This window comes from Dendropsophus ebraccatus, chromosome 7 (genome assembly GCF_027789765.1).
Source record: "Dendropsophus ebraccatus isolate aDenEbr1 chromosome 7, aDenEbr1.pat, whole genome shotgun sequence".
NCBI lineage: Eukaryota > Metazoa > Chordata > Amphibia > Anura > Hylidae > Dendropsophus > Dendropsophus ebraccatus.
In genome coordinates this window covers 62,467,453-62,538,988 of record NC_091460.1, presented here as the reverse complement: position 1 = coordinate 62,538,988, position 71,536 = coordinate 62,467,453, and the positions used below count along the sequence as shown (strand labels likewise).

At 41.7% G+C, this 71,536-nt stretch overlaps 1 protein-coding gene across 2 annotated transcripts; it reads left to right on the top strand.

Moving 5' to 3' along the window:
- The first annotated feature begins 22,009 nt into the window (after positions 1-22,009).
- Positions 22,010-61,610, top strand: NMU (neuromedin U). Of its 2 annotated transcripts, XM_069976538.1 has the most exons (10): positions 22,010-22,235; positions 45,023-45,081; positions 48,524-48,568; positions 48,656-48,715; positions 50,771-50,800; positions 50,897-50,947; positions 55,372-55,446; positions 56,484-56,537; positions 57,570-57,608; positions 61,446-61,610. In XM_069976538.1, the coding sequence occupies exons 1-9, from the start codon at positions 22,091-22,093 to the stop codon at positions 57,603-57,605; spliced, it is 555 nt and encodes a 184-aa protein (XP_069832639.1). In that variant the 5' UTR covers positions 22,010-22,090; the 3' UTR covers positions 57,606-57,608; positions 61,446-61,610. The 2 variants fall into 2 exon arrangements, with proteins under 2 accessions (XP_069832639.1, XP_069832640.1); XM_069976539.1 differs by lacking the exon at positions 50,897-50,947.
- The last annotated feature ends 9,926 nt before the right edge of the window (positions 61,611-71,536 follow it).

The following is a 71,536-nucleotide window of genomic DNA, read 5'->3' as shown; positions in this document are numbered from 1 at the left end:
TTCTCCTCACTTGGTAGCATTGCTGAACATTTGGACTTATTTTGGTCACAGTTCACACAGTAAGACAGTGAGACTCCACCCACTGGTAACTCTGGGACATGTGTATATGGTTCTCCTGGTTCCTCCCCCTTAGGCAGTGGTACAGTACACTTTACTGGGGACTCTCCCTCCCACAACTGCCAGAAATAAGGAAAGTCTCTGCCAAGTATGAACTCCACCTCAAGCTCCGCACAGACCTCCAGCACATGATTTACTGTCCCATAACAGGTTTTAAAGTCAATTAGAATAGTCTTACCATACGGCTCTGGTCGACTCTTCACAAACAGTATAATATCCGGGTGGACCCTGGACACCTCCTGGCGACAGTCCAGGTCAACCAGCAGTGGGATGCCACCCACCAGCAATTCACAGGTTTTTGGTTTAAATTTCTCTGATCTCCTGACCAGAGGACAATAAGATGCACAGACCCCCGCTCCCATGCACCTCCAAAATGGCTCCCTCTGCTCAGTGACGGCCACTTGCTGGTGTGGTTGGTTGCTCCTAGCAACAACATCATGGCGCCTCTGCAAAAGTGACTTTTTAACACTTGGGCACTGGGCAAAAGCACATCCAATTACACAACAGTCCATTCTCATACATCTCAAGCCTGGCTCTGGCTGGTTGGCTTTAGGGACGGCACCCTCACGCTTTTTATCTGGGAAATCAGACCAGGATGCACCTGGGACCTTGGTACAGCAACCACTTGGCTTGGACAACTGTGCTTTCTAGCTGGCCGCCCCCTGCAGTGCAGTGCGGGTATTTGGACACCAGCTCTGTGTAGCAGTACATGCACTTTGTACAGACGCTCGCTTATCCAATGTCCTTTGCAGTTGGGCCTCAACAGCCTCCCGCTCTGCTTCAAACTGCTCAAGGTTATGACCCATCTGTTTGGCCATGTCTTCACGGCGCTGTATGTCCCATATGCGTCTGACATAGTCCTCTGCTAGACCCATGGCAACTATATTCTTTATGCAGCAGAAACACCAGCTTCAAACATAAGCAATACTGGCCTTATCCAGACAAGACAGTCTCTGTAGGTCTCTCTCCACAGCAACACAGTCTCTGTATGTCTCTCTCCACAGAGACTCAATCTCTCAAAGCTTCTGGCCCTTTAAATCCAGCTGAAACACAGTCTCTGTATATCTCTTGCTCCACAGAGACACAACCTCTTATAAGGCTTCAGGCTCTTTAAATTCAGCCACAAACTTCATGTGCCATTTTTCTGCCCACAGCAATCCTCCACCATATGTGACAATCTGGGGGTTACTCACTTGCTGGGATCGCCATCTCCTGGGCCTGAGACGGTTGGCACATCACAAATTGCAGTCCAGTCAGTGCTGTATGCTTTATACTGACCTCAGTCAGCTTTATTTATCCGTTCAAAAAACACAAGACATAGGCAACACTGCCAATAAAATAAAACCTAGGCCGTCTAGCCACTGACTAACACCACAGCTTCCCTAGCTGTCACTTATGAGCCTAATGCTCAATATCACCAGCTCCACTGGTCTCACCCAGACTTCTTGTCTGCAGCTCCCACAGGCCTAGTGCTGCCTGTGTTCTCCCACACTGGGAGTCTTCACCTGGGAGCCATCACCTGGGAAGCTCTGGAGTCTCTAATAGAGCTCCACCAGGTGGTTTCAGAGCCTCATTAGCTCTTGGACTGGAGTGGAGTATACGGACCAGGAGCTCCACCTGAACTCCTATTCCCACTCCAGAGGCACAGAACTGCCTCTTACAGCCCCACCATGCCACACTTTGTACCAATAGATAGAGCTGTCAATCACAGAGTACCACCCACTTGACTACTTATCCCACAATGAGAAGAGGTTTACATGAAACCTGGAACTTTTCCTGTAATATTTTAGATCAGTCTGCTTAGCTCCACTTGCTCTATAACAAGATGTCAGCAGATTGGACTGCATTTTCAATGTGACAGGTTCTTTAATGTTAAATAAAAATTGCATTTGCATAAGGTGGTACCAATTTGGCCTTTTTAGTTAGTGTTTAGATTCTTTTCCTAATTACTACGTTATTACTATTCAAGCAATCAAGAAAAAAAGGTCAATTGTTGGCAACAGCAATGGTTAATAAAAGCTGGGAGACAAGAAATAGAATGGAAAGGGTCGAAGGAAGGAAGGAAAGAAATGGGAGGGGGCAGAAGGGGAGGTGGGGGAATCCATGGGTTCATGTAAGTCCTGTAAAGTGTGTGCTTTAGAACTTTAAAAAAGAATCCTCCATCCAGTCCATTCAGAAAAAAAAAGTTAGATTGTTGCTGCTGTGGAAATAATCTGTAATAGTTTCCTGGAGGAGATTGGTATTTTTTCCAGTATTTTTTTTGTTCTAGCCAACCAAAGATTACATTGTACAGTAAATGGAAAATTAAATGAGATTGTGTGACCTGCCTAATTTTTCTGCCAGAATTTCTGGATTACTGTTCAGGACCACAAACAGTGTGACAGGTCTGCTGTCTGGACCCATTTGAAACAGCAGTCCATGGGGTAGATCCCCATTTTCTCAAAGCCATCTTCTCCACATTTCTGGTGCGAGGTAAGGATATAACGAAGTGTTCATACATAGAGAGGATTATCCAAGACTTCAATGTCTGGTATACTTGTGTCCAGGTACACAGACATGTTGCAATGAAGGGCATGTGAAAATATTTGTAAAAACAAGACATTTGTCCTCAGATTAGGAAAAGAATGGATGCGTCTCTTTTGCCACACTGTAAATATGGCTGCGGCATGTCCATTTTGGAAATCTGGGAATTGAAGGTGCCCTGAGGTCTTACTATATTCCAAACATGCAAGGGCTGTGATTATGAGAAGATTAACCTTAAAGGTTGTCTCTGCACTCAGTAATGACCTCACTGTGATTAGCCCTCCCAGCATCACAGAGTGCAGTGACAGCCAACCAGAGACACTGTTTACATGGGCGTCACTGAAGAAACCTGCACTATTCCATACAGCAAAAATCCTTACCTGTAAAGAAACTACCAAAGAAAGGCCAAGATGAGAATCTTTTGGCTTTCATCAGGCATTGTGGGGGCTCTGTGGGTATGTTTACCATACAAAGTGGGAGATTTTATAATGCCTATGACAAACATACATGCCCCTGATGTGAAAATAGTCTCAGTATATGCCACTAAGTAGGGCCGTATTAACAGCTGCCGCTGCCCTAGGCACTAAACTTGAAGACGCCCCACCACAACATTGGTAGATTGGTAGGTAATAGCTCCAGGTGTCACATTTAACACTGCCACACCAGACCTGAACAATACTGCCACACAGTGACTGGATAACACCGCCATACCAGACCTGACCAATACCGCCATACTGTGACTGGATAACACTGCCATACCAGACCTGACCAATACCGCCATACTGTGACTGGATAACACTGCCATACCAGACCTGACCAATACCGCCATACTGTGACTGGATAACACTGCTATACCAGACCTTACCAATACCGCCACACTGTGACTGGATAACACCGCCACACCAGACCTGACCAATACCGCCATACTGTGACTGGATAACACCGCCACACCAGACCTGACCAATACCGCCATACTGTGCTGGATAACACTGTCATACCAGACCTGACTAATACCGCCATACTGTGACTGGATAACACTGTAATACCAGACTTGACCAATACCGCCATACTGTGACTGGATAACATCGCCATACCAGACCTGACCAACACCGCCATACTGTGACTGGATAACACCGCCACACCAGACCTGACCAATACCACCATACTGTGACTGGAGAACACCGCCACACCAGACCTGACCAATACCGCCATACTGTGCTGGATAACACTGTCATACCAGACCTGACCAATACCGCCATACTGTGCTGGATAACACTGCCACACCAGACCTGATCAATACTGTCATACTGTGACTGGATAACACTGCCATACCAGACCTGACCAATACCGCCACACTGTGACTGGATAACACTGCCATACCAGACCTGACCAATACCGCCATACTGTGACTGGATAACACTACAATACTGTGACTGATTAACACCATCATACCAGTCTCCCTCACGCTACACTGTATACACGCCTGTGCCCACTCCACACACACACACCCCATCCCCCCAAAGACAGCAGATTTACTGGAAAGTCAGAAAGAGAGGTAGAAGACTAAAAAAAAGTAAAAACAAAAAAAAGGTGTTTTCTTTCCCCTGCTCCCTGGTGCTGCCATAGGCACTGGACCACGGGTGCCTAGTAGTAAATATGGCCCTGCCACTAAGATATGCCATATTGCTTGTACAACTTACTGTATTTCATTTCATCCAGTATGTAATTTCATAGATAGACACTGGAATTCTGAATTCTGTAGCTATTTAGTTTGTCTGGTAACCACAAATACAATATGAGTTGGCGCCAATAGCTTTCCTTCAGCATTTTACCACGGTTCTATATTAATCATATGTACATAGATATGTAATGTACATTTGTACATAATGTACAGTAGATGTGATATAAAGCAAGTTTGCAATTTAACATTCATTATTTTTGTTGTTGTCATGCTGTAAAACAAAGCTGATTGGGAAATCCAGGTTCAGTCTCCTGAAGGCAGATTTTCTGACTTGTGCTTGTTGAAAAAAAGAGACTAAACACATGACGTCCCGGCCAGTACAGAGAGTCACGGCTCAATACATCCATCAATCACATGACTGCCTTCTCTCTGTGAGCGCTCAGATGGCCTGGGATACATAGCACTTCCTGGTTTTAGAGTCTTTGAAAAAAAAAAAAAGACAGAACACAGGAAGTGCCGTATGTTCCATGATAACTAAAAAAAAAAAAAAAAAGAAAAGAATGTCAATTGCAAACTTGCTTTATTTCACATCTACTGTTGATTTAGATTTTGAAAGTTATAACGACAGTGACACTTTAAGATTCCTATTTTTAAAGTTCTGAATTACCCTGAACAATTTGTGTTGAAATGTATCAAGTTATTAAAATCCTACCATTAGATAAACTGTGTTTTGCTTGACTTACTGTTTTTATAACGTTAAGAGCCTCAGAGAAAAATATCACTGAAATGGGTGACAGGTGGAGAATTATACAAAGCTAAAGAATAATTACACCTTGTGTTCTGCTTAGGGAATTTACTTGAAAGTAGTATAATTAATCTAACAGAGACATTGTTTTCATCATTAATGTTTATTGTAAACTGACAACCCCACTAAATGCCTTGTACTTACCGGCCATCGACACCTTTCCATGTAAGTTGTTTTTGTTGTTGTTGTGTGTTTGCTTCCTAACTGCATAATTAAAGTATCGTACTACCAGTTTATATCACATTGACTGCATAGATCATAAAAAATTACTTAGATGGCATTTTACATACAGTTTAAAAACATAATCATCTAGTGAGCCAACTACTTGCATAGTACGGCACAATCTGGTGTTTAAGGTGTACAGCATGTTGCGTGCTGGAGGACACACATGCTCAATCGGGGGTACATTTAACAATAAATGAATATGAACAATGAATAAAGCCCCGCCCCCTTCTACATCTACATTTACATTCGCCCATCAGGGTGGTAAGGGATATGGTTGGAGTATGCAACGGAAAAGGAGCAAATATGCCCCTTTGCCATGGTGTACTCCAGGGGCGCATCTTGTTAAATCTCCCCTTCAATCTCCCCGCAGTAAATTCTCTGCATAGTAATCCACTGTTCATTGCACAACCACCAATAGAAATAACTTTCTAACCTTCTTAGTATCTAAGTACATATTATGGATCTCATACAGTTTATACCTTTACTACTCTGGATCCTACAATACCTATCTTCAGGGAAAGTAAGAATAAACTGTATTGTATGCTGCCAGATGGGTAAGGAGACTGATTTTGGCCAGAGTCTGAACAGTAAGTAACAGCACTAACATACATTACTTTTTGTTTTATATTAGGGGAAAATGCTCTCTGGGCCAAAATTATATTTATTCATTCTCTAATGTTTTCTATCTAGCTATTCTTACTCTTACTAGACAGTCTTCTCATACTTTATATTTATCACAGTGCTGTTTGATAGATCTGGTGCATCCTTACAGTGTCTAACCTACGTTTAGACCAACTGTTAGTTGGCTTTTGTGTGCCAGAATTTTGGTGCTGGAAGCAGGTGTAGATGTCTTGCACCGGGCACAGAGTAGAGTGCCCCCCCCCCCCATGTTCAAGTAGGAAGCCCTATGGGCCCAATGTATGACTCACTATCAAAATTCTGTGTAAAAGGAGGCTGCAATATCAAACAGCCCAATGTGTCGTGAAAAAAGTTACCTAAGTATTGTTAAACCTCCACAAGCAAAAATTTTGCTAGAGATGCACAGTTTTTTTACAGGTTGGGGCTGGGTTCACACACAGTATATTTCAGGCAGTATTTGGTCCTCATGTCAGGTCCTCATAGCAACCAAAACCAGGAGTGGATTGAAAGCACAGAAAGGCTCTGTTCACACAATGTTGTAATTGAGTGGATGGCCGCCATTTAATGGCAAATATTTGCTGTTATCTAAATAATGGCAGTTATTTACCGTTAAATGATGGCGGCCATCCACTCAATTACAACATAGTGTGAACAGAGCCTTTCTGTGTTTTTAATCCACTCCTGGTTTTGATTGCTATGAGGACCTGACATGAGGACCAAATACTGCTTGAAATATACTGTGTGTGAACCCAGCCTAAATGACACATAAGAAAACAGTAAATAATATGAATCATAGAAGTAAATAAATAACATAAAATTTCAGAAAGAAAGCCAATATAACCCGACTGCTTTCTAGAAAACAATGAAAATAAAGCTTGTAGGCGTAGGAGAGTAATCTTCAGGTTACAATATACCTGTCTGCAATTACCCTAAAAGAAAACTAAAGAATATAAATCATCAGTGCAACTATTACAACTAATCTCATGTAACCCAAGAATTATCACTGTGGTATAGGCTAACTTTCAGCTCACAGCACTATTGTCATCTCCATTCACCACTAAAGGATATAGAATCTAATAACATCTCTACATAACTTCAAGGAAATTCCTGTAATCTATCACTGGGAACACCTTCACTGCTATATACATTTCTCCCTCAGGCAAATGTCATTCCTTGTCGTGTTAAAGGGGTAGTTGAGCAATATTTTTTTCTTTCAAATCAACTGGTGCCGAAAAGTGCCAGAGATTTAGAATTTACTTGAAAAAATCTCAAGTCTTCCAATAGCTGCTGTTTCTCCTGCAGGAAGTGGTGTTTTCTTTCCAGTTTGACACAGTGCTCTCTGCTGCCACCTCTGTCCATGTCAGGAACTATGCAGAACAACAGTACATCCCCATAAAAAACCTCTCCTGCTCTACAGACTGTGAAAGAATTCCACTTCCCGCGTGACATAAAGCAACTAATAAGTACTGGAAGAATTTTTTAATAGAAGTAAATAAAAAATCTCTGGCACTTTCTGGCAACAGTTGATTTGCATATAAGCATAAGCATCAGAACACAGCACATAGAGCTGTAAAGGCACATATCAACTACAGAGGCACCATATAAGGTTTCGTACCATCAGCATCCATATAATCTGTGGGACGGTTGCCATAAAAATTAAACCAAAACCATAATACCAGCAAAACCCCCTCCCACCTGTTGTCTCTGTTGCATTCCAGAGGTGTTTGTCTCATTTTCTGAGGTGTCACTGTCGACTTGATGACCTCCAAGTGGTCGAATTTAGGTTTCCAAGAAACGAGCATTCATCTCCCATTGACTTCAGTAGGATTCGATATTCGATCGGATTGTCGAGCATAACTGAGTATTCAAATCGAATTTTGAGAATTTTACTACTCACGCATCTCTAATCGTCACTAAGAACCGTCCTTTGACTAGGAAGAGAAAGGAAGTCTCTGTGTAAGTACTGCAGGTGAACAGTATGAGGAACAGCTTGGCATCATGAAGGGGAATCCTAGGGCTCAATAACTACAGTGAGAGTACTAAAATTATAACTCTCGAGGGTTAATCCACTTCTGGTTTTGGTTGCAAAATACTGACCAAAATACTATGTGGGAACATAGCCTAGGGCTATGTTTACACTGTGTAAAACAGCGGCTGTTGTCTGACATGGCCGTAATTGGCAGTGTCAAACAATGGTCACTGTTTTAAATGTTCCTGCGGCCAATACTGCCATATCGGCCGCAGGAACATAATTTTATTTCTGTTTGGATTATGGGCACATTTGGGTGGGTCTGCAATTCAATTAACCATAGACATTTGTGCAATGTACGTCTGTCAGATCGGCCATACATTGTGTGCACAGAGTATAAACAACGGCCATTGTTCACGCAACAAGTCAATTATTTGTGCGGCCATAATGAACAACGGACGCTGTTCTCATAGAATTCAATGCAGTGCATTTTTTTTATGACAAGAGCGCCAATTAATTGCCAACAACAGCCGTTCTTGTCATAAAAAAATAAATTGTGTGAACATAGCCTAAGGCTGGGTTCACACTATGTATATTTCAGTCAGTATTGTGGTCCTCATATTGCAACCAAAACCAGGAGTGCATTAAAAACACAGAAAGGATCTGTTCACACAATGTTGAAATTGAGTGGATGGCCGCCATATAACAGTAAATAACTGACATAATTTCAATACAACAGCCGTTGTTTTAAAATAACAGCAAATATTTGCCATTAAATGTCGGCCATCCACTCAATTTCAACATTGTGTGAACAGAGCCTTTCTGTGTTTTTAATCCACTCCTGGTTTTGGTTGGATGGGTTAGAACAGTCATGTCGAACTTTGGCCCACGGGCCAAATCTGGCCCGCAGTGCCATTATTTTTGGCCCGCTGAGCTTTTCCATGGCTGTAATAAATCTGGCCCACCTGATGTTGCAGCAGATTATAATATTACCTACTGCTTGAGGGATATAATGGGTAGCTACCATGTGGGGACAATTACTTTAGTATAGGCAGTGCCAGGAACGCCGCACGCAGCTCTGACAGAGCCAGAAACGCTGCCTGCAATCTTTATTAAATATGAGGTTGGCCCGCGACTTTCTGCAATTTTTTTATTTTGGTCCACTGTGTATTTGAGTTTGACACCCCTGGGTTAGAAAATCGGTATGTATGGCTCAGGTGACAGTAACAGAGTGACAGCTAAATTATCAGTCCCATGTTTGATAGCAGAATGAGACTGTTTCTGAACAAAAGCATAAACTATAAAAGATATCACAAAAAAAAAATCAGTGCAAACCCAATAGAGAAATGAATTGTCAATGTATTAAAAAGATTTAAATGGTGAAATGTAAATGATGCTTTAACCAATGAGGAGAGGGTTGTCATTGTTCATCATTCTGAAGGACTAAAGTTTGAACATTTTTAATAATCGGAAGGAATAGTTGTAAAAGCCGACGTACATCATTATAGAAAACATTTCATGAAACAAGTGGCACCTTTCAGAAAATAAGCAACAGGGCACCTCTGTGATCTACAATGTATCCTCCATATCCTGCACCTCATTAGTGTCTGGGAAATGACACATATAGTGAATATTCCTAATGGAGCTGCTGCTCAGTTTGGTCATCTTTACTTATCTACAAAGGTCATGGCATTTTTGTCTTATGGGACTCAAAAATAGTTATATAGGTTAACATAATGGAAAGCAAGAGAACTGTCAGTGCAGCTCTCCTTCCCAATTGTTAAAAGGGTTGAAAAAGTAAACTGGCTTCTAGTAGTAGCAGATTTTATTGTGTACATCTAATGACATATATGACATGCTGGAACATACTAGATAGATAGAGAGATAGATAGATAGATAGATAGATAGATAGATAGATAGATAGATAGATAGATAGATAGATAATAGGATTTAGATAGATAATAGACAGACAGACAGATCTTGCCATATGTCGTTTTGTGTTTTTGCACTAATTATGGAATAAACGTTCAAGATTCTTTCACTTCAACAAGTGTGCTGCGGAGTATTTCTCAGTGGACTAACTACTTTAATCCGTGGTCTGGATTTTCCGCTGGCACCTGACATTAAACACAGCGGTGGTGCTGCTCTATATAAGTTTGTTCTAGATAGATAGATAGATAGATAGATAGATAGATAGGAGATAGATAGATAGATAGATAGATAGATGATAGATAGATAGATAGATAGATAGATAGGAGATAGATAGATAGATAGATAGATAGATAATAGATAAAAGAAAGAAGATAGATCGATCGATAGATAGATAGATAGATAGATAGATAGATAGATAGATAGATAGATAGATAGATAATAGGATTTAGATAGATAATAGACAGACATAGATAGATAGATAGATAAATAGATAATAGGATTTAGATAGATAATAGATAGACAGACAGATAGATAGATAGATAGATAGATAGATAGATAGATAGATAGATAGATAATAGATAGATAGATAGATAGATAGATAGATAGATAGATAGATAGATATTGTGCATTGTGTCTGGTAAAAGCCATAAGGGCTTTTACCAGAATCCTTATTGTATAGTTGTTAATGAATGAAGTGATCTAATAATGGAGACTGCAAAGAGTTACATTTAATAACTCTCCATTGGATGGATTCACATCGGCACCAGGGCTGCGGTAACTTGTTTAGTTGATATTAAGTCATTTAGCACAATACAGACCCAATGTCAGGAAACTGGACTGAGCAGACACATACATAACAGAGGATCATCTGTCAAGCAGGACATGCTATTTATTATACCCGGATCTTATTAGTATCATTCTTCATCCTCTGACATTCTTGATAATTGGTAAAGTGTTCAACTCTTAAAGGGAATCTGTTAACAGATTTATGCTGTAGACCTCAGACTGTTCACTTCTTTGGACCACCCACCTGCCACTGACTGACAGCTTTATGATAGATTCCCTTTAACACTGCACATGCCACTGGTTATTGTTGCATTCTGTGACTTCCCTCGTCTCCCTGTATTGTTGCAGCAATCAGTCTCTTGGCTGTCCTTGTGTCACCTGCCACACACTATTAAACCGTTCCCTCTGTCTCCCTTCTTTATGTCCAAACACTCCCCTGAGCACTGGTACTTACTTCTTGCTTCATTGCAAAGCATGAATCCATCTCAACAATGTGTATACCCTAATGGTATAGAAAAGTCAGATCCGTATATAGACAGTCGCATATTTGCCAATTATGTGAACATTTTTTCCAGGGACACTTGGCTTGATGATGAAAGGTGTGGCTTATTGGGGGCATTTTTTGTGTGGGTATGGTCTATTGTAGGTGTGGCTTGTCACTAGGTGGGGTATTTCTGGGTATTGTATGCAGCGCTTGGTTTGTCACTGGGCAAAAGGGAATGAATTGATTCGAATGACAAATCTCACTCTGCTGCATTTTACAAATTACCCTCTACTACATTCACATCTGAGGGGACAGGCAATTCTACATATGTTTCATATGTGGGGCACACAGGTATGGAGGCACACCTGCTTTTAGTTTAAGGTGGCTAGCTATGTCCTTTCCCCTGTGGTCGGTGACCTGCTGGGCTGTGAGGGGGTCCCTTGGGTACTTATCACGGTGGTCCAGATTGAAACTATGACCCACCTGGACTATCGGTACCACCACCCACAGAAAGGGGAGATGACCCAAGGATAGAGTAGTGACTGTGTAGGTGCCGGAACAATGATCACTGAGTCCTGTTGTCATAAATAAAACATTCTTTACTGTGAGAATGCTTTGTACAATAGCTGATCATAGAAAATAGTCGTGAAATAACAGAATCTGCGCTAAGAGCCTTTGGGGTAGAAGAGCTGAGCTGACTTGGTTGTGTGCTAAAAAGTAGAGTGTGCTGAGAACAGTAAAGAAGAGTTGGTGCTGCGAGTTCAATGTAGTGGAGAGGACTCTGTGCTGAGAGTCCCAACCCAGGGTAGAAGTGTGCTCTGCCAGAACTTTAGAAGAAGAAGTAGAATACTGAAGAATACTTGAAAGTAGAAAGATACTTGTGCCCGTGTTTCAACCTTTGTTTTCGTGATACCACCTGTTGCCCTACAGTGTCAGGCGACTCATCCTATTAGGGTGACACAAGCCCCAGACCTTGTTACCTGAGTTGAGCAAGGTGGCCAAGTTTACCTGGTTACACCTGCGCTGCAAGAGTACATAGGCTTGTAGCAACTTTGTTCTATCCGGATCAGTTTCCCTTGTTTCAGGATACTGTCCTGCACTTTTAGAAGTGTTCACAGCGTGGGTTGGGGTGTTCTCTGACTTGTCCTCTCTTGAGTAGTTTAGCACTGCATAGTTGGACCAAAGATAGCGTCTAAAAGAAAAGTCTCTCTGTCTCCTATGTGCGTCCATCCACTCCCACACTCCTGACTAGACTACACTGGATACTGACTGGAGAGGGGACCTGGCAGAGCCAGGGACCAGCTGAACTACAGCAGGGACCGTCTTGTCTTGCATCCTATCTCCACCAAGACTTGGGCAAGACTTACTAAGTGTGGGCGTGCACTTCTCTCCTCATGTGACAACTTCCTACAGGAGGTGTAATGTCCCCTGTGAGTGGTGGAGAAGAAAGTGTAAAGAAAAAAGGAGAATAGAGATAGGTAAAGAAGAAAAGAGAGCTTGCATTGTTGCACATATTATTACAAGCAATAACCCCTTGTTCAATACAGCTGTGTTATATACAAGTGCATATACAGATAATAGTGGCATCTAGTGGTAAAACTTAAGTATCACTTCATTACCATGTTAACTTGTAGTATAGGCTTTTGCAAGGGGTGTATAAAATAATAACATCCGTGGTGAGACACCACATTCTCACCCATGATGATCAGTTTCCCACAGCACCAATGTGACTCCAGTGCTCCTGCTGACGCTTTTGTCACTTTCTTCTGGCCTCTGACTTTTGAAGACCAGAAGTTAGTGTCTTCAATGCATTTCTATGAGAGTGCTCTCTTTAGATGCAGGAAAGCCAGAGAAGAGATTACATAGGGACTAGTCAGATTTGAATAACATTGTATTGGAATGACGCCGTACAGAGAGGTACTTTAACTTCTGGTAATCCAGCATTGAGCATATACTGCTATATCTGGCTGCTAATAGATTTTCTGTTACTTTTATTGTTTGCATGGTTGCACATCATCTCCAACAGGCACTTAAAATCTCTTGCACATGTGTGTACTGTAAACTGTACAGCATGGTGTACAGATGTGCTGGGCTGGGGGCCGAGGGGCATGCTGCTGAAAAGGAAACAAGTTAAAACTTAGCTTTAAGCACTTATTGAGAATGTTTTATAGTTAATAGAAGAGGGGTGGGGCATCCCGAGGGCGGGGCTTCCCAGCACAAGCCCAGAACATTAATTTCTCTGCACTGTCCCTTTAAAATCGTGACAGATCCAGCAAACCTGGGACTGTTGGCAACTATGCAATCGTATTACATTTACTTCCTTGAAGGAAACCTCTGATCAATATCATGCTGCCTATGCAATGGGAGGTGAATGAATCATCTCCAGGGTCCGTGATCCAGGTTCCAATGTCACAAAGCAAAATGTTAGGAATACATCAAGATTAAAGGGAGCCAGTTACTGCCAAATGTCCCTGCAGTGTTACATACAGTGCTATAAAGCCCCCTGATTGTGACCATAAAACTAATCAGTACCAGCTCTTCTCCCAGACCCAAAACAAAACATGAATTTTTAAATCCCCCGCACCACATGCTAATTATTATATCCAGTCATCTGGGTGGTCCTCTTCTGCCAAGCAGCCATGGCTGGTGGGAGACTTCAGCTCCAGAGAGGCTTGATTACAATGACAAAGCTTGCAGCATCAAGGAGGGCAGCCGTCCTGTAATCTTGTACAGACACTGATGTCATCCCTAGGCTGCACCCAAAATGGTGCACAGACTTGACACTGCCATACTGCATGTCCGGCCTAGGGTTTACGTCAGCATCCCTAAAAGATTACAGAACGGCCCCCTTCATCGTGGTTATTAGCATGCAATGTGGTAAATTTAAAAGCTAATTTTCGGGGGTAAGGCGGAGAGCTGGTCGCAAATAGTTATATGACATGGAAACCTATTGATACCCTTTGATCATGTTGTAGGAACACCAGTGGGGGGAAAGAAGGAGACCCCTCCTGCTCTAAAACATGAATAAGCTGCTGCTATTGACTTCAGCTTCTAATTGGATAAATACCTGGGAAAACAGAAACAGAAAGTAGAAATCCTTATGCAAGAAGATCAGCCTCCTTGTAAGGGTGCTGATAAACTGGTAAACTGCAGACCCAGGATAGACCAGGAGTCCCAACAATGGGTTCCAGTACTCAGATACACCTGGAACATATAAAAGGGCAAAGTAGGCTGACTAGTCAGCAGTACATGAGAAAATGATACAGGCACATTATCAATGCCAGAAGCAAAATGGCAACTCACCATTAGATGGCAGGAGCCAATGACAGGGGATTGCATAATGGCTTAAATGGAAGGAAAACTGCAGAGAAACAAACAACAATATCTAAAGGGAAAAAAGGTAAGAGCCTTAGAAAATAAATAGGCAAAAACTCTGAAATCCATTAAAGAAACTAGGCAGAGAGTGAAACTGCTGAAAGATCTTGAAAAAGCCTTATTTCTCACCCCAGTACCGGGTTCACTGCTTGCATTGCTTGCTACTGCTATATAATGTTCTCCATGCTTCTGCTGCTTCTGAGACTGTATCATAAAGATATAGAGATACGGGATCTGCTGTTGTGTGTATGTGTTTACTGTACGGCGACATCATAGCAACTAGTCTCTACTCACTAACCCAGGGACAACTGAAAATTAGAGATGGAGCCTGCAGAGGTGAAAACAGAGGCAAAATGCCTTATACACAATATAAAATGACCAAATAGTGCTGCTTTTTAAGTACAGACATGACAGCCTTAAATGATTGTCGAAAAGAAAAAAAAAATTGCCTAGATAACTAAGAGCGCTTCTGCCATATTAAAGGGGTAGCGCGGCGCTAAACAATTATTCACTAAATAACACACATTACAAAGTTATACAACTTTGTAATGTATGTTATGTTAGTGAATCGCCCCCTTCCCCGTGTTTCCCCCCACCCACACCAGACACGGAAGTGTAGTGCTCTATACATACCTGCCTCTAGCCGACCCCCGTCCGCCTTCTTGTGCCATGATGTCATCCTTGGACGGACGGCCGAACCGCTCCGACCGTCCCTAGTGCCGGCAGCCCTCTGCCACGTCATCAGCTACTCAGCCGCGATTGGCTGAGCATAACTGTGCTCAGCCAATCACACATCAGTGTTTCTTTTCAGACCTCAGATATCAGGATCAGTGATGTCTTGGAGAAACCATCAGTATGGCATCAGTTTTTGAGGATCCAAAAAAACATAATAATAAATGGTCACAAGGTGGAGCCTGCCTAGGGTTAAAAACTGACCTATTGACTTCTACTGGAGCTCCCATTCACTTATATGGACCATTCGGTCCACATAAGTGCAGGTCCTACTTTTTTGTGGAACGGATCAGTGGTCAAAAACAGATCCATTTACAAAATGTATTGATAATCCATAGAAATCACTTGGTCCTTGATTTCTGTCCGTAAATCAGGATCCTGATTTACAGACAAAAAAAACTGATGTGCTTGTTCTTTTGAAGTACACCCAATAAGGTGTGAAATGCCTTCTGGGTGCATATATGGCTGTATGTAAAGACATTAAATGGGTCCTACCTCCCACTAGGAGCTGGGCCAAATCTTCTGATTCTATTAAAATAAAATTCATTGTAAGAATACAACAGATTTATCAATTATTATTATTATTATTATTATTATTAACAGCCTAAGACACTGTTATAAATCAGGCACTTTCTTCTCTACACAGGTGTAAAGGGTAAATTTAGCAGTTTCCATACCTTATTTTATATCATACGTTATGGTGCTTGTTCCAGTAAAAAGTGATCTTTTATCAACTGCAGATTGTGCTAAGTGGGCGGGGCTTCACAGCAACAGTGCCACGTAGCCTTGCCCACAGTGCCACCGTAGCCCCGCCCAATTACATCATATGCACCTAGGCCCTGCCCCCTCATCGACCATTGGAACAGGCTGGCCTAAAGGTCTAGGCCCCACCCCCTCTAGGTCGGCCCATACAAATGGGCGTCAAGTGGGTGACATGACATTACAGAGGGGAGGCCAACGGTGGCGCTGTGGCCGTGAAGCCCCGCCCACTTAGCACAATCTGCGGTTGATAAAAGATTACTTGAACAAGCACCATGACGTATGATACCAATTACACCTGTGTAAAGAAGTAAGAATGCAAAAAGGGGGTGACGGTAAAACTTTAAGTGAGAGTAAAGGGGGTCACAGTATCAATTTAAAGGGGAAGTCTGGGCAAAATCATTTTAAGATATGTTATTACCCAACAAAGGTTATGAAAATAACTTATAGACACTTATTATGGGAAATGCACCTTTAGTGCATTTTCCCTGCATTTACTACAGCATGGCCTGTTCAGATCTCTGTAAAGTTGGCGATGTCACGTCACATAAACTGCGGACACCTGCTGCAGTGGTGGGACAGACTGGAGCAGCAGGTATCCGCAGTTTATGTGACGTGACATTACCAACTTTACAGAGACCTGAACACGCCATGCTGTAGTAAGTGCAGGCAAAATGCGCTATACGTGCATCTCCCATAAGTGTCTATTAGTAATTTTCATAACTTTTGTTGGGCAATAAAATATAAGTTTCCACTTTTTAAGCTAATTACATGTAATTTGTTGGCAAACAACCCGCATCCATTAACCTGCGATTTATGAACAAATGTATAACTACAGTTCTGGTGCCAGGTCCACTAACAGTTATATGGTTGCTGCTACGTCAGGCACTGGAGTGAAGGTTCTGCAATGCTACTAGTGGCATTACACCTGTTGATCCTTGGGGTCCCAAGAATCAGGCCCCTTTATTGATATTGTACATTAAGGACCTACTCTAATAGTAGGCCATAAATTTAAAAAAAAAATCCCTGATGACTCCTTGAAGCAGTCGCACATATAAATAAAAAAAAATCTGTTCACTTCTGTTGCTGTGTATTATGTATTCTTGGTAACCAGAATCCAAGAATTAGCAATAAGTTACACAACCATAGACATGCATGCATACATATACTTCACAATCAAATCTAGACCTACAGCATTCATACTGTATACAGCAAGCATATAGCCTCCAAGTCTATGATATAAGCTCATCTATACACATTATATGCAATTCTCCGAAATATGCCAGTTTGATACCAGCCAATATTATGTATGAGTAAAGGATTTTAGAGGGCACATCAGCATTCACATTCCCACATACATATGAATCATAATATGGAAAAACCTAAAGCAAGACACTCTCATTCGTGACACATAGATTAACATATTAGTTAAAGACAGAAAGCGGACTTACAGGAAAAAGGCTAAATATTAGCAAACTGGTCAGAAACACAACACCCGTAATTAAACATTAAGTGACTGTTCTTTTCTTTGTAATGATTTGATGAAATTAATTTTACGTAGTTTGCAGGAATACTGCACATCCTTATTACTATTCTATTTCCAGTCAAAGCGGTTTTGGAAAGTCATCCCAGTATTACACTTTTGGGGAACATTTACTTTTCCAATATGACAATAATAGATTATTTATATTTTATGGATCTTTATGGTTTTCTTCAATCCAAAATTACAACTATTTGAAGATTCTTATTTATTAAGCATAGAAAAGTATAGGAGTCCCTACACGGCAGCCTCAGATTAACCGGACTCCTATAAGTCAGGTGTGGGACACAGTTACAAGGATTTGTTTGAGACTTGGCAAATCCCCCCTTAGGCTCTAAACCAAACTTTTGACATTACCAATATGTACATTGGTATCTACAGTACATTTTTCACAATAATGTTCATTGCTTATAAAGCTTTCTCTTGAACATATGTTAGAGGGTACACAGGGGTGGAAAGTATCCAATGAAGAAGCCAGCAGTGTAGTTGTGCAGTAGAAGTAGTGACATTGTTGGACTGGCCAGGGCTATGGTACTATAATCAGCCCCAAAGGTCCAACAGAAGAGAACCTCAATTTCAAGCCAAACTTTTTATAAGGGTCCATGCTTCACTCCCTCAGGCAGCACTTGCTTCGACTCATTGCAAGGGATAGGCTACATTGAAGGTGTGAAGGTGTTAAAAGTTTTTGTAAATGACTGTAAGGCTATATTCACACTTAACAAAAAAAAAGGAAAAATGCGTCTGCTTTTTGTTTTAATTTACTTCAATGAATTGCATTGAAGTTTATGGAATAACAGATGTCATTTACACACATGTTCATGACAAATATTAATAACAATTATTATTAATTTTTTCTTGGCCTCAAAATGATAGGTGTCATTTAAAAAAAATATAAACTATCAAGAAAAACATAGCCTTATGCTTTAATGACTTGTAAAGAATACATTGCTGACATGCAGCAGCCGTACTGGAGTACTAAAAGACTGGAATTTTTTTTTTTTAAAGCAAGCGAACACCCCATTCCCAGGTACCATCTGTCTGCTGGGCTGAAGTCCCTCCCGGGTGTGTGTTCCAAAATGTGCCCAGTGGCTTGGTTTGGCAAAATAACAATGTTTAATCCGCACCATAGTGGAGTCAAGGAGGCGTGGCCTTTTTACTAAACCAAGGCACTGGGTGTATTTTGGAACAAACGACCTGGAAGGACTTCAGCTCAGCAGATGAACAGCGCCTGCCACTTGGGGAGGGGGAAAAGGTAGATGAATATGGTTTAAAATATAAGTAACTTACAAATTTGTATAACTTTCTGACACCACTTGATTTAAACCTTTTCCTTTTCTTCCATGGTATATCTGTGCATTCTTCAACCTTTGCAATGAATTATTTTTTGCTTTGTTTCCTGAATGCAACTTTGTAAATAGTCTACATTAAAAATGTCCTCCTATTTGGCTGCTACTCAGAGAACGATAGGATAAATGCAATAGGTGGGCTTTCTGCTCTGTTAGTCTTTGCCAAAACAGCATTGAGCCACAAGCTGAAAGAATGGAGACAATCCTTGGGGGATAGTCAACACAACCTGGAGAGAGAATGGAGACAGATACAAGGAAGTCTTCAGGGGAGAACCATGTATGCCTATATGTGTATAGAGAAAGTAGAGCTCACACAGAAGCAGTAGAGGCTATAGAAGAGGAAGTGAACATAAAAATTAAGGAGACAATGTGAACATAAATATAAACTAAGAATAAAAAACAATTCTGAAGTTGTCCATAGTTTTTAGTATTTTCAATAGGTTACATTATGTTTCATAGTAAAGGTTTTAGGTAAATTGTGGGTGGTTTTAGGTAGTAAAATTAATTCAAGTGAATAATAATAATAATAATAATAATAATAATAATAATAATAATGTTAAACTATAAGAACAGCAGAGCTGGTGGAGACCTGAGCACAGTGCAGTGTGGATGGACAGAGCCGAGTAAGGAGTAACTACAGCAGCAAATCAGCACCATGGACAGGTCCAGCTACCCGCAGTCCTCTCCCTGACTGATCCGCTCCCTGTAGATCACTACAGTATATCATACTGATGCACTAATCACTATATCATACTGATGCACTAATCACTATATCATACTGATGCACTAATCACTATATCATACTGATGCACTAATCACTATATCATACTGATGCACTAATCACTATATCGTACTGATGCACTAATCACTATATCATATTGATGCACTAATCACTATATCATATGGATGCACTAATCACTATATCATACTGATGCACTAATCACTATATCATACTGATGCACTAATCACTATATCATACTGATGCACTAATCACTATATCATACTGATGCACTAATCACTATATCATACTGATGCACTAATCACTATATCATACTGATGCACTAATCACTATATCATACTGATGCACTAATCACTATATCGTACTGATGCACTAATCACTATATCGTACTGATGCACTAATCACTATATCGTACTGATGCACTAATCACTATATCATACTGATGCACTAATCACTATATCATACTGATGCACTAATCACTATATCATACTGATGCACTAATCACTATATCATATGGATGCACTAATCACTATATCATACTGATGCACTAATCACTATATCATACTGATGCACTAATCACTATATCATACTGATGCACTAATCACTATATCGTACTGATGCACTAATCACTATATCATACTGATGCACTAATCACTATATCATACTGATGCACTAATCACTATATCATACTGATGCACTAATCACTATATCATACTGATGCACTAATCACTATATCATACTGATGCACGAATCACTATATCATACGGATGCACTAATCACTATATCATACTGATGCACTAATCACTATATCATATGGATGCACTAATCACTATATCATATTGATGCACTAATCACTATATCATACTGATGCACTAATCACTATATCATACTGATGCACTAATCACTATATCATATTGATGCACTAATCACTATATCATATTGATGCACTAATCACTATATCATATGGATGCACTAATCACTATATCATATTGATGCACTAATCACTATATCATACTGATGCACTAATCACTATATCATACTGATGCACTAATCACTATATCATACTGATGCACTAATCACTATATCATATTGATGCACTAATCACTATATCATATTGATGCACTAATCACTATATATTAATGCACTAATCACTATATCATACTGATGCACTAATCACTATATCATACTGATGCACTAATCACTATATCATACTGATGCACTAATCACTATATCATACTGATGCACTAATCACTATATCATACTGATGCACTAATCACTATATATTAATGCACTAATCACTATATCATACTGATGCACTAATCACTATATATTAATGCACTAATCACTATCTTATTGATGCACTAATCACTATATCATACTGATGCACTAATCACTATATCATACTGATGCACTAATCACTATATCATATTGATGCACTAATCACTATATCATATTGATGCACTAATCACTATATCATATGGATGCACTAATCACTATATCATATTGATGCACTAATCACTATATCATACTGATGCACTAATCACTATATCATACTGATGCACTAATCACTATATCATACTGATGCACTAATCACTATATCATATTGATGCACTAATCACTATATCATACTGATGCACTAATCACTATATCATACTGATGCACTAATCACTATATCATATTGATGCACTAATCACTATATCATATTGATGCACTAATCACTATATATTAATGCACTAATCACTATATCATACTGATGCACTAATCACTATATATTAATGCACTAATCACTATATCATACTGATGCACTAATCACTATATATTAATGCACTAATCACTATCTTATTGATGCACTAATCACTATATCATATTGATGCACTAATCACTATATCATATTGATGCACTAATCACTATATCATATTGATGCACTAATCACTATATCATACTGATGCACTAATCACTATATCATACTGATGCACTAATTACTATATCATATTGATGCACTAATCACTATATCATATTGATGCACTAATCACTATATCATATTGATGCACTAATCACTATATATTGATGCACTAATCACTATATCATACTGATGCACTGTAGAGTTTGTAAATGTACTAAAGACCACTATACCTGTGCACCGAATAACTTGTTTTAATAAATTCCCTCTAAGTTCTTCACTTGCTTATTGCTGCGGTGACAGTAGTCAGTGTAGATCCAGAATAATTGGACAGATAGCGCCAGATGTGCGCCCCCGGTGATGGGCAGGGGGCGCTGATGACGCGGGTTGTAGCCGTGCGCACCGCATCTGCTCCTCCACATGGTCCCACTATAAAAGCGCGCAGCCCCGCAGCGCCGCATTCACACTACAAGAAGCTGCGAGCAGGTGGAGGGCTTCTCAGCGCTGTGTCTGGTATAGAGTTAGTGGAGACTGTGCCATGCTGAACCCCGGCTCCTGTGACAGGCAGCTGGCTATGCAGAAGGTCAGTGAGGACACGGCCCAGAGCAGCTGCATCAGGGGGCATTCTACCTGCGGGCTGCTCCTCCTCATCCTCTTAGTATCCTGGACAAGCATCTGTGAAGGTAAGGATCCCCTCCGGCAACAAGTGCCTTCCACTCACACATATTCTATACTCTTATTGGTACTTCTGCTGTAGAACTACAAGTCTCAGCCTGTCATTTCCACTCACAGATATTCTATACTCTTATTGTTATTTCTGCTGTAGAACTACAAGTCTCAGCCTGTCATTTCCACTCACAGATATTCTATACTCTTATTGTTATTTCTGCTGTAGAACTACAAGTCTCAGCGTGTCATTTCCACTCACAGATATTCTATACTCTTATTGGTACTTCTGCTGTAGAACTACAAGTCTCAGCGTGTCATTTCCACTCACAGATATTCTATACTCTTATTGGTACTTCTGCTGTGGAACTACAAGTCTCAGCGTGTCATTTCCAGTCTAAACTCTTTGTAATTTACTGTACAGCTATTACACTGTAAAAGTATGCAACTGGTGGCATCTGGATCCTTCAGAGCTTGATGGAGAAACACACAGATATACAGAAAGGGTGTCATGTAGCATTAGTAGAGGTAGATACAGTGCTGCAACTACAAGCAGATAAAGAAACACACAGATATACAGAAAGGGTGTCATGTAGCATTAGTAGAGGTAGATACAGTGCTGCAACTACAAGGAGATGGAGAAACACACAGATATACAGAAAGGGTGTCATGTAGCATTACTAGAGGTAGATACAGTGCTGCAACTACAAGGAGATGGGGAAACACACAGATATACAGAAAGGGTGTCATGTAGCATTACTAGAGGTAGATACAGTGCTGCAACTACAAGGAGATGGAGAAACACACAGATATACAAAAAGGGTGTCATGTAGCATTACTAGAGGTAGATACAGTGCTGCAACTACAAGGAGATGGAGAAACACACAGATATACAGAAAGGGTGTCATGTAGCATTAGTAGAGGTAGATACAGTGCTGCAACTACAAGGAGATGGAGAAACACACAGATATACAGAAAGGGTGTCATGTAGCATTACTAGAGGTAGATACAGTGCTGCAACTACCAGGAGATGGGGAAACACACAGATATACAGAAAGGGTGTCATGTAGCATTACTAGAGGTAGATACAGTGCTGCAACTACAAGGAGATGGAGAAACACACAGATATACAGAAAGGGTGTCATGTAGCATTACTAGAGGTAGATACAGTGCTGCAACTACCAGGAGATGGGGAAACACACAGATATACAGAAAGGGTGTCATGTAGCATTAGTAGAGGTAGATACAGTGCTGCAACTACAAGGAGATGGAGAAACACACAGATATACAAAAAGGGTGTCATGTAGCATTACTAGAGGTAGATACAGTGCTGCAACTACAAGGAGATGGAGAAACACACAGATATACAGAAAGGGTGTCATGTAGCATTAGTAGAGGTAGATACAGTGCTGCAACTACAAGGAGATGGAGAAACACACAGATATACAGAAAGGGTGTCATGTAGCATTACTAGAGGTAGATACAGTGCTGCAACTACCAGGAGATGGAGAAACACACAGATATACAGAAAGGGTGTCATGTAGCATTACTAGAGGTAGATACAGTGCTGCAACTACAAGGAGATGGAGAAACACACAGATATACAGAAAGGGTGTCATGTAGCATTAGTAGAGGTAGATACAGTGCTGCAACTACAAGGAGATGGAGAAACACACAGATATACAGAAAGGGTGTCATGTAGCATTACTAGAGGTAGATACAGTGCTGCAACTACCAGGAGATGGGGAAACACACAGATATACAGAAAGGGTGTCATGTAGCATTACTAGAGGTAGATACAGTGATGCAACTACAAGGAGATGGAGAAACACACAGATATACAGAAAGGGTGTCATGTAGCATTACTAGAGGTAGATACAGTGCTGCAACTACCAGGAGATGGGGAAACACACAGATATACAGAAAGGGTGTCATGTAGCATTAGTAGAGGTAGATACAGTGCTGCAACTACAAGGAGATGGAGAAACACACAGATATACAAAAAGGGTGTCATGTAGCATTACTAGAGGTAGATACAGTGCTGCAACTACAAGGAGATGGAGAAACACACAGATATACAGAAAGGGTGTCATGTAGCATTACTAGAGGTAGATACAGTGATGCAACTACAAGGAGATGGAGAAACACACAGATATACAGAAAGGGTGTCATGTAGCATTACTAGAGGTAGATACAGTGATGCAACTACAAGGAGATGGGGAAACACACAGATATACAGAAAGGGTGTCATGTAGCATTACTAGAGGTAGATACAGTGCTGCCTCTGACTTCTGCATCTGTCATACAGTGAGAACTTTGTTGGGACCAGAAAGTAACACCAGAAGTTTAGTGTAGTATTTCTGTTTCTACATATCAGATATCCACTTCTCATTAGATGGGTTGTATTCATCCTTATTTGTTACATTGCATTTGCAGTGTTGTCTTTTATAGTTCCTAATATTTTGTTTTCTAGTAAGTTGCCAATTCCTACACCTCCAGAAACATACAGATGTAAGTGTCACCCATAGTGTGTGCCTAGTTCAGCGGAGTCCACCAGGCATCTGTCAGGTGCCTTGTATGTTTGTCACTGAGACTGCACAACCTACTGACCTCTCCATAGACACATGGAGAACTCCTCTTTCCTGTCTGTTCTCATAATTTGGTTTTCTCCAAATACGGCTCATTAAAATGCCATGCATCAGGGAAAGTAGGAACTGACAGCTGGTAAATGAGATTATTAGAGGCCAGCACCCTGAGCACTGGAGCAGGCAAGTGATATATATATATATATATATATATATATATATATATATATATATATATATATACACTTCAAGCACCAGTCTTTCTACATAAAGATATATTTTACTTATGTGTATCATTTAGAACTGAGGTGTAGCGGAGCTAAATTACCGCTTACCTAAATTATTGCTTACCTTCACTGGAGTTACTTTATTATGTTGTTACAAGTGTTTTAAATAAAAGAACATGATAGTATAACTAGGTATAGTACACGTGCCAAGCAGCTTCACCCAGGTCATGCCACTATTTCTCTATAATTTCCACAACTGAGTTACACTAGACTGAATTATATAGTATTAAAATGCCATCAATATGAATTACAGAAGTTAATTCAGCACAAGGGAGTAAGGGGTAACATGAGATGACACCGCTGCATTGCTGCTGAAATGAAGTAATGTATAAGATACAGATGTAGAAAGAGATGCTAGCTTACCCCACTTTCACAGGGGAGGGATATTCCCTAATGCTTGGCACAGCTGTGGCCAAGTTGCAGGGAATCAGGCAGAACACAGAAGGATCCAACAACAAGTCCATCTCTCATGAATGACATAGGACCCCATGTGTGTTTGTTTTCATCATGTCACTGAAGTTTGAGAAGGTCTCACTATGTCATTCAGGAGCGCCAGATATTAGAATTGGGGGAATTTATGTAAAGCAGAAGATACATGGTAGATATTTAAGTTTATGGTCTTGTAATTATTACTAGAAAACCAATAAGAAAAAACAGAATGATGCTTTACAGATCATGACGTCAAGGTTTAATATACTAATATTAGGGTTAGAGGATTCAGCTAACATACCCTATATATTGCAATTTTGCTTTCTATACAGTGCACTGTGCTACATACAAATCAAAATCTGTTTTTATACATATCTGTAAAATGTTATGTATCTGGAATAATGATTTCTCAGGGACATACAGGGAAATTGCTGCCCTAGGTCAAGCATAACTGTAAGAAGTGCCTGGATTTCTTGGTCTAAGTAGGATGGCATGGATGGATATTTATTTTTTTTTACATTCAATTGTGGGCAGCTTCCTACCTTAAAGGGAAGGGGGGTCCATTAATCTGTAGCTCTTCTTCTTTGTGGTCTGAGGACAGGTCTATGGAAAGAACCATACTTCCTCTAGGCTTTAATGGAGGATGCTATGGCCATCTGGCCATTATATTTTTAGCTGGATGTGGCTGTTGCCGCCACTTTTCCTAATAAATCAAGTAAAATTTGTTAGCTGCTGTTTTCATTCTCGAACATGGAAGTACATGCTTGTACTTCCACCTGAATAAAGTTTATTGTGCTGAAAGTTGTGTACCCTACTTTACCAGGGATGTCTTGAAGCTGGTATGATTGATAAGATACTTTCAGCTTACTTTGTGGACTCATGGTAGTTTTTAGTACTTATGTCTGTAATGCATTTGTTGAGCCTATATATTGATCCCCATTGATAGTTATTATAGTTAGAGCAGTATTGAGTGTGTAGATGTTTTCCCTGTTGTGTGTGTGTGTGTGCTTGTGTTGGGGAGTGTACAGTATATTTAATGTACTGAATGTTGTACGCGCTCTGTTACACAGTCTAGTAAAGAATTCTTATACTTCACAATACTTCTCAAACATTATCTTTTGTTTTGCAGCCCTAATAAAATATGATGTGCAAACAGGTCAGGTCATTCATGTTTTCTCTAAATGAGTTTATTGTGTTGTGTATTGTGTTGTCACAGCAGAAATCTGTTTTCCAAGTCAAGTAGATTATAAAGTAATAAAGTGGATTGCTCTGACCGATAACCCTGTCTGATTCCACAGCATGTCTAATAGACCAAAATAGTAAAGGAAAAGATTAATATATTTCAGCATATTTAAAAACTCAGATTTACCTATTCTTTGGGCTGGTACTTTTTTTTTAACAGTATAGAAATGCAGAGAATAAATCTTTCAACATTGGTGATGTATCTCACGGTAGTGTGCCTATACAGTGGCAAATGTCAGAGCCTTTCATTGGAGATATACATTGAGATATCCTCCTGACATATTCAGAAAGAACATTATAGGGCCATACAGCTGCCATCTTGTCATCTTTAAAGGGGTTGGCCACTTTATAGTTAAATAGTTCAGTGAACCGTATTAGTAACTGTACTCACTGTATATACTGACAGCAGCTCCCTGTGTAGAGCTAAAATCAGACTCCTCTCCTCCAGGTTGTGCTCCCTGCTCTGTGGTGATTCTGTCCATAAGATGGCCGACATGCCCCCAGTGTCCTCCATAGACATATACAGGCTCAGTGGTGGACACTGGGGGCGGGGAATGATTACATGCTCCTCCATGTCGGCCATCTTATGGACAGGCTAACCACAGAGCAGGGCAGCACAGCCTGGAGGTGGGGAGTCTTATATTAGCTCTATGAGGTAAACAGGAAGCTGCTGTCAGTAAGTGCTGTGAGTACACTTACTAATACTGTACACTGAACTATTTTACTAAAAAAGAGGATTGGAACACAAGAGTAGAAACCTAAACAGAACTCCACTTTTAATGAGTACTAATAAGAGTCTAATGGTGCGTTTACACAGACAGATTTATCTGACAGATCTTTGAAGCCCAAACCAGGAACAGACTATAAACGGGGATCAGGTCATTATGCAAAAACTGGGATCTATCCTCTTTTCAAATCCATTCCTGGCATTGGCTTCCAAAATCTGTCAGATAAATCTGTGTAAACGCACCCTAATTCAGTCTACTGCGTCTCCTCCCACTAAAACTGCTCACATCCTCATTGATCTAATTGAAGGCAGGTCACATGGAATTTGTATAGGGGGGGTCCAGTTTATTAGCTAAAATGAATGAGCCATTGCAAATAACCCATCACAATTGTTTTTTAAGGCCTCTATATGCAGTGCTTCCTTTCTTCTGTAATAGAAATGATCTGACAGCACCAGGCAGATAATGGGGACACCTATAGAAAACTTATATACGACAGGAATTCTCAGCCTTTTTTATTGGGGCTGAACAGATAGACCAATGCAATGCCTGGGCTTCACCAGACAGACCAAGGTGATGCCTGGGCCTTACTACTTGTAGTTGAAATTCATAATAAAATTACAAATATCTCCCAATTTACCTTACCTTGAACTCTGTAAAAATTGTACATTCCATTCAAAAGCTATAGCAATGTTTTAACCACTTCATCCCCAGGTCTGTCTTTTCTACATCTAAAGGTATCATTTACATTTACAGTAACTCCCCATACTCCCCATACACCTAAATGTTCACTCCTAGATGAACATATGGGGAGGAGTAAGCTGAAGACAGCCAGCTTTGGCAGCAGCTTTTACCTCCCAGAACAGATAGGTCAGTTTGAAATTCTTCATGCCTGACCCTTCTTTCCACCACGTCATCTGTCTGTGGAGAGTTGGGAAGCTGCCATATATTAGAAAGGGTCAGGCATGGAAGGTTGGCCAAACCCACTGCATGCGATGGGTTCAGACAACATTTGGATAAGGTACATGCGTACTTTAAGGGTGCCTGATGGTATGAGAAGCACTGGTCTAAAGTACAATCCTTGAATGGTGTTTTCTCATCAAAGACAACCTCTTTTCCCCTGAGGAGAGCCAGATACTTCTCATATGGCAGCTGCTGCAAGGAAGATGTTGTGTTACATGGAGGCTGCTCAGTAAAGATGAGCAAAACTCCCAAAATTTATATTGGGTAGATTTGCTTAAATTAGTCTGTTTTGATTCACATTTGACTTCAGATAAGAATTAGTACCTAATCAGACTCCTTTCAAAGGCAAGGACCCCTGCTCTCTGGAAAATCTGGGCAAATTTCATTCTGTTAGACTGTATTAGTCCATCTTTACTGTTGGGATGAATGGCTGTCCATGTAATACATGAAAGGCTTGCTTGTTTCCAGGAGTACACTTTAGGGTAGTATTGTACATTAGGGGAGGAGATTTATCAAACATGGTGTAAAGTGACACTGGCCCAGTTGCCCCTAGCAACTAATCAGATTCCACCTTTCATTTTCCAAAGAGTCTGTGAGGAATGAAAAGTGGAATCTGATTGGTTGCTAGGGGCAGCTGAGCCGGTTTTACTTTACACCATGATTGATAAATCTTCCCCTAGGTGTTAGTACTGCTTCAGTAGAAAAAGGCTATATACTATCCAATATCATTTTGGTTTATATTTTATAACCCTTATAGAATGCCTTATATTATTGTATTTTTCACTTATAAAGCAGTAAGCAGATAAACAAATATCATGAAACCAGTATTATCATTGACAAATTTCTAGTAGTAAATAAAATAAAAAATTATATCACTACCTATGTTCTTTACCTGTTGTCAATGAAAGTTTATCTTTGTTGGACATGATTCTAAGTTTTAGGGACAACAAAAAGGCCCTCAAGGGTCAAACACACTTTTTATGTAATATATGATTTCCTTACAAGTTAAGGGAGTCTCAAGGACTTTATTTCTGGATCAATTCTGGTGTTTTCCAAGCAAAAGAGTACACATGTATATTAGTGTGTAAAGTCAGCTTCCTTCTGATGCAATGTGTATGTGTTTACATCCAGTTAGTATAAGGAAATAATGTTAGAGGTCAGTTAGCATTGTAGAAATCATCCAATGAAAATGGGCCACTGATCAGCTGAGAGGATCTTTTGTGCAGCCAATAAAATCATTGTTATTGGTTGCACCTCGCCCTGTGTAAACTGGTGATATGCAGCTGACAATGATAAGTTTAAGGGGCCACACTTGTGAAGACTTGGTAAATGAGCGTCGATCTGCAGTCTGTTTGGGGTATCACAGTGTAAAATATATTGCATCTACAAGAAAAATGCTAGTACATAGCTGAGCTCACTCCCTACAGTTTTAGATCTTGTCCCTCTAGGACAACAGCTTTATCCAGATCCTTTATTCAGAGTAGGAACTTTCCTGTTTCCATCCTAAGAGGAAACTCTCAACCCAACTTTGCATCAGAGTCGCTTATCTTGAATCTGGGTTTGAATGGATTTAAGTTTGTTTATTTTGGGGGAAATAGTAGTTCCCTAAAACTTTAGCAGGTCATTTTGTGCCCATTCTCCCTCATACAGGGAGGAAACTTCAACTAGAAAATAACTTTACTTTAATATATAACTTTTAAAAGCAACAATCCCTCTAGACTGAAAAGAAAATCAGGCTCACATATGTAGCTAGCGGATGAGATGTAAGCAGATTATGACACCCCTATACACTTATTCCCCTCACACATTAAATGAGTCAGCACAGTTACTGGTGTTAGAGTACTCCTAGAACATTATACTTAGTAAGGGTCCTATTAGGCAAAGCAATTAACGATCACAATCAAGAGCTACCTGAAATCACCATATTACACAAAAGGATAGCCGTTAGTTATGATCATTACTACCTTTGTTTACTGTATCTGATCCCAGCAATTGAACGAACTATGTGGAATCGCTTTGTATTTTTTGCATGAACAGTCTGGTGCTGGCGCGGGAATGTCGGTGGCGTGGAAATTTTTATAAACCGCCGCCCAGCTCACACACTCAAAGCTGTTCGTTTGCCATGCATCGGCCCGACTCTATGCATTGGGGACGTGCCTACCGGCCCCAAGTGTGACGATCTCCCCTCCCCTCTGTGACGTGGCTTGGGAATAGACCTACGCCGTGTTCGGGAACCAGGCAGCGATTCACAAAAAGGACTGCAGCACCTGCATCCCTGTGCCCTCGGCGGTCTGTTCGTGTAAAAAACACAAAGCCATGTACCTAGTGAGACATTGACTTCAATCAATTGTATTTTAATTCCTGATCACTAACTGACACAGTCAATGCATGCTCTTTCACTTAGTAAATTGTTACTCCTAGTCATTTTAAAGGGGTTGTCTAGAATTAGAAGAACACAACTACTCTTGGAAAAGCAGCACCATAACTGTCCTTAGGTTGTGTGTGGTATTGTTATACAGCTCAATTCACTTTACAAGAACTGAGCTGTAAAACCACACCCAAACTAAGAACAAGAGTGGTTGCGCTTTTCGGAAGAAAGTCGCAGTGTTTTTGTAAGCCTGGAGAACCCCTTTAAGACTACATATGACTTATTGGCCGAGTGTAGAATTCACACTTTCCCTAGACCATCATTAAAGTACTTGCCACAAATAGGAAGTCTTAGCATAGAGGCCCAGAACTGATATGGGAATGTATCTCCTTACAGGCCAGAAGGAAATTATCTGGGTTTAAAGTAAACCAATCATGAGGATTTAGGGTTCCGAGTTACAATAATGATGTTCTTAAGAATGCTGCAGCGTATATCGTACCATATAAGCTGTTTATTTGCCATTGCTTCTGTCTCCTCAAAAATGTATTTTTATTCCTTCCGTGCTGTATGCAAAACAGTGTCAACTAGTTATGTTAGTGGTGTCTCTACCTCAATAGTCATGGCTCCTGGGCTGTAACCACTTCCCTCCGTGCTGTAATCTCACCTCTGAATGATGTAGCAGGCTCCTGGCCTGGGAATCACGCCCAGACAGGCAGGATTAAAGCTTGGAAGGCAGTGACTACAGCCTGGGGAACTGTGACTAGTTGTGGGAGAGTCGCCACCCACATGACTAGTTAGCGCTGATTTACATACAGCATGAAAAGGAAGAAAAGTAAATTTTCATGAAGATGGAGAAAACGACAAACTAGCAATGTATATGGTAGTAAATGCTGCAGCATTTTACTGTACATCAGAACTCGGAACACTAACTTCTCATGATTGGTTCCTTTTAAAGGATACTTGTCGCGCAAGTTACAATAAAGAAGTTGTGCTTCATGATAGATTGGTTTTATGAATAAAAAGCAGAGTACACCCTGGCAGGACTTCTAGGAGTGTCCTTACCCCGTATGTGCACAATGACACAATAAAGCTGTCAGTCATCTTGTGTGGGTGGGATAAGCCCGGCTCTCATTGCCTGTCCTAGAAGTCTCTCTGCTTATTACTCAGAAATCCTGTATATCATGGTGCTTAACCTCTCTATTTTACCCTGCTCTCAGATAGAGCAGCAGAACAAACATAATAATAACATTACTACAGGGGAGACTATCTTTATTGTTCTATTCACTCCTGGTTCTTCTGATCCGCCCAGGCATCTCTTCACCTCCTTACTTTCAGCTCTTTATTACACTATGCATCTGATGCTCGCAGACAAGCAAACAATGTCTAAATGAAATTTGTGACCTTTCAATGTTCCGAGCAGAACAGGGATTCCTAATTGTGTTTGTGTTACTTTGTAGAATCCTTGAGGCTGTCTCTGTCACTTTATAAATAAGCCAGGAGTTTCCACATATATCGACTTCACTTTTGCCTATTAATCTTTATGTAACACCTTAGTTTATATGCACATATTTAGTATCTATGTAAATATTGTATCGAGTTATAATGCAACATTATGGAAATGTAATTGATTGGACGGATATTTTAATCTAGATATTTACTGTCACATCTATGCATTTCGAAATTTGAATTCATCACCATGTTAATGATATATGGCATACTGCCACTGTCAGGCCATGTACACTGTCAGCGGGGTCTAGCCATGAGCCGCATTAATGTGAATAATTCGGAGAGAATTAACCGTATGAGTGATAGTACTTCCAGGTGCAATGTAACGTCATAGATATTCTTAGTGAAGGGTTCTGCTTATTACAGGGCTCACTTCAGTAGTAGACAATATTAGATTGACTAATACAAAACACCAAGGGGGAGATTTAGACTAGACAGTATCAACTAATGGTGCATTTACACAGACAGATTTATTTTATAGATTTTGGAAGCCATAGCCAGGAATGGATTTGAGAAGAGAAGAAATCTTAGTCTTTCCTTTATGACCTGTTCCCTGTGTATAGTCTGTTCCTGGTTTTGGCTTTAAAAATCTGTCAGATAAATCTCTCTGTGTAAACGCACCATTAGACTAGACAGTCTACACATGCACCAGATTAATTAAACAGCATGCTGTGATAAATCTGGTGCCTTTGTAAACTAATTTTATACTGTCTAATAGTATTTTTTTACATCCCACCAGTGTACCAGAAGCACAGTGTAAATGGAGCCATAGAGGACAAGTAATTGTTGAAGCAGATTTCTACCCTTATTTGATCAGCTCATAGTATTGACACTTCTATTTGCCTAAAGGCCCCTATACTTCGGTTGGCTGAACTCACTGCTCGTGGCAGGTTTGGGGGTCAGTATAAAGTGTATATGGCTCTCCCGAAAGACTTGACCGACTGATAAGTTTTTATAGAGATAAGCTGCTGCCAGATCTCCCTATACAGAACATAGGAGTGTTCAGCCCGTGCCAAATGTTCCCGTGTGTGGGAAGGGTGGGAGGAATTATAGTTGGTGTATGCCCACTTTTGATATCAGTCTCTTTGCAAAATGAAATCTTGATATATGATCCTATAGTCCATAACTGGGACTTACAACGCTGATGGTAAGTATGCAGCCAGTGTTGTGCATTTGATGATGTCCTTTTATAATGGTTGTATCAACAGATGAGTAATGAGTTGTCAAATGTTGTTTTCTGCTTTTGGCTTGTAGAACCTGGAATTGGTGTAAGACGCTGATTCTAGGAACAGAGCTAATCACGGCAGTAATAAAATCAGCATGTGCTTATGTAATTATGTGTAAAATAATCTCAGCAATAAGCTGTAACCAAATCAAATAATTAATTACGGTGATCGGAGCGGATTTATACCTCCGCTTTACTCCACAGAATTATCCTCTTAAGTTTGGCAGCGTGTAGCACATGAGCGTGTTAAAGGTTCCCCCAGGCACGCACACAAGGGAATTGGCTATAGTCATATTATAAATTGGGATGTGACCAGTGCTGCTTGTCCAGGCAGTGGTGAGGGTAATGGTACACTGCTTTTCTCTCCTTACTCTGGTAACTCTATTTCATTTATTATATTTATCATCTATACGTGTATGAATCTTAGGTCTATGAAGAATGTATCTACAAAAATACAAAGACCATCAATTAAATATCTTTATGCAGGGTTGAAGTGATTATAAAATGAGAAGGCTGCTGGATAGTTAGTACAAAGCAGGCAATTGTACGAGCCTCTATTTAGATGGATGTATAATCTCATAGGCTACATAAAGAGTTTCTGACTTCTGAACACAATACAAAAAATTATGTTGCAAATTGTGCCAAAAATGGCACAACTGCTTCATGGTGAAAAGTAACAGTGGTAACAATGATCTGCAAACATAACACATGTAGGCAGAAGGACAGCAAGTCAAACACAGGAGGGAAGATCATCACGTCTGGAGCAATTTGCAAAAAAAAAAAAAAACTATCCAGCATGATTCCCACTACATTTCCAGTCTGTGTTAGACACTACAGGCTACATGCACCCACTGTGCCTAAAGCTACTAGGCAGCAAGACTCAAATATGCTCTGTACCTGTTTATGTACTGTATTTTGGTATTGCTCAGATCTACAGGGAAGCATGCAGCTAAGCATTATGCCTTTAGTTCAGCTCAGCTCTCCTGAAAAGGACTCCAAGATTTTTCATTCCATTCTTTGAGGAGAACCAATGGGCCAAGCACTTCTGCCTCATAGTTTTCAGTGATTAGTGCAATCTTGGAACCATAACCCCACTGATCAAAATTTCTTACATGTCACTATGACACGTCAGAGGTTTGCTAAACAAGATTGTACTAGTTTCAGCATGTTTTTGCTTAAAATACCTTTGACATAAAGTTGTGTGGTCCTTTCATTTTCAGTGTTGTGTTGTCTCAGCAGCTCACCGACTCCTCTCTCCTGAGACAACGCATATGAGTAGACTTGGCTGGATCCTGTCTCCAGTCTCATCCTCTAAATTATGTCACCATCTCTTACCATCTATATCAGAATATTTAATGAAGAATGAGGCGTGTTTTCAGCATGCTGCCTTGTGCAGAGTTTTAGTGTAACTTCACACTATGGGGGACATGTATGAAAAGGTGTAAATGCCTTTTTAGGCGCAGATGGGGCCGATCGGCGTAACAATATTCGCAAATGGTATTTTTGTGAATATTTTTTTCGCATCTGCCCCATCTGTGCCACCTTCACCACGGGCGGAGAGGGGGCGTTCAAGGGGGGGTGCAGCTGCACATAGGTTTGAGCTAGCGTAGCCAATGCGCCACTACATAAATCCCCTGAGCTCTGGAGCTGCTGGGACATTTGTAATATCTTTTTCCTTCATACCCTTGGCTTTTCCATTCACTAATCTTTATGGCTTACCATAACAATAATAATAATGCTTATGTATAAAGAGCACTTTACAATTTTGGGGCTACATAAACCAATAGGGTTTTTTGGGGGGTACATAAACCATAGACAATCATCCATTACATAATTACACACTAATTACTGAAACAAGGAGTGAGGATCCTACTAGCAAACACTTACAGTCTATGAGGAATGGGGTTAAGGCAAAAGGCAAAAAGGGCTTTATGTGTATAATGGTCCAGCCATCGTATAGAAATAGAGTCATGCACATAAAGGTAGATGTGCCAGTCCTGTGTGCAGATGCAAAGTGCATGAAGTATAGGGGAAGATTGCTGACTGAAAGGTGAGAAGGGAGGTAGGAATGTCTTTCAGGGAATCTTATAACCCTGCCTAAAAAAAAAAAAAAAAAAAAAAGAATCTTTAGGACACCCTTAAAGAGAATCTGTCAGCTCCTGGGCACTACCTAAGGTGCTGACAGCGTGCTGTAGCTGGCAGTCCCCTAGTGAGCATGGTGCCCTTTTGGTAGTTTTCCGTGCAGCGGATTATGTACAATCTTATGTCTCCTACTGTACTAAAGAGTCACAGAGCAGCTGTTCGTGCCACACTCAGACATGCATCCTCCTCCCTCTTCATAAATAATCAATGCTGCCCAGCCTCCTGCTCGCTCAGCTGTCAGATTGCTGATCAGTCCTCTGTAGGCAGTTTATGTCTGATAGAATCTCTTTCTCAAATGTGTTGGAGCTGTGGTCTAGGGGTAACTCACCTGTCTCTGGTTTGAATCCCCTGATGGAAATTAAATAGATGTCTTTTTTTCCTCATTATTGTACCATTTTGAAGGCTATGTTCACACACAGTATTTTTGCTCAGTATTTTGGTCAGTATTTTGCAACCAAAACCAGGAGTGGATTGAGAACACAGAAAGGCTATGCTCTCACACTGTTATTCAACAGTGTGAGAATATAGCCTTTCTGTGTTTTCAATCCACTTCTGGCTTTGGTTGCAAAATACTGAGAAAAAATACTGTGTGTGAACATAGCCTTAAAAATGATACAATAATGAGAAAAAAAGACATCTGTTTAATTTCCATCAGTGAATTTGAAACAGAGAATGAACTGCCGACAGGAATGAACTCTAGACAGGTCAGTTACCCCTAGACCACAGCCCCAACACATTAGGTAGAAGAGATTCAATTATACCTGAGTGTTTCTGATCTGCAATCTGACAGCTGAGCGATCAGGAGGCCGGGCAGCATTGATTATTCATCAAGAGGGAGGAGGATGCATGCCAGAATGTGGCACAAACAACTGCTCTGTGACTCTTTATTACAGTAAGAGACATAAGATTTTACATAATCCGCTGCACGGAAAATTACGAAAAAAAGACACCATGCTCACTGGGGGCTGCAAGCTACAGCACACTTTTAGCAGCTTAGGTAGTGCCCAGGAGCTGACAGATTAAAACTATTGGTGTGGAAATGAGGAAAGAGCTTTAGAGATTGCAACCACATGGAAAGGACAGATTCTGAAAATGGAGAGTTATAGCATTTACTATGCAAAATATGTGCAACGTTACATCTCACTTATCCACAGTGTGCACAACAGCTTGTATTCCTATTGAAAACAACAGGACATGTATTGCACACTTTCTCATATGCATTGCAGCATTTTTCTCTAATAAAATATATTGCAAATTGACTCATACAACATTTGTTTAAAGGGAACGCCGACTTTTTTTGGTCTAATTAACACACATTACAAAGTTAGAGCCTCCTGGAAAAAGCTAGACGCGAAACGTGCGTTGGAGGAGCAGCACTTACCCACATCACAGGTAGTGTTATTCTGTTACTTAACCTCCTTTTGGCTGCTATTCAGACAATGGGCTCTGTGCAATTGTTTGTGACTATTTAAGCCACTATTGGAGGGTCAGTGCAATGTTAAACTATAGATCCAGGTTTGTGTAAATAAGTGTACCTCTTTTCATTGTGCTCTATACATATAGTTCTGTTTCCTGTGAAGTGTGATGCCCAGGGGCGGATTAACTTTACCATAGGCCCCGGGCTGTTCACCAAGCCTGGGCCCCCCCCACCCCACTGTAACTATGGCAGCACTAGCCTGGCGTTCATAGTACAAGACAGATAATGTCATGATGTCCTGATTTGTGCAAAATTGCCATGAAAAAAAACAGATTTTTTTGCAAATCATGGCGGAAGTGTAGCCAGAAGACAGTACACCACTGAAAGTATAAGTCTTTTGGGGTGGTCATGGGCCCCCCAGGAGCTCAGGGCCCCGGGTTGCCGCCCGAAACGCCCCTATTATAATCCACTACTGGTGATGCCTATGTGTATTGCTATGAGATCATCTTTTTAATACTGTTGGATTATGTAGTTTAACAAACTTTTGAATAAAGATTATGTTCTGTGATAGACTTTTTTTGACTTAGGACAAGCTGTTGCTTTGTCTATATAGGAATTCACATTACAAAGTTATATAACTTTGTAATGTATATTAATAAGCTGGCCCCTGTTCCCCCCTGTCCCCTCCTCGACCCCCGACATACCTAATAACTGTCGACCACGCCCTCTTCTCCTGGCACCATCTTGTCCTCTTCTCCCAGCAATCTGTTTGGCTGAGCAAGCTGGAAGCCATGTGATGCAATTCAGCCAATGAAAAGGCTGCAAATGAGCATGCGCACCAGTAGCCTTTTCTCTACCATTAACTTCACTGAAACCCGGAAGTGAGGGAGATCCGAAGGTGCCGATTAGAGCTCCCATTGACCTCCCATTGACTCCCATTATGAGCAGGAGGCTAATGGCATTCCGCTAGTTTTGCTCAGTGGTGTCACATCCGTGGCCGCGGCACATACCTCTCGCCACGCCGCTGCTGCCCCATCTCCTGCTCTGTGCCGGGGCTCCTCCTTCAGCTCCCTGTCTGCCCAAAGGGCGCGTCCCTGCCTCCTAGGGAGCGCGCGCGCCGGCTCTGCTGTAACTTAAAGGGTCACTGTGCCTTTAATTGACTGCTGCTCTGCTCTGAGATTTTCCTATAAATTGCAGCCCTGCCCCACCACAGGTGTTGGAGCCTCTGCATGCTTCCTAGTGTGTTTAGTCCCAGCTACCTGTTTGTGCCTATCCTGTGTACCTGCACATTGTTTCTGCTACCTGCGGTTCCCTGTATCCAGCTGCCTACCTGCCTGTCTGCCTGCTTGCCTACTGTTCCAGCTACACCTCGTCTGCCATCACTAGCAAACCAAGCCAGGGGTAGCGACCTGGGGGTTGCCTGCCGCAGCAAGTCCATCCCGCCTTGCGGCGGGCTCTGGTGAAAACCAGCGGCCCCTTAGACTCCGCTCCCTGGTGCGGCTTACGCCATCGCTAGTGACGGTCCAGTGGATCCACGACTCCAGTCGTTACAAGTGGGAACGAGGCCTAAAGGAGAATTGTTGGCAGGTTAGACAATTCTAACCTGCTCATAGCTTCCTAGTGTCCATGGGGCACTGAGGTTCAGCGTCGTCCCCATGTTGCTTATTCTGAAATATATTCTCTGCCCGGTAAGCCATTAGGAGCACTGGGGGTGGGGCCTAGCCCCGCCTTGCACAGCGATTCTAGCGGACAACGGTACCCCCGCCACCAGTGCTCTCAATGGCTTACAGGGCAGAAGATAACAGCAGGGGAACAGCACCGAAGGCCAAGGTAAGAGACATACCTTCATCCTCAGTGCCCCATGCACAACAGGGAGCTATCAACAGCTTAGACTTGTCTAACCTGCCGATAGTTCCCCTTTAATAAATGTAGGCTCATAATGTTATTGCCAACAAAGTTGTACTGAATAGATTTCATGTACAAAATGAAATGTAAAAACAAAGGGGGAATTGGCAACGACTCCCCACTGGTGTGCATCTCTATAGATTTATTTAGAAGCACTGGCTCTTAAAGGGATTGTCTGGGAAGCAGAAGACAGCTCCCTGGACCTAAAACTTTTTCAGCTCCCCCTTCCGAGACATGGAGAAACTATGCCCACACACTATGGGCCCTATTCCACTGGACGATTATCGTTCAGATTATCGTTAAATCGTTCGAATCTAAACGATAATCGTTCGGTTGAAATGCAGTAACGATTAACGACCGAACGAGAAATCGTTGATCGCTTTATAAGACCTGGACCTATTTTTATCGTTGCTCGTTCGCAAAACGTTCGCAAATCGTTCGCATTGAATAAGACATCGTTCGGTCGTTCGCAATAGATACGAACGCAATAGCGAAGAAATACGGAAGAAGAAACGATCGCAATTACGATCATAAGTAACGATTATCGTTCCATGGAAATGAGTGAACGTTTTCAGGTCTTTCGCAATAGCGGTCGTTTGAGATCGTTAATCGTTAACGATTATGCTAACGATAATCGTCCGGTGGAATAGGGCCCTATATCCAATATGTCATGATGTGCTGGCGCAGTTCCGTCCACAGACAATGAAGGGCACTTCTGAGACGTGGACTGAGAGGAGCCAGAGAGCAGGAGTCTGCCTGTGCACTGTGCAAACTGGAATAGACTTCCACTATGACTTATGCCACTGGTATAATTAAATCATAGTAAATCTGATGAGTCCACATAGCCATGCCCCTTTTGGGAATGTGCTCTGGCCACTTTTTTATGCCAGGATGCTGGTATAAATGGAAGATAAATTCCCCCTGCAAAACAGTTACACAGAAATGTACTCCATAACTCTTTACCTGAAAATACACAACTTGACGACTTTTCTTTTCTCTGACTTCAATGCTCAGAATGTTAGGCGCTACACTGAATGACACATTTATAGAGCACTGAACGTCAGCAGTTGTCCAAAGATAGGAAAACATTCATTACTTGATGTGCTGGCAAGTCGTAAGTCATAATATAGTTATATATAGTTATACTGCTAGTGTAGCAAAATGCAGACCAGGTCTTTGGCGAAAGAGATACAATGTTTATTCATTGGCATTTCCAGACAATAAGAGGATTCTTGGGGACAATGGATTAGTTGTTGTTACATCACTATGTGTAATAGACGTTCATAGAATGAAGTCTGAATCACTTGTTGCATATTGTCTACATGTTAATACACAATTAGCTGTAGTCTTATTTTTCTGCAAGCACTTTTTTTTTTTTATAGGTGTGTATAGAAAATTAACAGTAAATAAAAACTTGTTGAACCTCAGTAGATCTCATGCAGAGATCTGTTTGTGCTTTGAAAATCAGACATGATGTTTAACTCCTTCAGGAATTGACTGATTTTGGCCTTCATGACCAGAGCCCATTTTTTTAAATCTAACCTGTCTCCCTTTATGCGGTTGTAGCTACGTGATGCTATATCTTTTCTTTCTGATTCTGAGATTGTTTTTTGTGACATATTGTACTTTAGGTTAGTGGTAAATTTTGGCCGATATGCAAAAAATTTTTTGTGAAAGATGCTATTTTTTCATGAAAAAATTACAAAATTAGCATTTTTCTCATTTTTAATTTTCTGCAGTCACCGCACAGGTTTAATCATGTAATAATCTTATTGCCAGTGTCATTACGCAGGCGGTGATACTAAATATCGTATGTTTATCCCATGAATGTTTAAATTCTGTTATTGTAGATTTACCAACCACCTCTGCTGGATGTTCGTTCCAAGCATCTACTGCTCTTTCTGTAAAGTAATATTTTCTCACGTTGCTTCTGATCTTTCCCCCAACTAACCTCTCACTGTGTCCTCTTGATCAGTTCAGTTCAGTTTTTTTCTAAAAACACTTCCCACCTGAACATTCTATTCTTTCCTCCAGACTATACAGATTGAAATCCTTAAGTCCTTCCTGATATGGTTTATGCCTGGATCCCTCCACCACTTTTGTCAGTAGCCCTTGAAGAGTACAAGTCAAATGCCTTGGACTGTATCAGAAAAATGCGTTTTTCTACAGGATAAGGAGTCAAAGAGGCTTTCCTGAGCTCCTGAATTGTAGCAAGTTGTAACACCTCCATACTCCCCCTAAACTCTTAAACGGAACCAATCAGCCCAATTGGGCTGATATGGTTCCCTAGAGAACTCTATACAGCTCCTGAGCAGCCTGCAGCACATAGTGGCTGCAGTAGAAGCGGTATACCGAAGAAAAAGAGGTTTTATTATCGGAGCATGCAGCAGGCAGAGGCAGGGAGGTCATCATCTGGATGATTGACAGGCAGAGAGGCCTGTTACTAGCCTCTCTCCCTGTTAATCATCCCACCAAGCATGCTGACAGGCAGAGAGCGGTGCTGCTCTTGAGCTGTATACCGTGCTCCAGGAAACCATATCAGCCCAATGGGGATGATTGGTTCCCTTTAAGGGACCCAAGATGGACTTATAACATAAGTCCATGGAACCGTTCCAAGTTGAGTGTGCAGAGAGTACGGAGAAGCAGCTCTCAGTGCTTCTCCTCTCTAGTTCTAGCAATTGGTTAGGGTCTGATCACCCCAGCCAATCAAAACTTTTGGTATGTACCTGCTTAGGTGTCTTGGAAGTGGTACTTCAAAAAAGGTACTCCAAAAAATAAGGGCTTATGTGGGTTTCTAGGTGAAAAAGTGCAAGTGCTATGGCCTTTTAAGCACAAGGAGGAAAAAACAAAAAAGCAAAAATTGAAATTGGCCGGGTCCTCTAAGGGTTAAAAGAAGGAAAAAAAAAAAACACTGGAGTTCCTTTAATAAGCTATTCTCCCCAGTGACAAGAGTGGTCTTCCATTTCCAGGAAATGTCTCAAGAAAGGAAACATGTTCAGTGTCCTTGGTTGGCCCTGACCTTCAGTTGGCCTCAGAGAAAGTTCATTCTGCATATTGCGGCATAAATAGAAGAAAGATCATCCCATAGTAATGAGTAGAGATGGTCCGAACCTGCTAAGGCTGTATTCCAGTTTCCTCAAGCTGTATCCACCCACTGCACGGAGCGGCCAGACAGCGGGAATCTGATGCCGAGAGTTCGGGTTCATACGAACCCGAACCTCGGCAGGTTCGGACCATTCTTAGTAATGAGGTCTTCAGAAAATGTTGGTGTTTATATCCTCTTGTCTTTAGGGCAATAATGCTTTATTTTCAAATAATGTTTCACGGGAAAAGGAGTCTTGCACAGTTCCATGGGAATATGAGTCCAATTTCCATCTAGTGCTGGTTCTCTCTCACCCAGAGCCCAATAGCAATACGCTCTTGCCTGCAAAGTATACTGTTAAGTCAGAATAACTTCAAGACCAAGGTGAGAGTCAAGGATTACCTTAAGGCTGACATTTCCCTTCAACAGGTTTTAAGTTCCAGTGTAAAATTACTCCAAGAATCATGCCTAGATTATTGTGAAAAATTTCAGTGAGTTCTCTCAAATACCAGACTCTGCTTCTGCTTCAAGAACCGCTCTATCTTACTTTCACCAAGGGATCACCTATTTCTCAGAGTCACTTCAACCACTGTACTGTGCCAGTCCATTCCACATAGGAACTATTCCTACCCAAATAAATTCCTGTCCAGTCTTTCACTTTGGGGTTTCCCTGATATTTCTCATCTATAGAATGGTCGTCTGGCCAGATATTCTGCTGGGGCTCTTCCTGTTTCCCGTACTTCTTCTCCAACCTTCTACACCTCTCAGGTCTAGTAGAGTATATCCACTTCCTCTACCAGAGACCAAGCCAATGTCAGCATTAATCAGAGAAATTATGGACAAACGCTTTACACTAATCTTCTCTGCAGGAACTGGAGCTTATTAGGACCTTGCATTAACTATTCACCATGGAATAAAATTACTATGAAAATAATTCTCTTTCCCTGCTCTATGTTATGTGACCTGGACGGACAGATAATGTAAGTCTATGGGGCTGTCCAGGATGGATGGACACAAACCGGGAAGAGAGAACACGCTCGGACTTCTCTCAGCTTGTTCTCCTAATCAGTTGAGGTCTGAACACTCTGGAAACGGATTAAAACTTTGGACATGTCTCTGTGACATGTCAAAAGTTGTTTTTTTTTATAATGACAGGGACACTTTAAAGGACAACTCCGGCCAAAACTATTTTTTAATATGTTATTACTTACGGAAAGTTAGACAAATTTCTAATGTACATTAATTATGGGAAATGCACATATAGGGCTATTTCCCTTAATTTAGTAGATCAGGGAGACTTCAGATTCTCTAAAAAGAGATGACGTCACGAACCGGGGGTGTAATTACAATGGAGTGTCCAGCAGGGGAGCACTATATATACAAGTCAATGAGTACCATTGACTTCTATATATAGTGCACCCCTGCTGAACACTCCATTGTAATTACAATGGATGTGTATGTAAATGTAATACAGTATAAAGTGTTTTTGATTGAATACATTTATGGAATACTTTGGGGAGCAAGTGTCCTTGCTCCCCAAAGTATTCCATAAATGTAATCAATCAGTACAATCAGTACAGTAACCCACCGAACCGCTGCCCGCCCGCCGAACCGCCGCCGCTACCGAACGCCCACCACTCTGGACTAGACTCAACTACTACTCTCATGGTGATGGGAGAGTAGTAGCTGGGTTATATCGCCGCCGCTGATGCTGCTGCTGATGGGTGCAGGGGGAGCCGCTCATCACTGTGCAGCAGCTATCATTCCCCTGCGCTCCCCCCTCCTCCTCCTGCCAAACTTAACACTATGTGATGGCTGACTCCCCGCCCGGCGACGCTCTCCGATCACACATGCCGGCCGGGGACACCAGGAAGCACCGGGAGCCGGCATGTGTGATCGGAGAGCGGTGGCCGGGCGGGGAGTCAGCCATCACATAGTGTAAAGTTTGGCCGGAGGAGGAGGGGGGAGTGGAGGGGGATGATAGCTGCACAGTGATGAGCGGCTCCCCCTGCACCCATCAGCAGCAGCATCAGCGGTGGCGATATAACCCAGCTACTACTCTCCTATCACCATGAGAGTAGTAGTTGAGTCTAGTCCAGAGCGGTGGGCTTTCGGTAGCGGCGGCGGTTCGGCGGGCGGGCAGCGGTTTGACGGGTTACTGTACTGATTGTACTGATTGATTACATTTATGGAATACTTTGGGGAGCAAGGACACTTCCTTCCCAAAGTATTCCATAAATGTATTCAATCAAAAACACTTTATACTGTATTACATTTACATACACATCGATTGTAATTACAATGGAGTGTCCAGCAGGGGCGCACTATATATATAGAAGTCAATGGTACTCATTGACTTCTATATATAGTGCGCCCCTGCTGGCGATCCATTGTAATTCATGACATCATCTTTTTTTAGAGAATCTGAAGTCTCCCTGATCTACTAAATTAAGGGAAATAGCCCTATATGTGCATTTCCCATAATTAATGTACATTAGAAAGTTGTCTAACTTTCCGTAAGTAATAACATATTAAAAAATAGTTTTGGCCGGACTTCTCTTTTAAAGCAGGTCTAGAGAAACATATAATTTGTGGTACACATTATGGGGCATGTATTGATAGATATGGCACATATAATCTGGTGTATTTGCAACAACATTTTATCATAGAGAGATAAATGAGCTTTAGTGGTAACACATGTTTAGTCAACAATGAAAATTTGGATATCAGAATGCATATGCTAAAGTAGGGGTAGTTAACCTTTGGCCCTCCAGCTGTTGCAAAACTACAATGCCATCATGCCTGGACAGCCAAAGAGAACCATAACGGGAATTATAGTTTTGCAACAGCTGGAGGGCCAATATTTTTCTCATCCCTGTGCTACAGATACCAATTACATTTCTTTATGCCTTTTACTTTTTCTTATAGGTGCCCCATTTTCATCCCCTGTTCTTAGAGCTGAAGAAGAGCTGCAGTTGTGGAATGGGGTAAGGTCACATCTCGTTTTATTCTTAAATTCAAGATCCTATTGCTCTGCTGTTGGTTTCCAGGCCACCCGGTATCTGCAAACTTTCTCCTGCCGAGTGGACATGAAATGCCTGCCTGGCACGGACAGCATAGTTCTCTCTATGCAGTCTATGCGAGAATACATATTTGTTATGTTTCCCCGTAGGCACAACAGCATGATTAATGACCAGACAACCCCTCTAAATGGTATGTGTAACCTAGATAAGGCTAGGCTAGATTTCTGATTCTGATTCTAGTTTTGTGGGGAAAGTCATATTACCCAGTAAACTTCTGCTTCGCTTCTTTAACAGCATTTAGTGATATGCTTTACAACAACTACATGGATATAGGCACAATAGACAGGAGGGGACCATATTGACTTATATGGGAGAGTTATCTAGGCATACTCTATGACATGTGCAGACATCATTGCACAGGAATGGTCTTATCCTCTATTATCTATATACTGCTCTTAGCTTTTTCTAATTCTGTCTGTGGTTATAAGGAGGACACTGCTGGGTGTTCTTTACAAAACTTATCTTTTTATAATGCCTAGTGGTCAGACTAAAAACTGCTAATTTTTTTTCACATTCAGTATTTATTAAGATTTTAATACAGAACAAAGAAAAAAATAAGCATACAAATAAGCTCATGACATAGAGCAAGTAATAATCTAGGAAAACAGGGGTAAGGGATGGGGTGTAGGGTAGGCACTGGGGTCTAGGGGATTAAGGACCAGAAATTCAGGATTATATTTTAGTATAGAAAGTAAAATGGAAAATTATTAAAAAATCACCAATAATCTTAAAAATATATGTTTCACTAAAAATTTTGATGTGAGCAATAGGCTTTCTCTAACATTTTACCGTACAGTAATGTCTCTATCCATTTTAGTACATTACACATTCTAGTAAGGCCGGCACATAACATTTCTATAGGCCCTGAGTACTCTTATTCTCAGGAATGTGACTACTAAATCATAAGGCACCACTTCTTTAGATAAGTGATATAATCTAATATTTCTTTATTTGAAATAATTGAACCATGATTGCAGTGGCGGAACTACTGCCATAGCAACTGTAGCGGTTGGCCGTACGGGGCCTGCCGCATCAGGGGGCCCGGTGCCCGATCCTGAAATGGATTGGGCCCCCTGAGCAGACACTTGCAGTACCCGGCCGCCGAACGGGCCTCCCTGGTGCTGCAATGGCCCAGCTGCAATGTGCCCTGCATCCCTCGCCCCCGTTTGGTGTTCCCTGCATCCCTTGTCCAGCGGCCCCACCCACGTCAGCATCTCCTGAGGCCCCCGTCCAGGATACCTTGCGGCCCCTGCCCCAGTCCAGCATACCATGCGGTGTTTGCCCACCCTCCCTCCCCCGTCCAATGCCCACTGTGGCTCCCGCCCTGCGACCCCTACCCCCATCCAGTGTGTCCTTAGCAGCCCCAGCCCCCCCACATAGTGTGTCCCTGGCAGCCCCAGCCCCCAATATTGTGTCCCAAGAAGCCCCAGCCCCCCCTAGTGTGTCCCTAGCAGCACAAGCCCCTCCACATAGTGTGTCCCCAGCATCCCCCCCCCCCCCACGGTGTCCCAGGGACAACTCCCCCCAGTGTCCCAGGATCACCCCCACCCTCCCCCACGGTGTCCCAGGGACAACTCCCTGTCCACCCCCTTACCCCCCCCCCCCCCCCCCGCAGTGTACCAGAGCAACTCCCCTCCCAGCCTGTATCATCCCCAAACCTCAGACCATCTCCCAGCATGCTGTATGGTAATATGCAGGACTACATCTCCCAGCATGGTGTGTGGTAATATACATGACTACATCTCCCAGCATGGTGTGTGGGGTACAAAGTAGAACTATATCTCCCAACATGCTGTGTGGTAATATGCAGGACTACATCTCCCAGCAGGCTGTGTGGTAATATACAGGACTACATCTCCCAGCAGGCTGTGTGGTAATATACAGGACTACATCTTCCAGCAGGCTGTGTGGTAATATGCAGGACTCCATCCCCCAGCATGGTGTTTGGTAATATACAGGACTACATCTCCTAGCCTCCCAGCATGGTGTGTGGTGTAATATGCAGGACTACATTCCCCAGTATAGTCTATAGGGTAGGCTGTGCAACTACATCTCCCAGCATGGTGTGTGGGGTAATATGCAGGACTACATCACATAATAGGAGTTGTAGTTCTGCAACAGATAAGATGATGACAGCGTACACGAGGGGGAGACGGTGGCACAGTACACTACCAGCCATATGGGTACATGTGTAAATGTAGGGCCCACAACACGTTGCCGGAGGCAGCTGTGTACCTCCAGCCATAAAAGCCCACATACACATACCTATCTTGCTTGACGCTACGTTCCTTCGTTGTTAGAGCTAGGTGGGCCAGGTGAGGATGTTGGGCAGGGGAGGGGGCATTCAGTTTTTTGCTATGGGGCCCCATGAATCCTAGTTATGGCCCTGCATGATTGGTAAGTCCTATACTAATGTATTATGGGTAATAGGTAGCACCTAATTAGGGACGAGCGAACCGGCTGAGGTTCGGGTTCGTATGAACCTGAACTCTCGGCTTCTGATTCCCGCTGTCTGCCGGCTCCGTAGAGAGGGTGGATACAACCTTGAGGACCACCTGGAAACCGGGATACAGCCATAGCCATAGGCTGTATCCCAGTTTTCCAGGCGGTCCTCAGGCTGTATCCACCCGCTCCACGGAGCCGGCAGACAGCGGGAATCAGAAGCTGAGAGTTCAGGTTCATATGAACCCGAACCTCAGCCGGTTCGCTCATCCCTACTCCTAATACTGTAGGTACTTCTTACTGTAACCTGTTCTGTATGATGGAGCAGGAAAGTCGTTTCCATAGACCTTATTAGCTGGGAGGTCCCAAGTACTTTGCTAAAATAGAGCTGGAAGTAAGGGGCAGTAAACTGTTCCTGGAGGATGGAAGACACCCGAAACAGTACTCTGGAGAAGCATAAGGGAAAAAAGTAAGATAAATAGCAAGAGGCTTTGGGAAAGCAAGAAAGATGCAAGAAACAGTAATGCTAGTACAGAAATTAATGAACCCCAATCCCAAGAACAGGGGGGGGGGTCACAATGTGATGGTCCCGATGGTCCCAAAGCTAATAGGGTCTGTCAGGTGTTTGATGTCCATTGTGTGTGATGGATCTGGCACAGCTGAAAATGGAAATGCATTTGGGAACTGTTCTCTATTCAGGTGAATACCATCACTCACTCTGATACATGAACATGACATAAGTACACTCCATGTGAAATATCAACTCTGCTTTACTATACATAGTTAAAGGATTAGCTGTTAAATAATGCATGTGTGTATTTTCCTAACAGTGTTGTGTATGAACTGCTGACAGTAAGCAGGTTCCATGTTTCATTCTTGTTGTGTGATTTCCCTGTGTCTACAGATAGATGACGCATGTTCTGCAGTGTTGTCAGATTCCCAGCCTGCGGTGAGTTCTTATTAATTATTGTTGCCCTTCACTATAGCATAAACATAAAGCTGAGCATTGATGGGATTTCTTGTCTTTACTGTGCAGGTATCAAGTGCTCTAGAAGAACTTTGCTTTATGGTAATGGGAATTCTGCAAAAATCTCAGGTAAGCAAAATATTTCATACCGTTTAATTACTAATATGAACTAGTTAAAATGGCACAAAACACACATAGTTGGATGTATCACAGAATACAGGTAACATTTTTTCTTGATCCCCAAGTGCTGCTGCCAACCACAGTTTCCTCTGAGCTATGTCCTCTGGAAGCGATAGAGTTAAAAAATTCTACAACATCCAGACAAGAAGATCTATTATTGGGCTCAATGACCTCAGTAGAATGACCTCAGCTCCAAACAGACCCTTCCACACAGGTGTGAACCTAGTGTCAATAAAGGCTTCTCACAATTTTCAAGTACAGCACAGCAGCAATATATCAATATATATATTATATACATACGTACATACAGGGGGCAGGTAGGAGTAGGGGAGGAAGGAGGCATGCATGCTGCAGCTCAGTATTGTCTCTATGACACTGGAGTTAAGATGTAAAACATAATTTTATAACTTTGCAAACAGCCATCAGTTAAGAGACAGGTATAATTTGTTTTATCTCCCTATTAGCCATCTGCCTATATCTGCACCTTTCAGCAGCATATAGAGCTAACAAGTTTCCTTTAACTGAATAGCGAGGCATCCAGTACTTTGTTTCACTGCCACTGTTCAGGATTAGGGAATCTGGCCTTTAATAGTAATCCTTCTTCCTGTACATACTTTCCATGGTTAATGAAGCCCTTCATTTATTTATTTTTTCTTGTGTCTTTTTCATTAACGACCCAGGCTGATTCTTTATGGCTCAGAATTATTTTTCTGTTCTGACATTATTTCAGTCCCACTTAATGTGCATGTGACTACACCTCTGACTACCCTTAAAGGAAATCTTTCATCACCCAAACCCTACCACTGGTGCTCAGGGGCAGATTAACTTTACCATAGGCCCCGGGCTGTTCACCAAGCCTGGCCCCCCCACCCCACTGTAACTATGGCGGCAATAGCCTGGCGTTTATAGTACAGTATCGATAATGTCATGATGTCCTGATCTGTGTAAAATTGCCATAAAAAAAAAAGTGATTTTTTGCGATCATGGGGGAAGTGTAGCCAGGAGACAGTACACCACTGAAAGTATGAGTCTTTTTGGGCGGTCATGGGCCCCCCAGGAGCTCAAGGCCCCGGGCTGCCGCCCGAAACGCCCCTATTATAATCCGCTACTGCTTGTGCTAACAGTGTGCTGTAGCTGGAAGTCACCTTGTGAGCATGGTACCTTGGTACAATCTGGGGTCTCCAACTGTGATGAAGAGTCAAAGAGGAGTTGCAGCTCAGTATTAGTGCTGCACTCTGGCACACCTCAGCCCTCTTTCCTCCTCCCTCTTCTTCACGATTAAACAGTGCTGCCCGGCTTCCTGCTCACTCAGCTTTTAGTCAGTATCTGCCATCAGATATAGTTGAATCTCCTGGCCTGTGTTGGATCTGTGGTCAAGGGGTAAACCACCTGTCTAGATACTACCAGCAGGTCTTTTTTTTTTTTTTGTTCCAATCCCCCGATGGAAAATATATATAATTTATTTTCATTATTGTATTATTTTTAAAAAGTGCAAGGAATTCCCAATTAAGTGCAAATTAGTTTAGTTTTCTCAATACAATGATGAGAAAAATAATAAAAATAAAACTATTTATTTTGTTATTTTTCGCATCACTGTAATAAAAAAACAACAAATTTTAAAACTAATTTGGACCTGATTGGAAATTTTTTGCACGTTTAAAAATGAAATAATAATGAGAAAAAAATAAAGACATAAATTTCTATTCCATCAAAGGATTCGAACCAAAGAAAAAAACTGCTGGTGGTCTCTAGACAGGTGATTTACCTCCAGACCACAGATCCAACACATTTGGGCTCAGAGATTCAACTATATCTGAGTGTTTCTTTCAGACATAAACTGCCTACAGAGGACTCGGGTAGGGCCTGGGTGCTGACAGATTGCCTTAATTAAGTTTATTTTACACAGCTGTATAAGAATATGTATTATCAGTCAGTTTACCTTTTAAGTTTTATTGTCATTTTTTTGGGGAATTAAAAAAATATATATTTTTTTTTCTTTAACAGGGTTTAGAGGAAAAAGATGATTCTAAAAGGGTGAGTTTTGCTAAACTAGACTAATATTGTGAAGATGTCCTTACCCAATGAACTCTTTGTGAAGTAAAATAGCATCTTAATTTCTTTTCTGCGCAGTTCTTATTTCATTATTCTAAGAGTCATGACTCAGGAAACTCAGACATCACGGTAAGTTTTGGGAGACAAATTATAGCTCACATCAGATTCACATCTTATACTGTGATAATTATTAGAAGTCCTGTAGATATCTGGGAAAAGGTGTAACACAGGACCATGCTGGTAATGTTACTACGCTGCTGGATCATTAATGGAAGGAAGACATTATATCTGACCTTGGACCACACCGCATGAGATAAAGAAGAGACTCATCAATCAATAACAGTGGTACAGGATGCTGCAGATCGGAAAATAGATGGTCATTTCCATAGTAAAAAATAATAAGGAAGACCACTGGTCCAGACGTAGCAGATTCATGGTGCAGATGATGTAGAAAATTTACATGCTTGGCCCTTGTGCAGCTTCAATTGCACTCTGTGTTTCTCTTTAGTTCTTCCTGCGACCCCCTCCCAACACATCTCACAGCAGCTGCATTTGGCATACACAATAAGTGCACCACCTATGGGTCGCTCTGGCATTGCATGTATATACAGTGGTGCTTTGGATTACGAGCATAATTCATTCCGGGACTGTCCTTGTAATCCAAATCGACTCTTAAACCAAAGCAAATTTTCCCATAAGAAATCATTGAAATGCAGACTTTCTATAGCCCAAAAATAATGATTTTATATTCTGAATAACATATAAAACAAATGAAACAAACATAAACAGCTGAATATGTGATATTATAAGTTACTGTACAGCATAGCAATCAGCATGTGGAGTATAATGTACAGTAAGTGCATAAACCTAAAAAAAAAAACAGCAGCAGTTTGTACTGTAGATAGAGGATGGAACTGCAGATCCCCATAATGCAGTAGCATAGTGCAACAGGCTGTAATAGAGAAGCAGGGCTGCTGTCAGAGGTCTGTGTGGTCACATGACAGCAATGGGGAAGGGGTGTGTGGTCAACCTGGATCAATCAGAACTGACAGAGACTGCAGGACATATGTGGGTACATGCATGCAGCGCTCTCTGTCCGGGGAGAGAGGGGTTACAGCTATGGAGAGATTACCTTCACATACCTGTCCCCTGATGTAAGCCCCAGCCTGAAGTGGATCTGCTATGATTTGGAAGGTGAGGGAGACTTCCTGGGTCAGAGTACAGTGCTGTAGAGCCCGCTATGCAGGCTATGTCACTTCCCCACTCCCGCTCATACCCAGTACAGGGAGCTCTTAAACCAAAGCAATGCTCTCAAACCAAGTCACAATTTTGAAAAACTGTAAGCTCTTCAACCAAAATGTTCTTAAACCAAGTTACTCTTAAACCAAGGTACCACTGTATTCTGCACTCTTTCCAGGTTATCCAGACTCAGAAAAACATGGCAACTTTTTTTCCAGAAACATCACCACTCTTGTGCTCAGTTTGGGTGCTGTTTTGCAGCTCAGTCCCATTGACATGAAAAGAGCTAATAACATACATAACCTGGGGACAGGGGAAGTGTCGGTTTTGAAACAAAGTAGCTGTCTTTTTTTATTCCTGGATAACCGCTTTCAAATCATTTAATTTATCCAAACTTTTCCTATCTCCTTTGTAACAGTGTTCTGGCACAACACTAAGCACCACAAGGCTCTCCACCATGCAGAGGACCCTTGAAGAGCTCAATGCCTGGTGTTTCCTCCTTCAGGGTGGAAGCCAGGAAACTCTATTTCCTTGTGCCCAGTGATACAGTCAGGGTCTAAACGAGGCACGACACAAGATGGATCATAGTAGGTCAGCAATAAAAGGAGAGTAACATTAGTGATTGGTGATTAGTTATAAGATAATAGATCAAGTATTCTTCACTACTAATAGTTGTGCTGGAAGGAAGCTGGGAGAGCTCATAAGAAATAGAAGACTTGAAATTCAATCCTGATAACAAAAGTTGTTTTGCTTATTACCCAGTTGTATTCTGTTACTTTATATTTTGTGCAACAAGATGCTAGTTTCTTCTGTCTGTCTAGAACTACACTGCTTACAGATATCTTATGTCATCCCTGTTAGTATTTGTTTTCCAAGCTACCTGCTGGGTGCTAAGAATGCTAAATATTAATGCTGCTTAGATTTAGGACAATGTGAGTGTGTAGTAGCTTGAATCATATGGTGCAGCCCTGAGCACACCGGGGGAAAATAAATAATGATATAAAGAGTAACTATATGATCATTGGTACACATCAGATTTGTTGACCTGAAGTTCTGTAGTTAGTACAATATAATACAATACAATATGATAAATACAGTGCATTCTATCATTATTATGGATTAGTCTGTGTATTTAGTTTGTTTAACCAGATAATTTTGAGCACATACCTAACACTTTCCCCCATTTTTACATTTTTTATGACTAGCATTGCCACTCCTTAAAGCGAATGTACCAATAGACCGACGCCGGCACGGGGATGCTGAGGTCTTTTTTTTTTTAGCTGCAGCCTGTTTCATGCGCACAGTGCTGAGCTATAACCGAACACCGGCTGGGCATGGAGGCGGTCCCATCAGCCCCCAGTGTGCCCCCCAGGGGGTTTTGTCCCACTGGGGGCCAGTGGGCCTGCCTCCAGTGCTTCATTACCGGACGGTGCTCAGGAATACACCATCGCTGTGCGCAGGAACCAGGCGGCAGCTCAAAAAAGGACCTCAGCATCCCCATGCCGGTACATTTGCTTTAAAATTAACTCTGTAATATAATTTACACAAATGTACTGTATATGGATATATGGAGGTTATTATTTATGATAGATACAGTATGTGAGATAAATTAATTATCATTGGGGTGGACAGTTTTCAGTAATACCACTGACAATCACTGGTGCAGTTCCTTGGGTCCACCAGAGAATATGAGCCTCAAGTTTCAACCTCTACCTCTAAAGAGCATGTGCACATCCACATTTAATTGTGTTGTACTTCGTTATCATTGCACACACAGGATAAGGTTTAATAGATTATGTGTAAATCCGCTTAAAAGAAATAGACCCTGGTGGCCAGTGGTTGCCTCCAAAGTCCGAACCAAATGGGGTTGTTGCTGGACATGTTGGTTTCAATGACAGATCTTAGGCCCTCTGGAGTGGTCTTAGATACTTCAATGGCTATTCCAGGCTTGTCAGAAATTTCCAGGACAGGTCCTGAGATCAGTCAGTCTTCTCCCAGCCTTATCTACAGTAGCTTATAGGAAACTATAGACTGCATTAAAGTGCACTTATGTACATTGAAATCTCTCTACAAGATCCCCAATTTGAAAAGACCAGCCACATCCAGACAGGTTTTTCAGTCCTCCATGTGTCATGCATGGTAGCCATTTTCTTTGAGAAGACCAATTTTGGGTGGTCTACTCAAAGAACTTTATTTGTAAATTAAGATGTAAATAAATAGCTTTCCTTTTCTAAAGATGCAACAAAGTGCAAACGGAGCCATCAGTTTCAAGAGTCTTCTTCAAGGGTTGTCACTCGAGCTTTGCTGAGTAATACTTTTAGACTGGGAGAACGATCAGCCGATGATCGTGTCATTGGCTGATCGTTCATTTAGGTTCAGACCTAAAATCTTCATTCGCCACCAGCAAATCGCTCCAGTTGAATAGCAGAACCATACATTACCTGTCCGGGCTGCAGGTCTTCTTCTCCCGGTCCCCCGCGGCAGCATCAGCTTCGGAGCGGGGCTGTCTGAACTTACAGACCGCTCAGCCAATCACTGGCCGGAAACGCAGCGGCCAGTGATTGGCTGAGCGGTCTGTCAGTTCAGACAGCTCCGCTCCGAAGCCGATGCTGCCGCGTGGGACCGGGAAAAGAAGACCTACAGCCCAGACAGGTAATGTATGACACAAGGGCTGCAAGGACATCGATAACTATGTCCTTGCAGCCCTTGTTTCACGATCATCGGGCCCGTGGAATAGGCCCAGTAAATGAGCGCCAATCTAGCAGATCGGCGCTCGTTTACATCGTTGCTCGGCCTGTGGAATAGGGCCCTTACTGTATTTAAGATGTCCAACCTGGTGAGATGTAGTACAAGTCAGTTTCTTGTATTTTTTTCCCCTGAACGAATATTACACTTGTACTTCAGGCTAAAAAATCCCTTAAAAAAAAATTCTTGTTGCAACTGACAGGCAGGGGAGTACAAGGGGTACTAGTTGCACCCAGACACTTGCAACCTGCAAGAGCCCAAAAGCCCTTATGTCACATTAGAAATACTACAAATAATAGAACTGAGACCTTTTCTAGATTTTGCTTCAGGGACCCAGGAGCTTCAATTTTAGTGCAGGAACATGACTGGTTATTGACTGCTTTTGGCAAATCATTATTTTGTTTGCAAAGGCCAGAAAAGTAGATAGCACATGCCTATTGTCTGGTCTCTGGGTTGTCTGGTGTTCAGTGTGTTTGTTCAGCATGGTCTGTCCATATAATGGTGATAAAGACATCCTGTGTATCCAGGAGTCCATTGTTGCTCATTTGTCTGTCTTCGTGTCCTCTCAGTCGTCTGTCCTGCATCCTTTGCTGCAACTCGTTCCTCAGCTTCATGAAAGGAGGATGAAGAGATTCAAACCTGACGTATGTAACATTATTTTTTTTGTTTTGTTTTCTCTAGTCTAGTATTTTCATACTACAAAGACATTTACAGTGCCATATTAGAAAGTCACAGACTAAAGGTGGCCTGCCCGTTTCAGCAAGAACGGCCAACCATAATGTGTATAGGGATGTCACAACTTTCATCAGTGGCAGATTCCATGAGGACAGAAGGATTGGGCAGTTGGATATCAACATGCTCAGTCAGTTATTCTCACAAACAATAACCCACTGTTGAAAGGCGTTTAAGGGTGACTTATACCCCTTTCTCTATTAAAAACACATGCATGCTTGGTTTGCTCCAACAACCAATTTTCAGCATGAGACCTTAGCCTGGATTCACACATCATGGCTACAGTGTGCTATGACTTATCTGCTGCCTGTATGGTACGTAAATGGAACTGGGACCAAAAAGGATGTGAGATGAGGTTAACTCTTATCCCAGTTATGAAAAAAGTGAGTAGCGAGGAGGGCATACTGCAATGTGACTGTGACAGGTGAACCTAAGCTTGGTGTCCTATATACTGACAATGATGTGTAGATCCATGGATAAAAGACCTTTTACTTCACAAAAAGTTCTTTGGGTATTGTCTTTTCACTATTGTTAACCATAGAAAGCATTCTAATGTCTGCATTCATAGAGACACCGATCTGGAAGCATGGATTTTCCATCAATTCCTTTTACTTGAGCCCCACACTATTAGGGTAACATGAACTTTGGGGTAACATGAGTTATATTGTGTGTATTATAGTTGACTTTATTTCATTGCCATATTCCTGGTTTGTGTTGCCCATGTGTGTTTCCATACATCTACATGACACTTGTGTGTACTGTCTGATAACTCTGGCCTTGTTGCTATACATTGGAGAGGAGGATATTGTGTTGTACTGTGTTCCTGCCCATAACTAAAACTATAAATATAAAATAAACAAATAAAAGTACTACGTATATGTAGTTAAGTAAAAATAAAGTGAACCCAAATATGTGCATTTCCTTTATTTAATTTTCTTTTTAATTCCAGGAGGAGGTCCAGGGACCAGGAGGAGTTTTAAGCAGGGGGTACTTTTTGTTCAGGGTATGTTATTTATGGTAAAATATATAACACAAATAAAACAGACAAATGTTTGGGTATGATGATATCAAAATAAAAGTCTATCATGTATTGTATTCTTTTGCAGCCTCAGCCCCTTAGTCATCTCCTACTAGCTCCGCCACGTATCCCACTCTGTAGGTGTGGGTTAGAGGTGAGCGCAACTTAAGCATAAGCAAGTCCAGTAATTCAGCATTTGAATACAGGTGGTCGAAGGACTGTATCTAACTTCTTCAGCCACTGGTATTCAAATGCTGAACAATCGGACTCCAGCATGCTTGGGTTGCGTTCATCTCTAGTGTAGGTGTTTTGTCCAGTCCCACTAATATATATATATATTTACAAAAAGCTTTAGTCTGGGCTAAGTTACTAAGAAAATTTCTCATTTCCCAAACCTTAACAGGGTACTCCGGACAGGAGGGCCTTATTTTGCTATGGCTGGGGAGGGGGTAGATGAAAGCAATGGCGTCCACTTACCTTCCTGCTTCCAGCACCCGGTCTTGCATCACACTCTCCGATCTGCGGTGCCCAACCTCTTCCTGGTCTGTGATGTGGCTTGAGACACAATGTTTACAGCCCCCTCAGCCATTCAGCGGCTGTAGTGGGATCCCGTCTCTGTTGCTGAAAGGCTAAGGAGGCTGGAGATGTCAAGTCTCAAGCCGTGTCATAGACCAGGAAGCAGCCGGGCACCGCAGAGCAGTGCGATGCAAGACCGTGCGCTGAAAGCCCCCCCGTCCAGAGTACCCCTTTAATGTACCTCTGCACATCGTTGAGTTGGTGTTGAGCTCCAGGCAAGTGTGCTATATTCAGGGGCAGGTCCCCTACAGTATATCACATAGAGAACACCTTTTAGAGTACCACAGCTGTTTCCTACATCACATGATATGGCTGATGGCATCAAGGTCTAAAAATAAAATTGCTCATTAAGAAAAGATAGATCATGTATGTTATCTGCTTAATTATCAGGTTTTTACATTACCTATAAGACTTATTATCCAATTTGTATTTCCTTTCCAGCCACGTAATGGAAGGAGATCAGCAGGTTTCCGCTAAGAGGTATTTAGATCTATATATATGAATGATATTGCATGACTAAATTAATATAAAACTTTTTAGTATAGAAAATCATCAGCTTCATAAAGGAAGGAAATCACATATGTATACTTGGTTATTACGTGACTGATATACACATAATATATAGAATACATTACAGACCATAGTAGAAAATTGCTCAATAGCCTAGGACTGACTAAGACTGTGGGCCTATTCACCATACTCAACCTAGAAATGTGCAGGTATTATGGTGTTAATATTAGTAGCAAGAGAAACCCATAAGAAAGCAAGGTGGATAAAGGATTCAAAGCTTTGGCTGACCAGGCATGATGAGAATTGGAGTTTTTTAACAGCTGGAGGGACAAAGGTTTCCCATTCCTGCTTTAGTGCATTTAATTAATAATAAAGGGATTGTCAGGCAACTTAAATGTTTTTAAATAGCCACACACTGGATTAACAAAAAATACTGACTATGCACCTAAGTGGTCCCCTTCTGCTGCATTCACATGCTGACCCATTCTCCATTGATGTTCCCTTTGCTGCAGGTACAGGCCTATATATATACACAAATAATAAGCTGTATTATTAAAATGCCTGTGTTTTCATGAGCTTAAGGCTAAGGCTACACTGAGACACGTCACACAACAGCAAATCTCATCTAAGTCACGCAACCAAAACATTTGTGAAACTTGCCGGCAGTTTTCTGATGTACAACTTTAGCTGCTGCCTTAAGGCCCTATTACAGAGGTTATTCCAAGATTAAATTTATCTTCTATCCATAGTCGGGGGTGGGTCACCGCTGGGATTCCCACAGAGAATGTAGATGCCTTGTTTCTTGAGTGTACCCACCTATAATTAGAAGTCCTATGGAGAATGAAGAGAGCGGTGGCTGAACATGAGAAAGTTTCCTAATATCTTTATTTATAAAGCACCATAACTTTTAATATTTTTTTTTAAGACACAATATAATGCAGTATACAATATAAGAAATGTAAAAGGGTAGAGAATGGGTAAAGAGTAGAGATGAGCGAACCTCGAGCATGCTCCAGTCGATACGAACCCGAACTTTCTGCATTTGATTAGCGGTGGCTGCTGAACTTGGATAAAGCCCTAAGGCTATGTGGAAACTAGTAAAGAGTGCATAATGAAAATGAGGGTCCCAATGCAAGATGCAGCTTGAGGCTATGTTCACACTGCGTATGAATCCGTCCGTAGATCGTACGCCGCCGTACATGTGCGGCTGAAACTGCGGGCGTGGGAAAAATAGACATGCGGCCGGATGCGTACGAACTGCGAACATACGCCCGTAGTACAGTTATGCTTCCCTAGCTTGTTTCAAAGCGATCTGAGGCAGGTCATTTACTTGGAAATCTTCGCCCAGCCCCGTAAACCACACAGAACCTTTTGGATCGAAAAATCAAGTTCAATTTGGCTGAAATAAGTACTTCGTACGGGACCACATGGAAATCCACGTCTGTGAGTTTCAACATTTCCGTCCTCAAACAATGGTCTTGTTCGTTTTTCACGGCGCCGTATACGATCAGGCCGTAAACTTATACGTAGTGTGCACTGTGCGGGCGTATATCGTATACTTTCAAGCGAACGCATCAACCTCAAAACTACGTGCGTATATTCGCGGTTCGCACTACGGACGGATTCATACGCAGTGTGAACATAGCCTTAAGGTAGTAGGACACGTAAGACTGTAAGCCTTTTGTGTGAGTTTACGAACAGCAGATATACAGTAATGCATACATTTCTGCAACTGAAAATTGGTTCCATTTATATCAATGGGGAGATTTCAGATAACTAGAACAGGTACAGAAATTTCTGCAATGAATCTGCTGCGTGTGAATTCATCATTTTAACCAATCCAGGTCGATATATGGTAATTTAGACACTGTAGCAAACCATCAGAATTGCTGATACTGGAAGTACATGTCTTCATCTCTTAGCTGTGAGCAACACAACGTTGGCCTTTAGAGCCTTATTACAGGGAGCAATTACCACATGAACAGACTGTTATTGCCCAATATAATAGGCCCTGTGATAAAAGTAAAGGGTCACATGAACAGTTCAGCCATTCTGCCTCTATGATGTTGGTGCCATTCAATAGGCTCCTTAATGGAGCCCATTAACTTAAATCAGCCCTATGATATTAACAAGAATGTTCTTATAGTGATCTTAAAAGTTCTTAAACCATAAAAATGATTTTTTTAGCTTTTTAGTAGTTTTTCTTTGTAGTTTTGTGGTAGCCACCCCATAATGGGAGCCACATTGGTCCTATCTCTCTCCAACCTCTAGGAGTTTTCTGACTAGATGATAGAGTTCCCAAGCACTGGTGAGAGGCAAAGCTATGAACACTTCTATTACAGGGAGCTTGGGGGAAGATCCCGCCCCTCTGACTTTTAACCCCTTAGCGTCCCATGACGTACCTGGTACGTCATGGTGCCGCAGGGGGTGTTCAGAGCGGGGTCCCGCTCTGAACGGCACCGATCCCGGCTGCAATCTGCAGCTAGGCAGTGCCTCTATTAGCTGGCGCGGGTCCCGTTGCCGCGCCGGCTAATTAAGCAGTTCAATGCAGCTGTCAAACCTGACAGCTGCATTGAAGTGCTTTGTAAACAACATCCCTGGTGTCTAGTGGCACGGATCTCTCCCCGTTCTTCTGGCCGGCCCGGGTCTCAGCGTCGCACTGACGCTGATCCTGACTCGGCAATAGATTGCAATCTATGACCGATTACAATGATCTTTGCTGTGTATATACACAGCATTGATCTCTATGAGAGATCATTGCTGTGGATATACAAGTCCCCCAGGGGGGCTTCTAGTTTATGTAAAAAAAAAAGTAAAAAAGTGTTTTTATTAATAAAAAATCCCCTCCCCTAATAAAAGTCCAAATCACCCCCCTTTTCCCATTTTATAAATATAAATTATTAAATAAACAAATAAATAAACATATTTGGTATCGCCGCACACGTAATCGCCCGAACTATTTATTAATCACATTACTGATCTTGCATGATAAAAGGCGTCAGCGCAAAAAAATTCCAAAGTGCAAAATTGCGCATTTTTGGTCGCATTAAATCCAGAAAAAATGTAATAAAAAGTGATCAAAAAGTCGTATATGCGCAATCAAGGTACCGATAGAAAGAACACATCATGGTGCAAAAAATGACACCTCACACAGCCCCATAGACCAAAGGATAAAAGCGCTATAAGCCTGGGAATGGAGCGATTTTAAGGAACATATATTTGTTAACAATGGTTTGAATTTTTTAAAAGCCATCAGATAATATAAAAGTTATACATGTTACATATCATAGTAATCGTAACGACTTGAGGAACATGCATAACAAGTCAGTTTTACCATAGGGCAAACGGCGTAAATGCAAAACTCCCCAAAATCAAAACAACTAAGTTTTTTTTTCAATTTGACAGCGCAAATGATTTTTTCCCGGTTTCGCAGCATATTTTATGGAAAAATAATGCCTGTCATTGCAAAGTACAATTGGTTTCGCAAAAAATAAGCGCTCAAATAAGTCTCTAGGTGAAAAAATGCAAGCGCTATGGACTTTTAAACATAAAATGGAAAAAGCAAAAGCGCGAAAACGTAAATTGGCTTTGACCTTAAGGGGTTAAGCAGCAGTATATGGCCAAGAACAAACAGATGTGTGCTCTAACTTTCTGGGTGGCTATATTAGGCTATGGCAGATCTATTGACAGATTCCTTCATGAGGAGCTTCATATAAGCAAAAGCCATGTTGCAGTAGATAATATTTTTACTGTTTTTTTTATTACAAAAGAGGAAAGTATTTTAACCCCACCATTATTCTCTTACAGATAGCTGATGAAGATCTACCTACAGAGACATGGACACCCCATATTGTAAACACCTGTAACAATCTTTCACAATAGAATGTAAAGGATATTATCATAAATTATTTTCGGCTAGTATTGCCAAATTTTCCTTAATTTCTTAACAATATTAAAAGCATACTCAAGCATTGTTTTTCAGTGTTCTACTGTGTATTCCTATGGTGTATAATGAGAATGACTAATGACAGCTGCAGTTAAAGAACTCTGCATGCAGAATACTGCCACTGAAAGTATTGCTCGATGTGTCTATTATGTCTTGTAAATAAATGCACTTCTCTACGGTTTTTAACACACAATGATTCTTTTATTTGTTTAAATTAATCTTCTGTTATGTGTCAGTATCAACCAGATGACTGCAGATCATGTATTTTATTTTTTCCTTATTGTAGTGAAGAATTAAGATAAATAAAGTAAAATTTTGTTTAAAAAAAAAAAAATAAGCAAGTTAACATGTATTTGATAATCTGGTTGTCCTCCCTGCATGAATTGATAACTTTTAGGGCTTATTCATACTGAGTTTGCAATATACATTGAAGGTACATTGTATTGCGGATTTCCTGGTGGACTTCTGATGGATGCATCCAGCATATACAATGGTATATGTATAGAGTAGCATTCAATACTCATAAGCAACTAAAGAAATGTATTATGTTCGGTATACTTTTTAAAATGAATGTCTCTGCATGGTATAGCACATCTAAATGTATATCAGCCCAACAAATGGCTTCTTTATTCATCCATTGGGCTTTAGGAATATATTTTTTACTGATGCAAATGCAGCTTTTCTTTTACATAAACCAAACCATACTGCAAATTCAATGTGATAAGACCAGTATGTGCCAAATAAAAAGTAACAAGCATGGAATCATTAAGCCATAGTCTGACATAATGTATACTGAGTTTCTAAAAGGAAACTTGATGGGTGGATTTCTCTCTATGGGAAGAACCATATTGCTTGAATATTTTCATAACCTGGCCTAGGTTGTTTGTAGCTGAGCACTCCAGCAGTGAATCAAAGTAAACAGAGTGAATAGAAGATAAGGTTGCAATCTGGTGCCACCGACTGTGGTGTCACTTGACGCAAGTCTACAAGATACATATGAAGACTGTATAAAAAGATGCCCTCATATAAACAGTAAACTTGATTTTAAAGGTAATTGAAATATCCAAAATTGCTGTATGTGTGTATGTGTAACTCTTCATATAGTACTAAGACCTAATACAAGTAGGAGACAAGTACAAGTGATTCCAACAAGGCTATAGGATGCATTTGTACTGATGTATCAGATCTACCCTCATCAAAAGAGAAGGTGAGGCTTGTGTCACTGAAGGTAATAAATGGGTAAAATATACTGTACCATAGTATATGCTACTCGTTTTACAAAAGATGTAACAGGTTTAGTCTAGTGCAGTGCTTCTCAAACTGTGAGGCGGGCCTCACCAGTGAGGCGCCCCCTAGTTGTTGGTGAGGCCCAGCTGGGGAGCCAGTTTTCACAAAAGTAAATATGATCTGCTTAGTCCTTTTGCTGTTTGCAAAAAACTCCATTTTAGCAACATTCTTAACTCATTTTGTACTTGTTTTATTGGTATATAGGGCTTAGGAGACGGGTGAAAGGTAGCCCTAGCATTATTTTCAGCTTTTTAATGGACTTTTACCACAGATGGTGAGGCCTTGGCTCTATTGGTCAGTCTGGTGAGGCCCAGGCATTGCCCTGGTCTGTTGGGTGAGGCTCCAGTAGAAAAAGTTTGAGAAGCACTGGTCTAGTGATCCATACAAAATTACAACATAAAACGGTTATTTTTGTTTACTTTAAAAAAGTTTCCCTCTTCGTAAAAAAAGTTATAGTGTACTTACAGTGTAGTGTACTTGCAGTCTTACAGCATTATTTTTTTTCTAGTATTAGAGATGAGCGAGTAGTGAAATATTCAAAAGCTCAAAATTCAAACAGACAGCGATGTTCGAATATCGAACCCGATTAAAGTCTATGGAAGAAAAATGCTTGTTTCTCGGAAACCTAAATTTGACCACTTGGAGGTCACCAAGTCTTCAATGACACCTCAGGAAATGATTCCAACACCCAGGGCTGCTTTAACCATAGGGTGAATGGTGCCTGTGCACAGGGCCCACTGATAAAGGGCCCCCTGAGCAGGCTGGCCGTTGCAATGTGCGACCAGTGCGGTCACACAGGGCGCCGACCGACAGCCTGTCAGGGGGGGCGCCATCGGAACGGGTAAGTAATTAATCAACTTACATATCCCGATGGCGCCCCCTGCAGGGCCCCCCGCCCACCGGTGCGCTCTGTAATGTAAATATGAGCTCTTGCAAGGAGCGCTCATAGGGCCGCAGGCAGTGCTTTGCCTGCGGTCACAAGAGGTCACGCTCTCCTTTGAGTGCCAGCGCAGTAACTGCAAGGAGAGCGAGGCCTCTTGTGCCCGCAGGCAAAGCACTGCCTGCAGTCATAAGAGTTGAGAGATGAGGAGAAGGTCGGACCAAAGTGAGTATAAGTGTTTGTTTTTTTGTGTTATATGCTATATGGGAGGGGGAGAACAGGGGATCTATATAATGTGGGGAGCACAGGGGGGGGTTTATACAAGTGGGGGAGTAAACAGGGGAGCTATATATAAGTGGGGGATCACAAAGGGGGCTATATTCTACTGGGGGAGCACACAGGGGGCTATATACCACTGGGGGAGCACACAGGGGGCTATATACTACTGGGGGCAGCACATGGGGTCTATATACTACTGGGGGTAGCACACATGAGTCTATATACTACTGGGGGCAGCACACAGGGGAGCTGTATACTACTGGGGTAGCGCACAGGGGGGCTATATACTACTGGGGGCAGCGCACAAGAGAGCAGCACATAGTGGTCTATAGTACTTGGGGCAGCACACAAGGGGTATATACTACTGGGGGACCACGCAGGGGTCTATAGTACTGGGGCAGCACACAGGGGTCTATACTACTGGGGGCAGCAAACAGCTGTCTATACTACTGGGGGAGCACACAGGGTGTCTATACTACTGGGGGCAGCACATAGGGGGTCTATATACTACATTGGTGCAGCACAAAGGGGCCTTTATCATATAGGGACCTTACTACTATATTGGGGCACAGAGCATACCTAATAAGTAGGGGCACAGAGGGGTGTAACTACTATATAGGGCACATGGGGGGTTAACTACTGTATAGGGGCACAGAGGAGGGTAACTACTGTATGTGTTGGAGCCTTAAATGTTTCTCAGATTCTAGAGAGAGGATTCACAGCCGGGGGGAGACTTAAAGATGTCCCACGCTGGATGGAATGAAAGAAAAGGTGAAAGACTCTCATAAGAGAAGACGCCCCCTGTGAGTAAATGGATGTAACTGCACTCTGTTATAGGGTCGGTAGAGATAGTGGTCATGGTGTGGAGGTATTATATAATGGTATCATTGGTGATATCTTTATAAGGTTATAAGGTAACTTAAGGTAACTACCATATGTATTGATGCTCCTTACACAGTGTGGGGGCACTTTCAGGGCATTATACTGTGTGTGGAGCTCCGATTCTAATAATGCTGGGTTAAGGGGGGGGGGGGGGCAAAAAGGGAGGGGGGGCCCACTCTTGAGGGCTGTGCACCAGGCCCACCAATGCATTAAAACGGCCCTGCCAACACCTTTGGAATGCAACTGGGACAGCAGGGGAAGCATGCCTGGGTGCATCTAACACGCCCAAATCGCAGTATTCAGCCACTATCACAGCCTCTCAACAATACACTCCAAACACAATTAACCTCTATGTAAAGTTGAAAATACACCAGGAAACCTTCTTTCTTCTACATTAGCATAGACAGAAAGCCAAATTGTAAGCAAAAGAAACATTTTCATGCAACTCTTTAAATCACATGACCTATGACACCCGCAGATGGCGTAGGCAAGGAGGAAATCAAACAGCACCCACCCCTAACTGTCATAGTGTGCGAGTGTGATGTGGTCAAACATGTCCTCTTTAACCCTTAGGGGACACAGCCAGTTTTCATTTTTGTGTTTTCGTTTTTCCCTCCTCGTGTATATAAGGCCATAGTGCCTGCATTTTTCCACCTAGAGTCCTTATTTTTTGCGCAACTAATTGTACTTTGCTACTGCAGATGTAATTTTTGCCTAAAATGTGCCGGGAAACCAGAAAAAAATTATATGTGTGGTGAAATTGAAAAAAAAAATGTTTTTTTTTTTATTTGGGGGGGTTTGTTTTTACTCCGTTCGCCCTGGGGTAAAACTGACTTGTTATATATGTTCCTTAAGTTGTTACAATTACAACGATATGTAACATGTATAACTTTTATTTGATTTGATGGCTTGTAAAAAATTAAAACCTTTTAAAGAAAATATATGTTCCTTAAAATCGCTCCATTCCCAGGCTTATAGCGCTTTTATCCTTTGGTCTATGGGGCTCTGTGAGGTGTCATTTTTTGCGCCATGATGTGATATTTCTATCGGTACCTTGATTGCGCATATACGACTTTTTGATCGCTTTTTATTACAATTATTCTGGATTTGATGCGACCAAAAATGCGCAATTTTGCACTTTGGGATTTTTTGCGCTGACGCCGTTTACCGTGTGAGATCAGGAATGTGATTAATTAATAGTTCGGGCGATTACGCACGCGGCGATAGCAAACATGTTTGTTTATTTAGTTATTTTTATTTATAAAATGGGGAAAGGGGGGTGATTCAGACTTTTATTAGGGGAGGGGATTTTGTGTTATTAAAAATACATTTTTCTTTTACTTTACACATATACTAGAAGCCCCCCTGGGGTTAGGGTTATTTCCCCTGGGGTTAGGGTTATTCCCCCTGGGGGACTTCTAGTATATGCACTCTGATCTCTCATAGAGATCCATGCAGTATAGTTATACTGCCTGAATCCATGAGATCGGTGTTCTATGGCTTCTGGCTGCTGTAGCCAAAAGCAATAGAATGCCGAGCCGGGATCAGCGCCATTACGGAGCAGACCCCGGGCCAGGATGGATGCGGGATCGCCCCCCCGCAATCGCGCCGCGGGGGGGGCGATCCCCCCACTAGACCACCAGGGATGGATATGAGCAAGTATTTAGAAGCAGCTGTCAACTATGACAGCTGCTTCTAAGTACTTAATTAGCGGGCGCGGTCCGATCACCGTGCCCGCTAATTAAGTACTTAGAAGCAGCTGTCAAAGTTGACAGCTGCTTCTAAATACTTGCTCATATCCATCCCTGGTGGTCTAGTAGCCGCGATCCCGGGCTACATGCGGCACCCGGGATCGCGGCAGTTCAGAGGGGGGTCACCGCGCGACCCCCCTCTGAACTCCCATAGCGGCACGAGGACGTTCAGTAACGTCCTGGTGCAGCTATGGGTTAAATGTTGAAAGTCATTGGCGATACGTAAGAGGTGTTTTTTTCTTTTTTTAATCTGGCGCGGAGCCCAATAAACTACTGCCACAGTTGTTATCACATCAGAACTAGGACAAGTCTGGCGTACACTCTATAAATCTGAAATGCTACGTATGCCAGTTGGAGATATGTGAGAGGTATTTTTTTGCAGAGCACAATAAACTTTCCTGCGACAATTCAACTGTAGGACAAATAAACAGACACAGGTCTATGCAGGAGAATTATAAGCTGTGTGCCTGCCTGTTGTCTGTCTAACTAGCTGATATGCTGGTAGTCTATACACTGTGAGGCTATGTTCACACTACGTAAAATAACGGCCGTTGTCCGCGCCGCAAAACTACGGCCATTGTTTTGAGGTTCCCTATAATGACTGCAATGCAATATAACTACGGCCGTTGAATGCACACTACGTATCAGATAACGTCCGTTGTTTATACGGTTCCGTGAAAAATAAACATGTCAATTATTTCCAGCCGGTAATGCTGCAACAACGGCCGTGGATTTCAATGCAGCCGTGAACTTAAAACTTATATCTGCCGAATTAAACTTTATTTTGATTTTAAAAAAATTCTGAGTGGTTTCTCGGGCTGGACGCAGTATTTAAAGTAAATGACCTGTTTCATCCCGCTTATAAACATGCTAGGAATCAAAATTAAACAACGGCCGTAGTTTCACGACTAGCCCGTACGATTGTAATTGTATGGCCGTAGTTTTGGTCGCAAAAGTCCGGCCGGTGAAAACAACAGCCGTTATTTTAAGTAGTGTGAACATAGCCTATATGCGGATGTATATGCTATGCTGTGCTGTGTAGTAGCCCTAACAAGGGCTTTTGGGGTCTTTCCTGCCTATAATCTGATAAGATGCTCACTGTCCCTACTGCAATCTCTCTGTCCCTCACTACTTGCAACACTAAGGGCCCTATTCCACCGGACGATTATCGTTCACATAATCGTTAACGATTAACGATCTCAAACGACTACTATTGCGAAAGACCTGAAGATGTTCACTCATTTCCATGGAACAATAATCGTTACTTATGATCGTATTTGCGATAGTTTTTTCTTCGCTATTTCTTCGCTATTGCATTCGTATCTACTGCAAACGACCGAACGACGTCTTATTCAATGCGAACGATTTGCAAACGTTTTGCGAACGAGCAACAATAAAAATAGGTCCAGGTCTTATAAAGCGATCAACGATTTCTCGTTCGGTCGTTAATCGTTAACTGCATTTCAACCAAACGATTATCGTTTAGATTCGAACGATTTAATGGTAATCTGAACGATAATCGTCCGGTGGAAAAGGGCCCTTAGACTGTAGGAGCTAATAGATTAATTGCAGCCAATTGTTCACAGTGAGCAGATGCCTGGCTGTCTGTGGGAATAAGCTGCAGATGTGGTGGTAGCCAGCCTATTCACAGTGAGATACTAGAGGGCCTTTCCTGCCTAGAATCAGCTAAATGCTCACTCTCCCTACTCCAGCCTCTCTCCCTGACTAGCTGCAAGATGGCATCTGACAATGGGTAAAAAAGTTCTCATCTGGAGGTCACATGAGTACGCCAGCCAATAAATGTGGACACTGTTCTCGCGATGTCAGCGTGCTTCTAGGGCCTGTCACCACACACACAAACACACACCCTCCCAGCATAGTTATTGGTCCAAAAAAATGCCAGGGAACGTGGGAGGGGAAACACATTTTTATTTCGAGTTTATCGAACAGTGCAGTATTCGTTTGAAAAGCTACTTGATCGAGTACTACTTGCTCTTCTCTATTATCATTACTTATATGTAAAGCATCCTTGATTCCAGAGTGCTATACAAGTGATGGGGGGGGGGGGGGGAGGGTTGGGCAAACAGAAACATTACAAAATCAGAACACATTACATGAATACGGTAAATGGCAAACTAGTACATAGGGACAGAGGACCATAACTGCAAGGGCGTACAATCTACAAGGTAAGGGGAGGGAGACAGAAGGTAAAGTGCGGCTAGTCAGAGTGCGATGCTGAATTATTATAGGTTATAGCCTAGTTTAAAGAGATGGGTTTTCTGGTTCCTTTTGAAGGTCATGATGGTGGATGAGAGCGAGATGTGTTGGGGTAGTGAATGACAAAGTATGGGGGAGGCTCGGGCAAAGTCTTGGAGACAGTTGTGTGAGGTATAAACAAGGGGGAGCACAAAAGGAGGTCACTGGAGGATGGAAGGTTGCGTGAGGGATGGTAGCAGGATATCAGGTTAGAGATATACAGAGGGGACAGGTTATGGATGGCCTTCTATGTCATGGTCAACTATTTAAAAAATATTTGTTTGGCAATGGGGAGCCAGTTAAGGGTTTGGCAGAGGGGAGAGGCAGAGCCAGGGGAAAGGTGGATTAGAGAGGAGGATGTTACAGTAGTCCAAGTGGGTGGTAATGAGAGCATGTACCAGCAGTTTAATTGAATCAGGGTGAGAAAAGAGAGAATTCAGAAAATGTTTTTAAAGTGAAAGTGACAGGAGGTGGTCAGGGTTTGAATGTGCAGTTTAAAAGACTAGGGTAGAGTCAAAGGTGACCCAAAGGCAGTGGATCTGTGGGACGGGGAACAGAGTGCAGCCATTGATAGTGATTAAAAGATTAAATGGCATGGTGGAGCGAAATGGGGGAAAGATGATTAGTTCTGTTTTGTCCATGTTGAGTTTTAGAAAGTGGGAGAAGAGGGAAGACATAGCCAATAGACACTCTGGAATCCTGGATAGCAAAGTAAGACATCCAAACCAGAGAGGTAGATCTGCATAGAGGTGATACTTGAAGCCGTGGGATTCTATGATGTGTCCCAGGCCAAAAGTATAGATGGAGAAGAGAAGAGGCCTGAGGACAGAGCTTTGGGGGACACCAACAGTGAGGGTACAAGGAGAGGAGGTGGTGTGGGAGTGGCAGACATTAAAAGTGTAGTTGGAGAAGTGAGAGGAGATTCAGGAGAGGGCCAAGCTAGTGACACCAAGGGATCCAAGAGTTTGTAGGAGGAGAGAATGGTCAACTATGTCAAAGGCAGAAGGAGTACAGAGTATTAAAGTCAGGCATTGGCAGTTAGAAAGTCATTGGCGCTCGCATCCCAATTCACCACTGCACACAATGGAGCGTGCGGCCGCTATTCAATTAATAGTGCCCGCACAAAACTGACATGCCATGTGTATACGCTCCTGCTGGGATTCCATTCATGCACATACAATGTATGTTTTGTATGAATCACAGCTGTTGTTGCAAATTGCAACAATGGCTGTGATTTATACAAAACATATGTTGTGTGAACATGGCCTAGTATTGTGAACATGCAGAAATATTCTAAGGGATATATATATATATATATATATATATATATATATATATATAATTTCTCTTCGTAATAATATTGTTATTAACACTTTAGGGACATTGTCTATTTTAGGCTTATGAGAATTGGTCACTAGTTTCATGCTGCACGGATTAGCCTGAGTAGCACATTTTTGTGGAGCTATTATTGAAAAATTAGGCATATGTAAAGCAAATTAGTTTGTACCACCAGTAGTATGCATTTATTCAGTTTTCCTAAGAGATGTTATTCACATAGCACCACCTAATAACAATCTGGAGAAATGAACCTAGAACCACTACTTGATAAGAATACCTGAAGGTGCGTTTACACATAACGATTATCATGCGAATTTGCGCGATAATGATCGAATTGGAACGATAATCGTACATGTAAACGTAGCGAACGATCAAACGATGAACGAGAAATCGTTCCTTTTGATCTTTCAACATGTTATCAAATCGTCGTTCACAAAAAATTAGCAGATCGTTCTGTGTGAACAGTCGTTCGCCGATTTAACCAATGTGCGAGATAGGCTTAAGGTGCGTTTACACGTAACGATTATCGTGCGAATTTGCGCGATAACGATCGAATTTGAATGATAATCGTACGTGTAAACGCAGCGAACGATCAAACGACGAACGAGAAATCGTTCATTTTGATCTTTCAACATGTTATCAAATAGTCGTTCGTCGTATCAAAAAATCGTTACTCCGACATCGTTAATCGTACGATCGGGCCAATTATTGTTTCATGTAAACGCACCATGAGGTGCACTTCTCTAATTACTGAGGGTGAGAAACACACAATTCCCACAAGTTCCGCCTGTGGGTTCTAACCATACTGTGCCATAAGAAGACAAGAAATAATTACATGAAAATCCGATGGATTCACTGGTTTTATTCTGTCGATGCCACTAGTCTAATAATAAAGTAAGAAGTGAACGGCTCGCAATTTTAGTCGCCCTGATGATTATGTAACTTGAGCATTACTTTTGTAGATTGCAGGAAAATTATAATCACCACTTAAGGGGGAACTCTAACCTTAAAAATTGATGGCTTATTACGAGGATGTTCCATCACTTTCTCAACAGTGACAGGACAAGTGATAGGACACAGTCTGCACCACTGGGCAGGAAAAAAGCCAATGAAACTTAGTCCCTTCATTCTGAGAATAAAAGGGGCCCACGGGTTAGACACACACTTCTAATGATATTACTGCCTATGATAGTGATAAGCCATAATATTTTATAATATATTAAGAACTTATTTGAGCAAGAGTTGATACTTATGTAGGAGACAAGTGCTCAAGTCTAGC

Bases quoted from the DNA above. Each gene is read 5' to 3' on its own strand.
- NMU (XM_069976538.1), top strand. From the start codon at position 22,091: ATGCTGAACCCCGGCTCCTGTGACAGGCAGCTGGCTATGCAGAAGGTC. The intron at 22,236-45,022 runs GTAAGGATCCCC...TTTTTCTTATAG, and splicing joins CTGGACAAGCATCTGTGAAG to GTGCCCCATTTTCATCCCCT. The intron at 48,716-50,770 runs GTAAGCAAAATA...TTTCTTTAACAG, and splicing joins GAATTCTGCAAAAATCTCAG to GGTTTAGAGGAAAAAGATGA.